Source organism: Ricinus communis, chromosome 5 (assembly GCF_019578655.1).
Source record: "Ricinus communis isolate WT05 ecotype wild-type chromosome 5, ASM1957865v1, whole genome shotgun sequence".
NCBI classification, from domain to species: Eukaryota; Viridiplantae; Streptophyta; class Magnoliopsida; order Malpighiales; family Euphorbiaceae; genus Ricinus; species Ricinus communis.
In genome coordinates this window covers 14,787,841-14,859,578 of record NC_063260.1, presented here as the reverse complement: position 1 = coordinate 14,859,578, position 71,738 = coordinate 14,787,841, and the positions used below count along the sequence as shown (strand labels likewise).

General features: G+C 32.9%; 6 protein-coding genes across 15 annotated transcripts in view; 2 read left to right on the top strand and 4 right to left on the bottom strand.

Moving 5' to 3' along the window:
• Positions 1–2,308, bottom strand: part of LOC8277811 (phosphatidylglycerophosphate phosphatase 1, chloroplastic/mitochondrial) — a 4,753-nt gene extending 2,445 nt beyond the window's left edge. Inside the window, exons 1-4 of one of the 2 annotated variants that reach the window (XM_015719967.3) lie at positions 1,568–2,308; positions 1,371–1,448; positions 1,064–1,185; positions 872–979 (exon numbers count right to left, since the gene is read on the bottom strand). In XM_015719967.3, coding sequence (XP_015575453.1) covers positions 872–979; positions 1,064–1,185; positions 1,371–1,448; positions 1,568–2,261 — 1,002 coding nt within the window. In that variant the 5' untranslated portion in view covers positions 2,262–2,308. The remainder of the gene's footprint in view (positions 1–871; positions 980–1,063; positions 1,186–1,370; positions 1,449–1,567) is intronic. The other variant, XM_015719970.3, reaches the window with a different exon arrangement.
• Positions 2,309–8,339: 6,031 nt separating this feature from the next.
• LOC8277812 (xyloglucan endotransglucosylase protein 1) lies at positions 8,340–9,855 on the bottom strand. The gene is made up of 3 exons (XM_002520341.4): positions 9,395–9,855; positions 9,080–9,273; positions 8,340–8,949 (listed from the first exon to the last, which is right to left on the bottom strand). The coding sequence occupies exons 1-3, from the start codon at positions 9,656–9,658 to the stop codon at positions 8,544–8,546; spliced, it is 864 nt and encodes a 287-aa protein (XP_002520387.1). The 5' UTR covers positions 9,659–9,855; the 3' UTR covers positions 8,340–8,543.
• A 1,531-nt stretch (positions 9,856–11,386) lies between these two features.
• Positions 11,387–12,934, top strand: LOC8277813 (xyloglucan endotransglucosylase protein 1). Its single transcript, XM_002520342.4, has 3 exons — positions 11,387–11,887; positions 12,004–12,197; positions 12,373–12,934. Exons 1-3 carry the CDS (start codon positions 11,603–11,605, stop codon positions 12,776–12,778), a joined length of 885 nt encoding a protein of 294 aa, XP_002520388.3. The 5' UTR covers positions 11,387–11,602; the 3' UTR covers positions 12,779–12,934.
• A 5,648-nt stretch (positions 12,935–18,582) lies between these two features.
• On the bottom strand, positions 18,583–36,038 carry LOC8277814 (U3 small nucleolar RNA-associated protein 25 homolog). 6 transcript variants are annotated; one of them, XM_015719961.2, is made up of 25 exons: positions 35,785–36,038; positions 35,203–35,310; positions 34,915–35,041; positions 34,255–34,334; positions 33,294–33,462; positions 32,554–32,698; positions 31,977–32,100; positions 30,846–30,946; positions 30,612–30,743; positions 29,736–29,816; positions 29,173–29,357; positions 28,461–28,533; positions 26,504–26,563; positions 26,328–26,366; positions 26,139–26,227; positions 25,326–25,390; positions 25,065–25,111; positions 23,781–23,840; positions 21,295–21,366; positions 20,466–20,495; positions 20,290–20,384; positions 20,064–20,169; positions 19,857–19,919; positions 19,618–19,695; positions 18,583–19,018 (listed from the first exon to the last, which is right to left on the bottom strand). In XM_015719961.2, exons 1-25 carry the CDS (start codon positions 35,810–35,812, stop codon positions 18,944–18,946), a joined length of 2,232 nt encoding a protein of 743 aa, XP_015575447.2. In that variant the 5' UTR covers positions 35,813–36,038; the 3' UTR covers positions 18,583–18,943. The 6 variants fall into 6 exon arrangements, with proteins under 6 accessions (XP_015575447.2, XP_048230166.1, XP_048230167.1 ...); XM_048374209.1 differs by having other exon boundaries at positions 26,328–26,335; positions 26,545–26,563; XM_048374210.1 differs by lacking the exon at positions 19,618–19,695.
• Positions 36,039–45,104: 9,066 nt separating this feature from the next.
• On the bottom strand, positions 45,105–45,473 carry LOC125370009. The gene has a single exon (XM_048373578.1). The coding sequence runs from the start codon at positions 45,471–45,473 to the stop codon at positions 45,105–45,107; it is 369 nt and encodes a 122-aa protein (XP_048229535.1).
• A 5,725-nt stretch (positions 45,474–51,198) lies between these two features.
• On the top strand, positions 51,199–57,059 carry LOC8277815 (integrator complex subunit 9). Of its 4 annotated transcripts, none has more exons than XM_048374922.1 (12): positions 51,199–51,217; positions 51,733–51,788; positions 51,872–52,261; positions 52,408–52,619; positions 52,731–53,060; positions 53,149–53,359; positions 54,099–54,191; positions 54,287–54,378; positions 54,963–55,080; positions 55,249–55,334; positions 56,051–56,102; positions 56,270–57,059. In XM_048374922.1, exons 2-12 carry the CDS (start codon positions 51,780–51,782, stop codon positions 56,792–56,794), a joined length of 2,118 nt encoding a protein of 705 aa, XP_048230879.1. In that variant the 5' UTR covers positions 51,199–51,217; positions 51,733–51,779; the 3' UTR covers positions 56,795–57,059. The 4 variants fall into 4 exon arrangements, with proteins under 4 accessions (XP_048230879.1, XP_048230878.1, XP_048230877.1 ...); XM_048374921.1 differs by lacking the exon at positions 51,199–51,217 and adding an exon at positions 51,221–51,239; XM_048374920.1 differs by lacking the exon at positions 51,199–51,217 and adding an exon at positions 51,298–51,506 and having other exon boundaries at positions 51,540–51,788.
• Positions 57,060–71,738: the final 14,679 nt, after the last annotated feature.

Genomic DNA, 71,738 nt, shown 5'->3' with positions numbered 1-71,738 from the left:
TTGTATCAGATGCTTGCTGCTTTCTTTTCCTACTTCTCTTTTCCCATTGGTTAGGTTAGGTGACCATTCCACTAAAGCCTAAAGGTGCAAGTATAACATCTAGACCAGCATCTTGGCTAAGGCAAGATGCAGTTATCCAAAGTGACATAGCAGACTTAACAGTCCCTTGCTATAGATTTTCATATCTAGCCCTGAGTTCCCAAGCATTTGACAAAAAAAAAAGCATTTCAAGTTTTCACTCTTAGAATAAAGAAAAAGAGAACATGTGTTTCCTCTTATGCAGTCTTTTGCTGTAAAAATAAGAAACTGGAAGTGCTTCTAAGCTGGCCTCTTTTGTTTTATCCCTGTACAAAATATTGTAAAACATTTGCTTTACTTATTATTTATATTCCTATTGTGTTTGACCAGGCAAGCAGCATTTTGAAACCTAGCGCCTCATATAAAATGGTGGATCCAGCACATTTCAGTTTTGACTATTCCAGTGCGAAGCCATGATATATGTTCAAAGAACTGAAAACTTCAAAAAAATCAAGAAATCACGCAAACAAAATCAATGTGACTAGGACATAAAAAGGTTTAAGGCCAGCAACAAGATGAGAGAATTAAATCTAATAGTTACTTGAGTTCATTAACGAATCACATATAGATTGATACTGAATTTATAATAATGAGAAAAAATGTGAGCATAACCCCAGGAATGGATCATTTCATGTAATATGTGCTCTTGCTAAACTTCTCTTTATGAGTTAAAACCTCATGTATTAGGTAGTATAGCAGTCATAAAGCAAGAAGATTCTATTTTCTCAGTATATAAACCTCATATTCTTTTTAGTCAAGGATATCACAAAAACCATATTTATGCAAGACCAACCTGCCTAACAATGAATGGCTCCTCGGTGAGACTCAATGGCTCTGTTAATATAGTGAAAAACCCATTTCGGTTCCCATAAACAACATCAGTAAAGGGTCGATCACCAACCTGCCAAAAACAAATTTAATATATCCTTCTACAAACTCAAAAACTGAGCCAACAATTTTAAAAGTTCATCACATGCTAACACACCATGACAAGTTGCGAAGATTTACAGCCGAAGTGCTTTTCAATTTCTTCAGCAGTTCCAGCTGGTTTCTTTACCCCTGTATAGTAAATAGAAGATACTGCATCAATAGTACTTGACCTAGACACTTTGGTGGCACCAGAAATCCATACAGCATTAGTTTTGGTGTATTTACCAAGTAGCTGATATATAAACTAGTTAGCCATATTTCAACCAGCTTAAGGATTGCATTACTCATTAAACTAGTGAACTACTGTAGAAATGAATAGATTTGCTTAGCATTGGAACTTAGATCGGCAACAGAAGACTTACTATGCCTTATGACTTTGATCCCAATTGCCTTCTCAAGTGCCCTGGCTTTTGAACCATCATGGTCATACTCATATAGGCCTAGTTCATTGAACCAATAAAAAAACAAAAAAAAAATAATAATAAAAAATAATAATCAATAAGCTACATCACCTCTATTATAACAAAATGATATTACAAATGGGTCACGATAAAATTACCAGCAGAGTTACTAAACACGGCTAGATCATTGCCAAAAACAGATTTACATTGCTCTATCGACGACTGAAGGTAACCACACAATGTTAAAGTGTAAGGCACTGTTATTGTATTATCCTTATCAAAGACCACACCTTTAAAACCTCTTTGATGCAGCTCTGCCCAATCAATGTACCTTATATCACGCACTGATACGTGAGGAAGAGTCAAATGCTGCTCTTTGACAAAAACAGACACCGATGCAATAATTCCTTCAACGTTGATTCTTTGGCCTAATGCTGCTTTTAAATCTACCCACCACATGTTTGTGAGAAGTCCTTTGCGTTTCTTGGTTGGATTTTCTCGTTTTTCTTCGTTTCTCTGTTCTTGTTCTTGGTTTTGAGTTTCTGGGTTTTTATTACTGATGGGGACACTGTCAATAGAAGATTGAAATTGGTCAAATAACAAACGATTTTGCGCTGGGTGTGAGTAGCTTGTATTGTAGTTTTCTTGGTCTTTATTATTATTGCACTTGCTAGTAGGATGGAGAGTGATGGAACAAAGATTTTTGGAGTGGGTTTGGTATCTCGAAATGGAAATGGAAATGGAAGTGGGTTTTATTCTTCTGCGATGGAAACGATGAGGAAGGATATGAGCAATTGGAATGGGACAGTTGCAGTTGGGTAAGGGAGCAACATAAGCACACAACATTTCCATTTCACAATCTATTTGGCTTTTTCGGTATTTTAATATTATTTTGCAGGGATACACACTATTTTGAATTTGAAAAAGAAAAAGTATATAAGAAAATATAGGTCTAGTTTCGGATCAAATTATAAACTTTATATCTTTTCAAAAAATTTATTTAAACATTTCAAAATTTCAAAAAATATACTATCTATATTTAAATTTATTTCTAAAACACTTTTGATATTAATTTTCAAAATTTCATAGGAAAAAAGATTACATTATAAATTAATTATGCTTATTGAAAAATTAAAAATTAGCAAAAAAATTTGCTAATCAAATTGATGCATTCAGATTATGTGATATATTTATTGAGTTTAGTATTTTACTAACTGATTAAAATTTTCTTGCCAGTATAATTAACTTGTTATATTATTTTTTTTATTATAAAATTTTAAAATTTATACCAGAAAGTGATTTTAAAAATAAATAATAAATATAAGTATTTATTTTTAATTTCTAAAAATAACTTAAATAAGATTATTAAAAAATATAAATTTAATATTTGATTACTCATTAGGCCAAAAGATATTACATTGTCAATCAACGGTGGCATTAAGGCCACACCCAGAACTGTAAAGGCCATAACAAAAAAATTTCAATTGATTAAGTTAAAAATAATTGAATAAAAAAAGGTAAAATAATAATTGATAAATGTAAATCTAGCACATAGCTTTTATTTCAGTATTATATTTTAATTTTAATTTTAATTTTAATTTTTAATAAAATCTTTCGTTAAATTTATCGATATAGTATGAATTTTAATGATAGAAAAAAGAGTTGAGTGAATATTAGAGTTGTTAATTTATTATACTATTGAAATATTATTATTTAAGTATAAAAAAAATTATTTTTCTATTTTTAACTTTAGTGCTTTATTAGTCTTATGTAGACCTGTTCAAGGAGCTGGGTACCCGCGTTAGAAATAAAAATGTCATACCTGAGACTCAAACACGTGACCTTCACTTATAATTAAGTGTTATATACCACTTAACTACCTATTATTTTTATTTATAATTTTATTGTTATTAATAATATATTGGGTTTAAAATTTGAATATTTGTGTTGAAATTAGGTTTAAATTTTAAATATTTGTATTGAATTGTCGGTTTGGTTAAGCCAAGCCCGACCCGAGCCCGTCCAAGCCCGACCCGAGCCCGTCCAGGCCCGATCCGACCTTTGTTTAATGCCTAGTCGGGCCGACCGGGCCGGGCCGGGCTTTTCATAAAATTTCGAGCTCGGACTCGGGCTCTAAGATATTAAAAATTTCTCGGGCCTAGGCGGGCTCGGGCTTCTCCAAAATTAAGTCAGGTCCGGTCAAGCCCGGCCCGAGCCCGCCCAGGCCCGACCCATGAACAGGTCTAGTCTTATGTGCTTAACGGTAACATTTTAATAATGGAGTGCTAGCTCAGTCTTTCTTTTTTCTTTTTTCTTTTTTTATTATCAAAATTCATACTATATTAATAGATTTGGTTGATAATTTTATTGAAAACTAAAATTAAAATAAATATTAAAATTTAAAAATTTAAAAGACTACATGCTAGATTTGTTAACAAATATAAAATAGCAGATTTCTTTTGGTGATTAAGCCTTTTATTTATCTTCTTTCTTTATTTTTGTAATTATTTATTAGTATTTTGCCTTACTCGCTCATTTTAGAACTCAATTGTTATTTGCGCATACATATATTTCATATGTCCAATCATTCTCCAATTTTGAGTTCCACCTTTCAATGTTTAGTGCATTTTCTTGTGAGTCTATCCTTATATGTCTAACTTGACCTCAATGGCTCTACATATTTAGTCTATTTTATTGGAAAATTTGTAGGACTATTTAAAAAATAGAGCTACATAACTTGCATACCAATATATGCAAAGTCTTACAAAAATACGCTCAAAATCAAGAAAACTCACTTCTATACAATTTATTAAAAAAGCATGCTTAGTCAAAGCTTAAAAACAATGGATCTAAAGAGCAAAAAAATTGCAACAGTAACTTATTCTAACAAAATCGCAACACTAAATTTTAAGAAATCAACCAGAAATTTCGACAATAATCTATAATACACAATAAAAATGATAGAACAAAAAGCTTTTTTAACATACATTTATCAATTTAAATATGAAAACAGGTAATCCAATCTCATTCATCTATTTTTTTTTATTTCTTACTATTTTGAAAAAAAATGCATTAAAATCCTTCAAACAAGTACATTATATGATTTTCTTCAATATTTAAATGTAGAATAAGATAATTAAAAAATTTAAGTTCTCAAATCTAAAGATAAGTAAGCAATCAAGACTTTTTTTTACAGAAAACCTAAAAAATTGTATATAACGAGTATACTATAAGTATATCTTTTGAAATTTACAAAAACATTCAAACTTTTGTGATATTGATATATATCATATAAAATATTTGTATTGCCTATTAAATTGATATAAATAATAAAAATAAAAAATAAATCAATAATAGATTATAAAAAGATGTTTAAAACAAAATATAAAACAAGTTTTAAAAGTTACAATAAATAGTATATAATAAGTATATATTAGGAAAAAGAATAGTATATAATAAAAGGTAAATCATGAACATATAGAGGCAGGTAATAAGTAATTATAATGAAATTATAGAAAATTAATATTTTATTAGCCTAAATGCTTTGCCATAAGGCACAAGTCTCTAATTTTGATCCTGACATACAAATTAAGGTCTTGATCTAATGTCTCTTTGAGTTTTATTATTGTAGTTTCATCAAAGTAAAGAATTCAAATATGCCTTAAAATTGCGACCACGCCTTATGCAGACATAATTGCAAAATAGAAATTTTGAGGATAGAATGTCTTAAAGACTTAAAGTCAAGAATAGCAATCGCACCAAGTTAAGTGTGACCCTAAACTTCATAGATTTAATTTAGTAAAACCCGCCAACGGTAATTTTAAAAGCCATCAATGCCTTGTTGCCACGTTAGATAGCCGTTGGAGACTTTTCATATTTCGCAAATGTGATGCAAGAATCGTGATGCAAGAATAGCGACTGCGATTTGCACTCTGGCAGTACATTTAATGTAATGTCCTGAAGTAAACTTTGGTAAGATTTTAAGGATGTATGTGTAACGGCTCTTGAAGATTTTCAAGATATTGAAAACCACCTCAAATAATTTTTAATGGTTAATCAACAACCTCCAAAAGCTTAACATTATAGTGCATTCAATTCTTTCTCTTCTTGCAATTAATTCTAACAATCTTGGTTGTTATAAGAGTTTGAATGCTCTAGTGAGGTTTAAGTGTTGGCCAAAACACTTGAGTTTGGGTTTAAGAGTTAGCCTAGGTAAAACTTTTATAAAGGTTGTGTATGAGCCATAAAACACAAGTTGTAAAGTTTGGTGTGACCTCAAAACACTAAATTAGAGTGAGGTTGTGAAAATTCCATTTGCAAAGATTGAAAGTATAATTAATACCCAATTGAGACTTGGAGAGTGGGTGTGGAGTTATTTAACATTCAAACTACTATAAATTCTTGTGTTCTTTCGTCTCTATTTATTCTCTATCTTTTCTAACAAATTTTTTATTTCCCATCCTTCCTCAACTCACTAATTCAACTCCCCTTCTTGATTCATAAGGGTAGACAAATGGTATCAAAGTAAATTTTCACAAGTCAACTTAATTGTATGCGCTAAAGATTCAAGATAGCCAATAAAGGTATCCACCATCTTAGACCATACTTTGATGAGTCTGATCATACCCATTGGAAGTATAAGAGAAAGGTATCTATGGATGAGCTCATTGGGAAGTTACTTATCCATGAGATGGCTCTTAAAAAGGAAGAAGAATAAGAAAAGGAAAGAGAGTCAAGAAGAAAACCCTTGGCTCTCAAGAGCACCATTAAACAATAAGAGAGTGAAAGCTCTAGTGGGTCTAAATCTAGTGAAGATGAGGATAAAGAGCTAGCAATGCTCTTCAAGAGGGTTAAGGAGATTATGAAGAATAGAAGAAAATAAAATAGCCTTTGAAGAAGTCATTCTCTAACTCTAACACCAATTCTAACTTCAAGGAAAGCAAGGAGAAGAAAAATAATCTCATTTATTATGAATATGGAAAGCAATGGCGCATCAAGGCCGATTACTTCAATAGCAAGAACAAGAAGTTTGAGAAGGATAAGGAGAAGAGGAAAGATTTTAAAGCCACATGGGATGACTCTTTATCAAGTGAAGACGAAGATGAAAATGTAGCCAATCTATGCTTCATGGCGCAAAAGGATGAAATACTTAGAGTGCATTTATTAATAACATAATCCAAAATCAAAACCTTATTTTTCTTTGCTAAATAAGACAGCAGTCGTTGCCGCTTTCCTAGAAAAAAAATAATTATATAATTGAATATTTTATAATTATAATATATATACCCGGGAATCGGTGTTTTACTACCAATCACAAGTTTAATATTGAACACGCTACTCATACTGGAAATTATGATCAATAACCAAGATCTAGTCCTAGACAAGTGGACCTAATTTTTCCGATACAAAACTTTTGTAGATGTGTTTCCGGATATTCCTTTATCATTTCGTCCAAGCGAACGAGTTCAATAATTAATAATTAATTATACAGATTCTATAAATAATAGTTAATTAATTATGTATGTAAATAATCGATAATTAATAATTAAGTATACAAATTGTATAAATTATAAATATCAAAATTATAATAAAAATACTTTTTATATTAAATTAAGTAATTTTAAATTATTGAATTATATAATATTCTCATCATATGATAAATTTTGAAGATTTGAGTCAACTTTAAGATTCGAATAATTATTAAATTATTTTTATTAAAAACTTATATTAAATATTATTAAAATATAATATTTTATATTAAATTTGTAAAACATAATATTATATGATTTTAGTAATATTATTTAATTAATATTTTTCAATAAATATATTATTTAATTATTTATGTTAGATATTAAAATTGACTATATTAAAACTAAACAGTTTTATTATAATTCAATAAGGTTTGCCATTTAGTTTGAAGTTTAATGACAAATTAAAATTAATCTTATGGATTAAATTCTCCGATTACTGATGAATTGGCTACATTTAATAAGTTGTTGGATAAATTAGTAAAAAAAATTAAAATCTGAATGAATTGTCTATTAAATTCAAATTCATAGCACAATTAACAATTTAGTCATAATTTAATATATTTTTATATAATTTTTAAATAATTATTTTATTATATTAATTTTATTCAAGAAAGGTATCTAAGATATAATATCCTATCGCCATTTTTTCAGAAAATTGATATCTAACTATTTTTCCATAAGAAACTTTAAAAGTGCATATTCTTTTTCATTAGTCTAACATTTAATTATAAATTTCCAGAATGGTCCGAAGAGATCTAACCTTAGTTAAAAAGGAACAAAAGTATTTACCCTTACCAACTGGAATATTTTAGTTTATAATTTTATACAAAAGTTATATTAAAATATTTTATATAAATTTAATATAAATTTTTAAATTTTTAAATAAATATATAAAAGTATTAAAAAGTCAATATTATTATAGTACTCTAGAATCCACTAAGTTGTAGATGAATTATAATAGGTGAATTCTGAAGTGCTATAGTTACTGTGATTTTTCGATATATTTATATATTCATTAAATAAAAATTATAAAATTTTAGATTAATTTATATATAAAGTTTTTTTCTTGAAGAATTTACATAAAAATATTTTAGCATGTTAGTAAAATATTTTATATAAATTTAACCTAGATTTTATAATTTTTTTCAATAAATATATAAAGATATTAAAAAATTATTATAATTACAGCATTAAAAAATTTACTAAATTATAGATAAATTGAGAATAACGTAATTACAATGATTATGAAAGTAGAATAATTTCATTAAAATAAGTATAAAGAATTTGCATTGTTTGATAACTGCAGCAGCTGGTAATCTGATTAACTTCCCCGGTGTGAAAATAAATAAATAAAAATAATTATAATCATGAAAATAAATAAATAAAAGAATTAGAAAACTTAGGTTGAAGAGGTTGTTAAAGGAAAAGAACAAAGTGGTTCGTTACATGACATTCATACATTTGCAGAAAGAATAAATACAGACAATTTTTTATCACTGGGAAAAAGAATAAATAACAGGTATTCAACTAATATATGGCCAATTAACATATGTTAAATAAAAGAATAAAAATGAAGGCTTTGGATGTATGCAGTGTCTTAGCTTTAGAGAAATCTTGACCTCTTGCACTCAGGTGGAAGACCTTCAGGAAATCGTTTGAAATCAGTGCAGTAGTTATAGATCATATATTTCTGATGCACCCATCTTATTCTATTCCTGCCCGAGGCATTAAGTTCTTGGAGTTGCCATGCAGAGTCTTGCAAGGAATTTGTAGAGATTAATTCACAAGGTGAGCCAGATGACCAGACACATGCATTTGCATTGAAATTTCTGTAAGAGGCAGTGAAAGGTGCTTTTGTCCAATCAGTCTTCACTAGCCCACCTCTTGTTGCCCAGTCATCAGCATTCCAAAGACTTGAATATATCCTCATTGGTTTCTTATTAGGAAATGGCACACCAATTGATTCCAAGTTGTTGAATACTCTTATAGGTATGTTATCCACCAAGAACCTGGAAAACATAAAAAGAGGGGAAAATATTTGTAAGTTAACTATTGACCATTGTGCTACAAGCTCATATTGAACATTACATTTAGTAACGAGGCTTCAAGCACTGAAGCTCTGACAGGATTGTAACTTACATGATCCTTTGAGCATTCCAGACAATGGAGTAGGTGTGGAAGGCTAATGTTGGATCAAACCAGAGATGGAACTGTTGTTCTCTGTTCCCTTTTCCTTGACTAAACACGTTGGTATGAAGAATGTATGGATCTCCAGACAAGTTTCCCAGAAATTCGAAGTCGATCTCATCGTGGTTTGGTCCTTGAGAGGATAACTGCATCAGTTCCAAATCAAAAGCAGGAATATTTAAGTCTTATGGCACCTTGACTACTATAATCATAAAACTTTAGCATGCTAAATCTACGGGATTAAATTCCTGACAAGATTATACTTACATAAAATGTTGTGACTGTGCCAGCTGAGTTACCCGGTACTAGTTTTATTTGCATATCAATTCTGCCAAATAAGTACTCATTCTTGGACTGAAAACCAGAGCCAGAAGCCTTATCAAGAGACAAGGTGAGAAGCTGGCCACCATTGAGTATTTTACCCCTCTGATCACCCCAAGTAATGTCAAAATGTTTGTAGAAATTAGCCTCTGAGACTGCCAGCAGACAGCATATAACAAACACAGAAAGCAAAAATTTTGAAGATATCATATCCTAGAGATTAAATGAAATCTATGTTGTCTGAGGTTGAACAAATGTGTCTAGAAAAACAGAGGGAAGATAGTTTTGTTGAAATTCACAATTGGGTATGTGAATGTGATAGTGGAAGCCCATATCAAAGCCAATATATATACAGTGATTCCTTGAAATGGAGACTAAGTGAAATAGCTGGCAGGGTCTAAATTGGCCTAAAACTGGAGAAGGGCTGGCACATTTAGCATAAGAAAATGAGAGGAATGTTCATAGGATTTGAAATAATTGTGAGTTGGTTCTCAGAACGCGGACCTTTATGGGAGCCACCCCACATCCAACCTACGCGCTTTGCATTAGGCCTTTGTGGGGATACTCCTACCTAAATTCCCAACAACTGGAAAAAAAAAAAAAAAACCGAAGAGATAATTTGGTTTAATTATTTTCTTTTTCTTTTTCTCTTTAATTCAGTTTAGCTTTTTAAAAATTGAAATTGTTTTGGTTCCGTTAGTGTTTATGTCAAAATATTCAGTTTAACTGAACAAACTAAAATAAATAATGTTTGAATTATCTAGAAAATATATTTTTTTTATTTTTTATTATAAACTTAAATCCTTAAAGTGATTTTAGGTTTAGTTCAATATATTCAGTTCAATTTTTATGATTTATCCTCTTATATATTTTGGCTTGATTCATATATAAATATTGTTAGGTTCATTCAGTTTGATTTTTTAAAATTAGTTCGATAATAATTTATTTTTAGAAAAATATTAATTTATTCGATAAAATTAATTCACTTCAGTTTTGAATCAAACTCAACCACATACTAAATTGATGATTTACTTATTGTTATCATATTAAAGCTGTGAATGGAAAGAGTTCTTTTTATCCAATTAATGGAACAAGGTATAAGTATTTTCATCAAACATTCAACTGGAATAACAATTGGACAATGCTATATAATAATTGGTTTACATCAAAATTATGACCTTTCCTAGAAAAAGAGCTAATGTTTCCAAAAACAAAAAGAAATTAATTAAAAAGTTTAAGCTGCTGATCAAAGTTTTAAAAATAATTTTTTTTCCTACCATATTCGCAGATGAATGACCATTGCAATTAAATCAGAAACATATATATTATTATTATTATTACTAAATGGTCATTTTAATTAAAAAACTCAATTGTTAAGAGAAAATTTAAGAATAGTTTTATAATGTTAAGAGTATGATAATATAAATCTTAATTTAAACTTGAAGTATAGGTTAACATGAAAAGAATTTGAAAAAAGAAAATGATAATTTTAATTGAAGCTTCTTAATATAGCCAGAAATTTAATTTGAAGATGGATAGGTTTAATAAAAAATAGATAATGACTTGTAATAACCTTGTGCTTAAGCTAAATGCAAAGCTTAGTAGGTTGAATGTGAGGATGGCTACATATAAAGGTCAACTTTTTCTAAAATAGCATAAGATTCTTCCCTTTTACAATAATTATTTGTTATTCAATCCAATCCTTTTTTATAATTATTATTAAGCATGAGCATCCTATGAAATCAAACTCTTAATTCAATATTACAATCCTTAGGCACATTTTAGAGAAGGCTCAAGCACCAACTGGTCAAAATCCATTAGTATCTTATCTCTGCCATTTGATTTTGAATAAATTAGTATTTCTCATGTTTCCATGCACTTCCCTTTCCATACCTATCTCATTTTTCAAACATGTCCTCAGTTTCCAAGTTCATACTGTTTTCTGCCAGCTCTTCTCCAGGTTTAAGCCAACCTGTTGAATGATGCCAGCTGCTTAAATCAATTTGACAAGCTATCTACTTCAAGAACATCACTATATAAATCTTCAGGAACTTGGCTTGTATCATTATCACATAGCCAACTTGTCCATCTCAGCAAAGCACTCTTCCTTCTCTCTTCAGACACATGGCTTCAACCTCAAACAAACATATATAGATGTCATTTTCTTTCTCAAAAATGCTCTCTTTGAAGTTTTTGCTTTCTGTGTTGGTCATATGCTGTCTAATGGCAATTTCAGAGGGTAATTTCTACAAACATTTCGACATTACTTGGGGTGATCATAGAGGTAAGATACTGAATGGTGGCCAGCTTCTCACCTTGTCGCTTGACAAGGCTTCTGGCTCTGGTTTTCAGTCCAAGAATGAGTACCTATTTGGCAGAATTGATATGCAAATAAAACTAGTACCTGGCAACTCAGCTGGCACTGTCACAACATTTTATGTAAGTATAATCTTGTCAGGAATTTAATCCCACAGAGTTACCATGCCAAAGTTTTATAATTATGTGAGTAGTCAAGATGCTATAAGATTCATGCTTTTTGTTTAAACGTGATGCAGCTATCCTCTAAAGGACCGAACCATGATGAGATCGACTTCGAATTTCTGGGAAACTTGTCTGGAGATCCATACATTCTCCACACCAATGTGTTTAGTCAAGGAAAAGGGAACAGAGAACAACAATTCTATCTCTGGTTTGATCCAACATTAGCCTTCCACACCTACTCCATTGTTTGGAATGCTCAAAGGATCATGTAAGTTGCAATCCTGTCAGAGCCTTAGTGCATGAAGCCTCATCATTAATTGTAATGTTCAAAATAAATCATTACAATTCACTGATCTTGTAGCATAATGGTCGATTGCAGGCCCTTTAATGCAGGAAATCAAGAGTTAACTTAGAAATTTTTTTCCTTCTCTTATGTTTTCCAGGTTCTTGGTGGATAACATACCTATAAGAGTATTCAACAACTTGGAACCAATGGGTGTGCCATTTCCTAACAAGAAACCAATGAGGATATATTCAAGTCTTTGGAATGCTGACGACTGGGCAACAAGAGGTGGGCTAGTGAAGACTGATTGGACAAAAGCACCTTTCACTGCCTCTTACAGAAATTTCAATGCAAATGCATGTGTTTGGTCATCTGGCTCACCTTGTGAATTAATCTCTACAAATTCCTTGCAAGACTCTGCATGGCAAGTTCAAGAACTTGATGCCTCAGGCAGGAACAGGATAAGATGGGTGCATCAGAAATATATGATCTACAACTACTGCACTGATTTCAAACGATTTCCTGAAGGTCTTCCACCTGAGTGCAAGAGGTCAAGATTTCTCTAGATTTGGAGAACCCGCATCCTGTATATTGCCTTATATTATCATGTCACCTTTTATTCTTTGACGAAATTCTTTATTCTTTCTGAAAATAATACGATTGTAACATAATCGATATGACTTTGTTTTCTCCTTATAAATCCATTTCATGTGCTTCTTTCACAATCTTTTCGATATGCAATAATCTATCTATGATTCTACAGTGCACCTAGATTTAACATAATTATATCTATCAATCTCTTATTGATTTTTTTAATTTAGTCTAATCTATGTTTGTTTAGATTTTAATTTTATTGTTTTCTTGTTTAGTTTAGTACTTTTTGTACTAAATGATTTTGTTAATATGTAATTATACTTAAAAAATTTGGTATAATTGATATTTAGTTGATTTTTGTAGTATTAGATTTGAGCATATTTTTACAAATATCTTTCTAAAAAAGCATATTTTTGCAGACTTTTGTTTTTAGGTAAAAGTACAATTCTTGTTATAATAGGATGTATTTTTGTAAAAAAAAAAAAACCTATTTTATTTACTTAAAATTATTTATGTACCCCTGACTTTTACAATCCGAATAAGAAAAGACCAACAACTATATAGACAACATTGAGAATAAAAGTTATTGTCTTAAGCCATGATGAATTTACTGTTGAAAGAATGCATTTCTCTCAAGCAGTTGACAGATTCAAAATAAAAAAGTCAAAGCAAATGTATAGTGCAGGGTGTCATATTGATATGAAATTGGGGTTGCAACACTTCAGGTATTTTACTCACTCAATATGATGCTTTTACTCCGTCAATTTTTCCATAGTTATTCAATCCCCTTGCTTTTTCTTTCTATTCAGTCAATAAACCAGAAACCTAGAAATTTGTATGGGGGATTTCAGTATGCTACTAAAGTCACAAATGCAATTGTGAGAACCTCCGAAGGCACATCAACAACCAAACTTAAAAGATATGTGGATTAAAGGCTAGAAGACTTCAATGAAATGGTGCACTTGTTGTCTCTTTTAGGAATTTGAAAATAGACAAAACCAAGAGAATGGCCAACTCAAACATACCCATCTTGAAACCCTAACTAATGAACTACTTAAAGAATGAAACAAATGAATTCGAATAACAAGAATAATCAAAATCAGGTTATTTAGTGGACTTACGATTTCGTACAGGATAGCGAGGTTTGATAGTATCCACAGTCTCAGGAAATGAATGAGCAAAGATTATAGTGGAAGGGCCAATAGAAGAATGCCAGCAGAGGGTAGCTCATCAATATCAGTAGCAAAAGGGTCAATGTGGATAAGATCAAACATAGATATACTGTGGAGATGGTCAGGATTTGCAAAATAAGGAATATGTTCAAGAAAAATAACATGACGAGAAACATATAACTTATGACTGACTGGATCAAAACAACAATACCCTTTTTGACTTGCGCCATAACCAAGACAAACACATATAGTAGATCGAGATGTTAACTTACTGCGTTCAACATGAGGAAGAAGAACAAAACATGTAGAACCAAAGATACGAATGAAAGAATAATCTGGAGGACGACCATACAATCTTTCATAGGGAGACAAGCCAGAATTATGAGAAATAGGAATTCTATTAATTAAATGAACAGAAATAAGAACTCCCTCCCCCCAAAATTCATTAGGAACACTAGCAGACAACAAAAGTGATTGTGCAGTCTCAAGAATGTGCCTATATTTTTTTTCAGCAACTCCATTTTGTTCAGGAGTATTAGTGTAAATAATTTAGTAAATTGTACCATCTAAAGCAAGTACATCTTTAAAAGCATGAGAAGTATACTCTCCCCCTAAATCACATCTAGAACATTTAATAACAGCTGAATATTGGGTTTTCACAAGAGATTGAAATTCATTATAAATGCCAAAAAAGTCTGAACGATGTCTCATAAGATAAGCCTAACCTTTGAATGATTTGCCAAGCTGCCCACTGCTAGTATTGGAGTTCTATCAACATCACATGCAAAATCAACCATCGACCTAAACGGATAACCGTCATGCTTCTGAGAAAAGGTGGAAAGTACACCACGCGAACTGTGATAAGCACAAGCAGGATTCACGCCCGGGGACTGCCGCCACTAAGAAGGACGAGAAGGTCGTTAATGCTGCTCGCCGCGCACCGAGATCGAAACTCTAAAAAATATCTAATGATGGTACTAATAAAGCCGCCTCTAACAGCACTTCTTTAAACACAAGGAAGCTTGGTGAAGAAACAGAGAACCTAACTCATGAACGAGCACCGACTGAATTGAAGAAAGCCATAATGCAGGCTCATAGTTCTTTGTTTTACTTGGCTCTGATACCATATTAGAATTGAAAAGAGATTATATCAAATGGGCTGATTATTCATCTTGAAAAAAAGAACAAACCTTAAACAAAGAAAATGGATATTTATAATCTAACACAAAGAAAAATAAAAGACTATACTACCCTTATAATAATTAGAGAATTACAATATTTAACAGTTAAAATAAATAAGTAACATGTTACTTGTGTAAATGCTTACATTTAATAGCTAAGGTTCTAGGTTACCTAGAAAACACACTTAAAAAGTGTGCTCAATTTCAAGATGAGCATCCTATGAGAAATGAGTCGAATAGTCAAAATATGGTCTTTTATGAAAGTTTATTTTTGAGTTATTTATACAAGAGATATATCTTAGCTGCTTAACTTCATAAGAATGCAAGAATATAGTTTACTTGCAAGGTCAGCCAAGACAGGCTATAGAAGACGGGTCGGCTCAGTATGAGGCCATAAGTTCCTATTGCTCGAATACCCCGAGCCAAATAAGATGAATCGACTCTGTAAGAGAATATAAATTCCTACTATTCGACAAATAAGATAGGCTAACTACGTAAGAGGCTGTAAATTCTCATTGTTTGACAAAACAAATCAGGTCGGCTCAGTAAAAGGCCACTTGAATGCCACGAGCTAAATCGGGTCTTCTCTATAGAAAGTAAAAAATTCACAACGCTCGAATACCACAAGCTAAATCGACTCGGCTCCATAAGAAGCTAGAAACAACGCTCAAATACTACGAGCTAAATCGGTCAGCTGCATAAGAGACCAGAAATTCATAGCGCTCGAATACCTCAAGCTAAAATCGAGTCGACTTCTTAAGAGGCCATAAATTCCTACTACTGGATAAACAAGACACGTCGACTCCGTTAGAGGATAGAAACTCGTCAAATGGAGACTAAAGTCTCACCATAAGAAAAGGACTAAAGTCTTCCAATATCCCGAAAGAAAATCTTAACAAACCGACATAGATGTCTCGATAAAATCGACCAACGAAGGTGGGGGGGACAACTGATAGAATATGATTAAAAATTATTTAGTCCAAAAGATCAGTCCAAGATAACCCTTATATTATGAGGTCTCCCTATCAAAAATAAGACCTCTACTTAAAAGTCCAAGCATAATATTCTAAAATCAAAATAAGAGAGTTTTACTAAGAGGATATAAAATTATAAATATAAAAGGTATAGTATCTTCATCATTCTCGGACTTTATTAGAAAAGAAATAGCTCTCCTATTATGATCTAACTTAGGCATCGAAGTTGGATCGCTGGAATTAAGCATCCACTCTGACAGCCTCTTCTTCTCTTTATTTTATATATTTTATAAACCAAGAATCCTCAAGCTCTCTCTAATCCATATGAAGTTTGTTGAATTCATCAATCATAATATCCAATTTTTGAATCTTAAAAAAGTAAATTATAAAACCACAAAAGCACAAATATTTTATTCTCACGTTATAATATAATATCAAAAAGTTAAAATTGAAATAATAAGGACACTAGCTTAGTGGATGAAGGAAAGCCTAGCTCCAACCCTAGCTCCCAATCAACTAAATAATGAAATTAAAAAAGTAATGGAAATGTAATGTATTCATCATTTCATTACCATGTGTGGTTATAACAAAAAAAATATGTAATATAATATAATTATAATTTTTATTTTCATAATTTATTTATAATAGTTAGTATAGAAATAAAATATTAAAATAAATTATTTTCTTAAATTTATCTTCGGTCGTCAATCACCAGAATATGGTTGTCAGTCACCGAAATCCGGTCACTGACCGTCGGAATTTGATCGTCAATTGTTGAAAGTGGTTGGAGGTGTTTAGATTATATTAATAAAAAATAAATATAAATATAAATATATTTCAAGTAATCATGATACATAAATCTTATATGTATTGAGCATTACATCAAATTAAGGATAATTGATTATGTTATGTATTAAGAAATTAATAGTCAAACAAAATAATGAAGTATATATGTAATAGTAATTCCATTATATGCTTCATTATTCATTATCAAATATAGCCTTAGTTCACACCTCAAAAAGCACCTAATTTCAAACTTTCAGTAAGCTTACCTACCAATAGATCAGCTTCCTCCTCATTGCTCTTGGCTCGAATTTATCATTTTCAAGGATTTCCTTTTTATTATCTCAAGCTACCACATGAATAAGAAATCTCACCACTCTTATACATATGCAAGGAAAGTAGTAATCAAAAAAGAAAGAACAACTCATCTTCTTTTTTTTTAGAAATCATGCGAATTGAAAATCTCATGTACAGTTTTTAATGAGAAAAAGAAGTGAGGAATCCTCTTTTCGACTCTGCTTCTCCCACTCCAGTCGTTTCTTCTCTTTTTGTTACTTCAAAATTATGATTTTTTTTCTAAAAACTCAATTTCTTTATACAATAAACTAATTAAAAGAATGCCGTACTTTAGAGACGTGTCAAACTCAATTCTTTAGCCACCTTTTGCAAGTTTGTGTCTAACATAAGACTGTAAATAAACTGAGCCTCTCATAAACTACTCGGAGTTCGACTGGATAAAAGTTTGTCCAAACTCGTTAATAGATATTCATTAGTATTAACAAATCAAACTCAAACTTATCAATACTCAGCTCGTTCACAAACTTATAAATCTATTTGTAAGCTAACTCATTAATAAACTTGTGTTTAAACTCATAAAAGATGTACAATAGTTTTTATTTATTTTTTATTTTAATATCTTATTTTACATATATATAAATATTTATCAATTTCTATAAATTAATGTGTAAGAATATTTTTATTTTTTTATATAATATAATTAATTTCTATTAAAACATTTAATGTTCAAACTTGATGAAATAAATTACATTATAAAATAAATCAATAAAGTTAAAAAATTAAAGTAAAATTGATAAATCAATTCTAAACAAATTTTAATAAGTCAAGTCCGAAATAAATTTAAATTCAACTCAAATTTATAATTATTAAATTCCAACTTTGTACGAATTTAATTAAATTCATACAATACACTAACAAACCAAACTCAAACTTAAATTATGAATTAACCAAACATCGAGTCCAAGTACAAAAGGGCAAATTGACCTTTCATCTATTTTTTTGAATAATATGGCCTGCTCCCACTAGAGCCCTGACAACCCGAGAGACAGTTCAATACCATTCACAAAAATATAAAAAAAAGAATTATTAAAAATATATTCTAAAACTTTTGATGTATAAAATATTTTTCTCAAAAATACTGTTTTTTTTAACTTTTTTTAAATTTACAGTGTAATTAATTTTTTAATTATTTTTAAATTTCTTATAATTACTCTTCAGTTTTATTAAAAAATTAAAAAATTTAAAAAAAAACTGTATTTTTTATATTTTAACACAAAATATAAAAGAAATTTACCGTAAATCTGATAAAAAAATTTTAAAAAAAAAACACATTTTTGATATTTTCCAAATATAAAATCAGCCAGAAACCAGTTCAAAATTGTTAACTTATATATACAACTAAATACAGTTGTACCTAATTGCTTAACAGAAAATAAGAAGTTGGATATACAAAATAATAATGAGATGGACCTCAAAAATTGAATCATGCTTTCCCTAAAATGTTGGTATAATATTTATCCCATCCAAAAAAGAAAACCTTATCTCTGAGAAAGGCCCCCTTTTTATTTTCTGCTCTGCCTTCTGGAAGGTACACATTCTCTTAAAATCTTTTGCGTATTTGATGTCGATTGTGTTTTCCGTCATGCCCTTCTGTCGGCTAATGGATGGATTTTGATATACCCATCCAGCTTCCAGATTCTCAGTTATGCAGTTGCGAATTTGACGTCATTTTAACAGAATAAAAATATATTCTTTTCTGATGTCGCCATCCTTCTTGCATGAGCAGTTCCGACAATTCTTTCTAGCTATGAAATACCAACAGAACAAATAAATCAATAAAAAGAAAGGAAGCCGATAACACACTGACATCACCAATTTTAATACTTCAAGAAAGAAAGGTAAGTGCATATTAAATCTCAAACCTATCCGCCCGGTTTTGAGATTCTCTCGTGATGAAGAATTAATTTTTCAAGATTCACTAACTTCTATACTCTTATGAATTACCAGAAATCCTTGTGTGTTATTTGATTTCCCCATGATATATGGAAAAAATACACTAGGATCAAGGACTAATGGGCAAGTTGCACTATTTAGACAGTGCAATATCTGATAGACTAAGCTACTGGATCGTCTAAAAGAGTAACTTAACATGAATAAATATGTATGAATCTCTTCCCTTATGTAGTAGTGCTAAGTTTCACAGCTAAGACAAGTAAGCATAAGCTGAGCTTTTGGAAACTCCTATTGTTCCTGCCCTTACAAGTAAAGAGCTCTAAAGCTCTTAGAAGAAGCCGGAACTCATGTGGATGTATCATGTGGCTCTTGGAACTCATGGTACGTTTGGAGAGTCCAAGAAGAGAAAGCAAGCTCTTAAGAGGAGGAGCTGAAAGAGAGTGAGTTTTACCCGGAGTTGATCAAATTTAGAAAAAAGCACAGTGCACGTCATGTTACTGTGATTCTCCTCTTCAATCATGTTAAGCATCTGTGACAAGGAAGATGCCGAGACAAATGAATAAACAAAATGGTCCTAAGATTAATTTTTTAGAAAAGAAAAGTTCATTTCAAACAGTGCTTAACTAGTCATAACTCAGAAAGCCAATGATGGCAAATCAATCAATTTTCAAGAGTTGCACCAGTGCTCACCTCAGGGTAGAAGTCCTTCCTATCAGGAAGCGAATAGACGATCAAATTTTTAATGCCACGGATCTATTCACCATGAAAAAAAAAAATGGATTACTGTTGTGCGAAATCAAATCACTGGTTTTAAACTCAAAAGCACCATTCTTGCATGAGAAACAACTATCTGAGACATAACCATCTATTTGAATAAAGGAAACAGGGTAAGAGAACCTTATATCTTCGGTAGAAGTGAACTCTCTCGGTATAAAGCATGATCTTCTTTTTTCCTTCAAAAAACCAAAGGCGCGCTCGGGATATATCGCTCGGTTTTGTGTAGCTAAAGAACAAAGCTAATATATTATTAGAATGAAACCGGCAGGGGGAAATTATATTTCAGAATGCAATGTGAATTACTGGAAAAGCCATTGAAGTAAGAGGAAAAAGGACAGCTTCTTACTCTGCAAGTGCACAAAAAGATGCATTCTGTGACTTCAGATAATTACGAAGCTTAACATATTCAAAGTAAGAACTGACAAAGAGCATGATTCCTCCCTGCACCAGATTTCCATAAATCAATATTAAGTATAGTTGCATGAAAATTCATATTTCTGCTTCCCAACAAATTTTAAATACCTGAGTAGAATCTTTAATCTTTGGAAAGACCTGCATCAGGAAAACCATAAAACTTGTTTGATGTTTGACAATGGAAAATGAGATAGCAATCTAATCCAAGAGAGAAAAAAAAAAAAAAAAAGAATCTTTCAAGTACCATTCACCTTTCCATTTTCCTCAAATTCCCTCACTTCAACCACATAACACGAGAAAATAAAAAAGCACAAGTACACTTTCAAAGCAGAAGCTCATGCTGGTCAAAATATATGTAAAATAACTGAATGTAACACATACAAATTATTATTGTGCACAAGTGAAACTAGAGGTTCATTTCTATCCCCATCATAAGATTGATTACAGCAAAAAAGTAATACAGAGACTAGTATAGTTCTGTCTGAAGCTTTAGATGCTATAATTAAGTCATTTCGAACTTGCATATGTGGAAGGCAAACTACAAGTAGTCGAACATAGAACCAACATTTTACATCCATCTTGATCTTACACCAAACTCTGACAAGTATATAGCATATTGTTGCATACTTATTTCCAAATCCTCAAGCAATAAAATCATTAAATTCATTTACTAGCTGCTTAACGACTGTCTCCCGAGTTCATAGGACAGGTATATGTTTGAAGAATTTTCTAGTGCATTGACCCAGTCTTTTCATATTAGCTTTGAGAAGGGTCAACAACAGAAATGCTGTAAGACCTCTATATGGCCTAAAAGTGAACTAAAGACATTGACGTAAGATCTCTAAGATGATGCTGGAGCGACAACAAAGATATTGATTTATATTTTTTATTCACAGAAGAACAGAGAGACAAAAGTAAAGAATTATTTGAGAGAGACCTTCTTAGCAAAGTACTCATGACGAGCACCATCAGCATCTGCTATCGAGTTTACATCAAACCGCTCATATATCTGCAAGGGGAGTTGCAATAGAAAGCATTAACAGAAATGAAATCCACTGGCTTAATCGAACTCCACATATCATCAATATCAAGTTTAAATTATATACTATTGCACCGTACTCCAAGTTCTAGTAATACAGTTTTGTATTACACTAAAATTATTATATTTTGTCTTTTAGAATCCTTAAATATAGCTGATAGTCAGGTATGATTTTGTTCCTCAGTAAGTTGCAAGACAAGTTCTAAGGTACACCATTCCTTTCAAGTTGAATAGGTAAAAATCTGATCGTTTTTGCTAGTAGAAACACCCTGTGCTGCTAAAAGCAGAAAATAAATGTAGAGGGTTCAGCAAAAATCTCTCCAAGTTCTGAAGGATTTTTTTCATTTAAAAAATTCAACAAAGGGTGTCAGAGCTGTATTGATCTCAAGGAACCATATCAGAATTTTTTCTTTTTAGCATGGCTGCATATTAACAAGTCACTTCCAGCCCCAGCAGTATGCCGAAGGGGAGAGATAAAACATCTGGTCTGTACAAAAGAAAGGTTTCTGAGGGCCTATGGTTCATGAGAAAGAGTTAAGAAGATTAGGAGTCAATACCACTTCTAGACAACTCCACTGATGCACAAACGAAGCAGCAGGAAAATAAATCACCTAAATATTCAAGGCACCTCCTTCATTCGCTCTGCAGTGGGCAAATCAACATTCCCAAGAATCAGAAATGATGCAAAGGCGGCCAGGGATACTCTTTAAGAGGCATTCCAAGAATAACAGGTAATGACTTTAAGTCATTAACTTTGAGAAAAGAATTTTGAGTTGTTAAGAACTATTGAAGAGGAGGTTATTAATGAGTGTCTTTCAAGTGGGTTATGATTGTCGATCTCATGACAGTTTATGAAAGAGGAAACTTCATATCAAAAAAGAAGGGGAGAAGGTTCTGATAAATTTAGCCGACGAATTTGAGTTGAATTGCTGCCGGTAAGGGATCTAGACATTTTTAAGATATATGACAGTTATTCATTGTATCTCTACAAGCTCATGTGCAAAACACTAACTGAAATCTCAAGTTTCTGTCGAAGGTGTATTTCAAACAGAACATAAATTCAAAGAATCAACCTCAAGGGTGAGCAAGAAATAAGATGAAGTCTATTATCTTCCATTTGATGTTTCTAAGAAATCCAGGTATGAAGATACATATTGTTGGCATACAGGAAAGTGACAAAACTTAATGCAAAAAGACTTGAGCACGAGGAAAATCTTTTAGATTCAAGGAAGAGAACAGATCAACCGGGGCATGTAAAGTAGAGGACAGATTTTCTACTGAAAGAAAAGATATAGGAGGTAAGAATTGCACCAACACAAATTAATTTGAAGAGATTTTTGGTGAGATGTATATGCTCTAGGGAAACAAATCAAATTCAAATGCAAGAGATGATCCAAGGGTAACTCAAGTTGGTCTCTTCAACAAATGTAAGAAGCAATTCAATAGAAGTGAGAAGTGGGAGTGTTTAAGTAGATACTATTTCTTCAATCCAAGTTTAAGCAATATAATTTTGTACTTATATTAAATATCTTGTAGTATTCAAGTCTCCTAGAATCCCCAAATTTAGTTGAAAAGCCGGTATAATTTTGTTTATGAGACACTAATCTTCTAAGTAAGGTGAATCAGTCCTTAGTTCTTTTTCTTTTTTTTTTTTTGAACTGTTAACAGTCCATAGTTGATTCAGTAGAAGTAATGTCATCTTTGGCTAGGGTAAATACTTTAATACTTGATTCAGTAGAAATCATGTGATCTTTTGCTAGGATAAATACTTTATGTACTGCTAGCAGAAGAATCAATTATACGAATAAAAGAAACCCTCCTAGTTCTATTAGAGGTTTCTTCTTTTAAAATCCACCTGATTGCCCCACTTGAAAGAGAGAAGCGTGTAAGCAGCTTTAGTGTTCGAGTGCATACTGTTGCGTTCCTTAAATAGAGTAGACTTAGCTCATTTTGAGAGTTACAGCAAATGCTCAGTAAGTTCTTCAATTAGAAAACGACTCAAATGACCTTTTTTCCACCAAACTTCCAGTTTTTTTATCTTAGTGCAACAAGAAAGTAATTAATTCCATGAAAATGGGAGAGATAATCCCAGTATCAAACCAAGGGAAGTTCCACGAAAAATCACTATGCCTGTCCTATAATTATAGCTTCAGCCTGGAAGCTTAAATGTGTTTTGTTCTTATAACATTTCATCGAGAATACATTAGTTAACAAAATTTTTAGAAGAAGGGAAATGTTCTACCATTACACATGAATTGTAATGTGATTCTCTTATTTTTGTAAAAAGTGATATTAACTGAAGCAGAAAAAGGAAAACACATCAATAGAATCTCAACTTGGCGAGGTTATCAATAAACTACTGTTTTGACCATGAAAAGCTATACCTGTCGTACTTGATGTTCGACCTTTGTAAGAATGCCTTTATGCTTGCATACCAACTTTACCTGTAAATACCAGAAATAAATGATCCTTGCAAAATTTTGCACGAAAGTTGAAAGAAATATTTCTTTCTGAGAAAATAATGCATATCTTACGGATAAATATATTGCACTGTATCTCTCTTTTGTTTCATGTACAAACATAGAAGATACTAAATGACCACAAAGACGGACAGTATTTTGTTTCTTAAAATTCACAAAGATCCTCATCCACATTTGCAATCATTTGGTGCAAGAATTCTTAGTTTCACATGTACAAACATTTCAGGGAGAAGTACAAAAAAACACCTTGTGGTTTCCCGCTTTTTCACTTAGGCCTGTGATCTTTTCTTGCAACATTTTAGTACACCCCTTGTTTCATTTCTTTTTGCACATGGCTGCCAAGCCAACTAAGACTCTTATCTATTTATGATGTAATAATGATAAGACATGATATTAATATTATAATTTTCCAAGTACATCTGATTAAGCATTTTCTACTAACAAAGAAGTTTATCAACATAATTGCTTTTATTTTTAGTTCAATAAAAAAAATGAATTATTTTAAATGAATTTATAATATATTTAGGCTCCAAGATAACTAGTTATATTGCCACATCATCAAAAGCATTATATTTTTCTAACAGTCCAAGTTATATCAATGTAAGATTGTAAAAGAACTAGTGATATTAGTTAGATTAACAAAACACAGGGTACTGAATTGCACAAAAAAAAAAATCTTAAACTGAAAACTGGAAAACCACAAGGTACTTTTTGTACCTTCCCCTAAAATATATCATGTTATCACTTCTTGCAGCTTCACAACCCAACGAGAGAGACACGTTAGCATTATGTTTTGGATTTAAATATGATTATAATTTGAGGCATTGATGCAATTAAGCATGATAAAATTGATCCTATTATAGTAGTAATAAGCAATTGGTTGACAGAATGGATGTTGATTTATGAGTTTGCAGTTTAAGAAGATTCTTTGGTATGACTGAATAAGGTGGTATTGCTGAAGCTACTGGAGTAAATGACCACACCCATCACACTGGATAAGCATTAAGTGCCAGTGCCTCATTAAGAGGGCAGAGCTTCATCCATTTCAATGAGTTCTCTACATCTAAAATTATTGTGTTGGAAGTAATGAATGAGGAATAAGTTAGAAAAGAATGGGAAAAAAGCGTAACATTATCGCTCGACTTAACACTTAACACAGAAACTAAAGTAGGGAAAAAACAAACTCACCTTCCCATTATAGTTTAGACATTGATGATTGAATGTTGCATAAACATCTGGAACAAGAAAGCATATGTGTGTAAAATTATCGCAGCACTATTACAAAAGCAAGATGCAATGCAGTCGCAAGAAAATTTAAAAAAAAAATTCTAAGCAAATTTCAATTTTCATGCTCAATGCACAAATAAAAATTAACACCACCAGTGTACAACAATGATTTGTGACTGATTAGGCCAAACAGTGAAAATCCTGCATTTAGGAGCAAATTACCTGGGTTTACATAATCGCCTAAAATAATTGTTTGCCGATAAAATTTTGCTTTTTCATCCAGATACCTAAACATCAAAAACAATTCTGATGAATCAATATATTTCAAGCAGATATGGCCAGAAATCTCAATTAAATTGAGGTTAAAGCTCTTTCATCAGTCTAATATGACCACTTTATGTTAAGACGATTAAAAAACAATAATAAACAAAAAACAAAAAAAATACCAAACCAAACCTAAAATCTGAGCATGTAATCAAGTTTGGCGGATTACTTTAAACATCAATCTCAGTTCTGCATTTAACAACAATATGGATAGGCAAGGAATGAGGGTTTAAGGGCATGAGCATTTATTGAATCATCACACATGACATGCTGACATGGACTCTGACTGGATACTTTTGTCTCAAATTTGACTAATTAAAAATATTGCTTTGCTTAACAACTTGGTCTCTAATATTGTTATATAATACCCATTTCATAGATTAAGAAAAAGTTCATCTTAGCCTACTAGTCAATTAAAATCCCAGCAACATCATTCATCCCAGTCAGCATACTAGAGTGATATTAGCATACAAGAGTGACATTAGCTCAACGGAGGCACATTCCCTCAGACCCCTAACTCCCTGTCTGCTCTCAATAGTTACCAATGTCAAACTACCTGCCTAAAATTGCTAAAATTAAATGAATTTCCCAAATTCAAATGCATATTATTATATGACCTTACATTTAGCATAAGAATCAAAACCTATAGAAAAAGTCTTTCATTAACATTCTGAAAAAATAAAAAAAGGACAATAGTAACAATCAACATACCATTTTCTTATGCGCATAATATCAGTCCCATGTTGCTTAGAAGGTATTTGATTCAAATGATCAAGAACATTAGTGAGAAAGTTCCAATTCTGGAAAAAAATTAACAGAAAGAGAAAAAAGGAAATCAACACTGTACCCCACCGTAAAATGCATAAGTATAAAAGTGAACTAATAAATTTCTTGAACTACCTGCATTGCTATTACATCAGCATGATCAATAACAAGAACCTGCTTAGACCAATAAACACAATACTTTCATTGGAATGGGCATAGTGATGATACATAACAAATAAAACAGGATGAAAAAAGAACTTTTTAAGGCATACATCTAATTCCCGACAAATAAACAAGTAAGAATATACTACCTCTATAGAAGAAAGAAAATCAAAATCTCTTTCCTTATTACCCATAGCCTCCTCAATTCTCTGACAAGGACAAAATACTGTCAATTTATGCTCAAGAAAACTGAAGAAAATATAATGATTGTATAAAATAGTCACTGCTCATTATGACATTCTTTAGCAACATAAGTACAAACCTAGGACTGGCAACTTAAAAATCAACACATAGTTGTTTATATGGCCTTCATGATAATCTTTGACCTTTTTGTCTACTTGTGCTAAAAAAATCTCTCATGTAGCCATCTAGATAAGATTATATCCAGAGAACAAGATATAACAAGAACTAAAAAAAAAAGAAAAAAACAAACTACTAAAGCAAATTCTGAGGTTTACTATATTGATACTTCAAGGACTCTACTATAGCATCACTCAATAACAATGGTCGCCTCACTGTAACAATTCTACCAAAATATTGTTATGATAACATTCAAACGGTGTTTATGGCATATAAAGCAGAGCTACATGGGAATCAGAAGAGCCATCCCCCTGCCCTAAATTTTTTCACTTGATATTTTATAATCAAACTTCCATACATAAATTTCATATAATACGCATATATATAAATTAAATACATAAAATAATCTATACAAACTTAACTTTTTGAGTCTAGAATCTCTGCATTTAAGTTTGAAATAGAAAAAGGACTTGCCTTTCATGAAAAATAAATTACTGGTACCAGTTATAAATAAACATAGTCAAGTGACTTTTTATTATGAAAGGGCTTCCTTTCATGATAAATATCACTCATAACAATTATAAATAATCTGCGTTGAAACTTCTGTAATACTAAACTAGTTCTCTCGTTTTGGATTGTGTTATTTAATAAATATTTCTTTTTCATTCACCAATAAAAATCTATTTGAGATGAATTATATGGCAACTTCATAATTTCTCTTCTATCTGTTTTTGCTTAACTTATTGAATAAGTTGTTGAGTTTAACATTACTTTTTCAGGTCAATACAGTAGAATGAAGAATGTGCTATACAATTTTTCTTTTCCTTTTTCTCAAATAAGCACACACATCCATATAAAAAGTACATTGTATCAAAACTCCAATTCAGCCAAAAGTTGTTGTCTAGCTCCACCGAAAGCTATACTAAACATATATTTTGATATTATACACATAGCAACTACATGGATGGCTGCGTAGTTCCTGCCATGTAGAGGAAAACTAGCATAATTATTAATAATTGTAATGCAAAAAAGAAGAAAATTACTGAATCAATCCTAACTTCTGCAAGAGATGACATACTGCTCCCACTATTTTACCATTATATTATGCAATATTTTTTCTCCTGTCTAGCTAGTAGCTATTTGCCCTCTTTTCCTTACATATAAACAAAAAGTAGAAACTCCATATATATATAAGACAAAACAAAAACATTGCATTAATATGGAAAGTTCCACTTGAACAATTTCAGAAACGTTTCCTACTAGATTTTCGTTGTGACCAAATTTTGACCAATTTATTGCACAATCTATATCTGCATTCACCCATTTATTTAATCACTAAATTTACTTTGAAACCAGCAATAGGAAAAAGAATAAGATCTAAGAAATAAAAATTAAATATCCCTATTCGCAACTCATTTTCTTTGCATTAGTTACATTCTAATTTTACCAAAACTGCCTTTGTCCAAGAACAATGTAATTGAGCTTTATTTCAAACATTCCAAAGTTCAAGTTCCCACTCTCCTTGTCCCCAAAACCCTCTTAATCATTTAAAATAAGATGGAGCTAAATGCAATCCAAGTGTACACCTATATAGTTCTTGATTCCATCTTTTCAGAAATAAAGAGCACTATATAAACGAGTAATCTTATCCTCAATTAGAGAATTATATTAGCAACATGTCATGTATATCAGTCCTCCTGCCATTTAGTCACCCTACCAAAAAGAAACTGGATATTGTATCCTTACCCCATGCACAGCAACAGGAGAAGCAACAATCATGTCTGAGGAATAGAAATCACTGTATAACTTTATGCTCCTCCTACAAGTTTAAAAGAGAAAAGGAAAACTCAGATTAAAAAGAAATAGCATTAATGATTACATGCAAACAGATTCCCAGTTTGTGCTCTATTGACTAAGTACTGTGCAGCAAGACTAGTATCCTTTGTAGCTTTTTTCTTCCACTTCCCATCATATGAAAGGGTTGATGATTAATTACTACATAAAATAAAGATGCATGTTTCTAAAAGCTTAAAGATCTAATAAAATTAAGACAAATATGCATAGAAAGTGTTGGAGAATAGTCCGGCATGGGAAAATTATCAGATTATAAAGTGAAATATAAGTGAAGTAGATTAAGCTTTAAAATGTAAGTTTGTCCAATATTCTCAAGACACAAGGATTTTTTACACAGAATAGTACTAAAAATTGCAAATTGCAGAATATCTAGCATATTGAGGTAAGATACCTCAAATTCTACTCATAAGAAAATAGACTGCTATCTTCAGAAAATGGTCTCGTGCCTATTTAATTTTAATTTAATACCTTATAAAAACCCCCTAATCAAATTTCACAATTCAGAAATAAAGAACTTACTTAAGCCATGAAAAACGGTGAAAATTCAATTGAATGCTTATTCATATTAATTACAAATGGCCCACCAGCATAAAGGAAAGAATACCTGGTAAATTTTATGCCTATCATAAAGTTATCGTCATTATTTCCACCAAAAAGTGCTTGATGGTCAGATGGTTTTGAAGACTTCAGAGGTTTTGAATTTCCAACATTTTGGGCAAATTCATCACCATCTTCATCGTCTTGAGTTCCGAACTCATTATAGAAACGTTCAACATGTTCTACATTAACCTGCGAAAACGAACAGAAGGACAACTTTATTTAGTTCTCTTCTATGAGAGAGATTGCTTCAACATCCAATCATCGTGTGGTTTTTATAAGTACTGTGCAAAAATTTAGATGAACAACAACAAGGAGATGCAGAAGAACTATTTTATGTACAACACTCCAAGTTTAAAAGTGATACTCACAAAATTTAGGTATAGGGAGATAGTTTAACACTATTCTGTGGATTTTTTTTTATTACATAAATTTCACTGCAGCATTTTGTGTGGTCAACCATTATAGCATTTAAGTCATATAGGTTTTCTTTTGACTTCAAACCAAGCTCATAATAATGATTTTAACGATTTTAAATAATACATAACAAATACAAAAACACAAGAATACCTTGTAAGCCTGAGGAGTCAGTTGTATCAGCCTCTTAACAACTCGAAGCGCTATACTTCTAATGGGCAATAGGATCAAAATCTGTAGCAAAGCAATGAAACAGATCCTGTTGAGTATGCATACAAATACTCAGATTTCAAGAGAGTGACAGTTGACAGAAATACTGAGAGGATAAAGTTTGAGCACTTGTATCTTTTTTGATAGAAGATATATTTCTTAGCACAGGAATAACTAAGGTGAATAAAATTTATTTCATGGCAGCTTGTCAAATGATAACCCTTAAAATAGGTTGCCATAGGTTGAAACCACAATGATAATTGGGTGGAGAAAATTAAGTGTTTCTGGCAGCCACTGAAATGCAAGTGCTTGGTTCAAAGTAAGTTATTTTGTGAAAAATCAAACATATCAAAAAGCAGTGCAACTGACATGACAAAATAATGTTTGACAAGTAAAATGGATAAACTGATGCTACTGCACACATTTGCAGACTGCAGTTTCGAAGGACTTCCTACTTTTCACATGTGTCTTTGCAGGTAATACAGGCAGCCTTGGACATCTTTAAAACTGCTATCCAACTAAAAATTTCCTTCTTGATGTCACTTCCCCTTTGTACCCTTCAAAGCTAATGTAGACTAAATTTCGAGAACCATGTCAATCGATTGCATCTTAACATCAAAAATTTTAGATAATATTATGGAAAATAAACTAAATAATTACAAAGATAGTTAGCATACATGTAGAGTAAAAACATAATTTATGCAAGTATACGTGGTCACTTTTGTCATTCAGCAGCCCCATTGTTCAATGGACCAAGCTTTCATATTATGTCAAAGTACAGTAGCTTAAGTGCTGATCACAGGAAGCTTCTAAAAATACCTTCGGACGTGTAAACCCATGATCAAGGAAACCATCAATAGTAAGTAATTCTTCCTCAGCACCCTTTTGATGCTTAGCCATTTTTGAATCATTCTTTCTTACAAGATCTCTGGTGGATAATATGTGATTTAGCTGCATTAAGATTTACATTTATTCAGTTTGAGAAAATACAAAAACCAATTCCTCATAAACGACATGAAATCATGTCTCGATGATAAGAGCATGCGTACTGACAGAATGTATTATGTATGCGTCCTTGATACTCGAGTCTTCTTCCACACCTTTGATATAAAAGGGATTCTTATTGCAGTGCAGTATATCCCTGTAGCTATTACCTAGCGAAACAATGAAGACATAAAAACTATGATCATATTTTCCTTAGTCTGAGAAAAAGGAAGCAAGCAACGTAAAGATGCAATGCATTACAAGTATCCAAGTTGTCTACCATGGGCCATGGCATACAGAAAAAGAAAAGGTATGATACATGCAATACAGTATAATAAAAGTGGCTTCCTGGTTTGCTGATTTCGGAATTAACTTTTGTGAGGGAAAAATCAATCCACTTTATAGCTAATCTCCATGACAGTTTTGAATTAATAAGGTGACAGGTTCTACGCTTTACCTATATCATTACAAATGATTTTAGCAAATACAATATCAGTATTTCCTTGTAATTAGTCCTGCATTACCCTGTAATTGGTAAAATGGACATGTCAAAGCACTTCTCAAATGTACACCTTCTCTTGAGTGGGATATCTAAAACCACTGTGTGCAATGGATAGGAACCGAAGTGGTGCTGGATTCTTTAAATTTCTTTTCTTAGTTCTTTAATGTCCAAGTACAAAAGCTGTTCCTTAAGGTCAGAGCTAAAGAGCCCAAATTAATAGATAGGTTAAGTTTTAAGTATTCCAGCTGTAAAAGTCCAAGATCCTGCATCAGGACTGATGTTCCACCGCTCAGATGGTTCAAATTCATTGTCTGACTATAATTTAACTGGATATATTAGACATCGATATTCCTGATACCTCAATAACTATTTATTTAAAAACAAATACAACTATTTTTTTAATAAGCACATAACAGCAATAACAATGTTTATATCTATTAGGTCTACATGACAACAAGAATTTAAATATTTTTTAATATCAAAAAAACATGAACATTTCTACTCCTTCAGATGAATGTATATAATGCATGAGAAGTTACATAAGATGCGTTTCTAAAATCCTCATCAGATCCCTTTTGTGATTCACGCTATATATTATTATGCATAAACAAAAGAATTTCCATGAATAAAACGTTAGACATGACATAAATAAGCACAGCACAATAAAATCTGGTCTAAAAGAATAAGAAAACGCTTACAGAGGGAGAAGAAAAGTCTTTGCTTAGACGAATAAAAATCATTGCCCCGAGATTTTTTGTAAGCATCTAACCAATGCTTATATAATCTTTCCTTCAGACCATAACTAGAATTTTTATTAATATCCTGGATAAGAATAATAGATAAATACATAAGAACAAAAAAGAATAGTGAAATAAATGAGAAATTGCAAATTAACAAATTCCCATCTCCAAAGCCAGCTTTATTATGGAGACTAAAACACAAGGTTTTCAAAGAGGTTCATGTTCCAATAATAATGCATAACATTCCTTGGATGTACCCAGAAACCAAACTAATCATGTGAAGTCTATTTAATTGAAAAAGATAGGAAGTTGGTGGTTTAAAAGCAGTACAAAATACTTTGGTGGGTGATTGTATATTCATACAGCTGCTAACATTTCCTCAATTGTATCTCCTTTTTGCTTCTTATTTCATGAAAGCAAAGTAAGAAATATTTATAAATCCACAAAGTAAGAAATATTAATAAAGCCACAATTTAAACCATATAATACTAAGAAAAACAGGACATATTAGATTGGTAAACAGATAATAACGCACCTTCAGAAAACATTCTCCCGTCCCTACCCATTTGCAATTCAACTTACCAAATGCAGGCACTTCCCATTTATATTCCCATTTTTTGTTAGACAGATTCTGAACCTCTTCTTCTGATAAATTGGAGCCCAAATGCACATGAAAAGAGCTGCATAAACAATTAATATTGAACAGTGAGGTAGGTGGCAAAAGAACATGCCAAATGTATGTTATAATTTAAACAAAGATAGATGCGCAAAGCGATTTAATAGGAATAAATTGAAAGACAAAGAGGTATATTACATGTAGATGAAAATATGGAAGACGAGAAGCAAGGAGAATAGCTCATTCATGCTTAGCATTACGACTATTGTGAGAATAATACATGATCAGAATGACAAAACCAGAAGAAAACTTGGCTACACCCAAAACTGCCATCCTCATTATTATTGAAAAAGCAGGAGTACATTATAGAGTGATCCTTGAAGATGCCCTCATAAGATCCTGAGCTATTAATGTTATTGAACAGATTTTCAATGGCAGCAATTTGCAAGTATTCAGACCTACTAATTAGCACCTCAAGTGAGAGTCTAGTACAAATTATCCAAAACTTTCTGAAAATGTATAATTTCTAACGTTCTAATGTCTTTTATTTCATTCAATTCTTAGATATTATAACATGATAGTTTGTCTCATATGATGATTATGCACTAAAATTACACAATAAAAGAAGCAACATAAAAACTAAAATCATTAGAAGTTACCTGGTCGACACTTGGACATTGACGTCCATGCTATGCTCTTGATCTGTGTCTGATTTATCTTGATCATGTTCTGATACATCATCTTCATTCCTGGCTTCAATACTAATTGTACTAGGCTTTTGCATTTCACTTTCTATTTCATGTTTTTTTAAGAGCTCATCATCAGTTCCTAGAAACCAACATGAATACACCGAAAGGTAGAAATTTCAGAATCAAAATCCATAATTAGAGACAAGGTAATGCAGCTTATACATAAATATTCAACCTGAAAAAATATATGCCATACATGTCATGTATATATGTATTTTTATAACAGATCAAATTCAATGCATGGAATTCTTAGAGGAGGGCACAAACTTGCCAACAATTCCTGAGATAACAAGATATTATCCACAACTCTTCTAAACACCTCCAATTGGACAGAAAAGAGAAATGCATTGCTTAAAGCATATGGCAGCTGTTGTAAGCCTCTGGCAAGTACAGATTTCATCACATGACATCTAGTTTGTTATGAAATCAAATTTGGTCTTCTAAACTACCTATGTTTTATCTTCCGGATAATATTGACTGAAATGCAAAAAAGCCTAAGTGCCTGCCCCATTTTCTCTGTTAACCATTATTTTAATATAGAAGAATAATCTGATGGCAAGGATTCATGTTCTTCTTCAGTTGAGTTAAATGAAAAGCAGGATAACTGTTAAAATTTGACAATCAAGTTAGTAGGTTATAGAATTAATTTTATAAGTGAGCCAAAATAGCCATAATGAATTGAAGATAGTTTATTGGATCATTTTTTTTAATGATATTTTTTGCAAAATTAATGCTAATATTAGTAAACCAAAGAGATTACTATCCAAATAATCCTAAGCTAAAATATTAACACCAAAACAATTCTGCGAGCATAAATTTCAAAAATAGAAACAAACAAACAAACAAAAAAAGAACAATTTTTTTATATTACTCTGTTCACCAGCATCTTCTTCCTCGCTAAGAGATCCATAATCATCTTCTGAGTCGCTTCTAGCTTCTTCTTCTCTTTGTCTATAAGAAGTATACGCCCAGTTATCAATAATAGACATCTCAAAAACCTTGAGTTTACATATAGATTGAACAGGAACACAAATCATTGACAATAACCAGATGCTATATTTGCTAGTTCTGACTTTTTACTTCTCTATATAGTATTGTTATCATCAGAAAAAGTATTAGAGCATTACTGTCACCTATGAAAACATTCATCATGGTTTAAACTCATTAAAAGAATCACGTTTCATCACATTTAAGTAATAGCAAATCTAAGGATAATTAAGTCACTACCGAACATGAAAACAGAAAGTTGAAAGAATAAAGCAACTCAAAATCTTGATATAAGGAATACAAATAAGTATATATAACTATCTAAATCACCTTATACCAGACAAGAAAGGGAAAGAGAGACTTGTTGCTCTTCTTGGTTGAAGTGTTTTCCGCAATGAGCCTCACTACTTATCCCCTTTTAATTTTTAGTCATTGACTTTTTTCAAAAATCAAGTTTATGCTAAATAGTTAATTGTTATAAATAAATGAATGCAATTATTAGGATCAAAATAAACAATGACTAAATGCTTAAATTGGTACTTACCTCTTCTTGTAAGCATTAGCAAGAGATTTGTTGCACGATTGCAGTGTCATTAACAAATTATCATACATTGACTCTTTTTTAACTACTACTGAAGCAGCACCATTAAACTTGTCTTCGGATAAATCCCCTACAATAGACAAGAAACCAAAACTTCCTTTTATAATCTAGGCAAAGATTCCAAAACATCAAATTACTTCCAATTATTGAATTGGATATCCAAAAAACCAACATCAAAACATTTTTTTAAGGAACAACTAATATATAAATGAGGATGAAAAGTATATGTGCCTGAGGAAGTTGGAGACAGCCCAAGTATAGTTTTCTCTTCAGCACGGCCATTCTTTTTCACATGCTTACTGCTTCCAAAGTTCTTTGACACTTTGTGCCGCTTTAATCCTGCTTAAAAATATTTTTTTAAAAAGAAAAATATAACTAACCCTAACACTGAAAAAAATAATTAAATATTTATTCCACTCAGACAAGATTTTCAAATCACGAACAGCATTTTAGTTCTCCTTTAATTTGAGCTTATTACTGAAGTAGCTTAAATAAAGCATAGACAGCTAGCCTTCATCAAGAGTAACATAATCTTCTCTAAAATCTTCAAAATCAATCTCTCTAATTTTGTTTCGCGTAATTGGACGTTGCTTACTTTCAAACTTAATAATCTGATAACAAGTCATGCAAGCTAACACTAATATGCAGCAAATTCTTCTATTAAAAATAAAGCATTACATTAAGAAGAGAAAAGGAAAGGCAGACAGATATAGAGAAACCCTAACTGTGTTCCCAATCTAAGGCACAAAATATGAACATCAATTTAACTATCTTATCGCTTTAATTTCATTGAGAAAAGAAGGAGGAGTCTACCTCGTTTTGTGCCGAATTGCTTCCCCATGAAATTATCTTTTTCTCTTTGAGGTATGTCTTTTGCTTATGAGATTCTACTAACGCAGAGAGAGTGTGTGAGATATTAAAACCCAGGCTAGTAGGGTTTAGGGTTTATCGCGGGAGTGTTAATCCAGGCTTAATCCGCCCCAATGAAGACTTCGTCCCTTCTCAAATCTAAGAAGGAATTCCTAGCCTGTCTCTAAAACTATGCAGAAATTCCTAGAGCTTTGCGCCGAATTTAATTAATGTTTTATTAATAAATTATATAATATAAATTTTATATTATAATTTATGAATTAATCTTATATTTATAGGTAATGGTTTTATTTATTTTATATACTAATTATATAAGCATTTTACTTATATTATTCCATGATTATATTATTTATTTTATATTTAAAATTTTTAGTTTATATATTATATATAATTTAATATATAATTATATTTATACAAATAAAATTATATTTTATAATATTTTTAGTTATATTTATATTAATTTTTTATAAAAATCATGTATATATTTTTATATATTAAAGTAAATATACATGAGAAATATATATACTTGTCAATTTTAATTTTTTTTATTTATTTCTTCACACTAATAATTCTCGTACATCCACATAACGCTCTAAAACGATATGAACAATTCGAGCTTGATTCAGATTTAGCTTGTCTTTGAACTTGTTCAAATTCGAATGATTTTATTTTTAAACTCGTTAAGCATCTCACTTTAAAAAATAAAAAATAAAAAAAAAAAAGCAATTTATGGACCATTTTTAGCTACTATACCAAAGTGGTCGCTATTTAGCTACCACATAGCAATCACTTTGCTTCCACTTGGAGACCAAATTTATTTTTTCTAAATTTGAGTCCACATAGCGACCATTAGATATGGTCTTTAAGTGGTCGCTAACTTCCCGCCAAAAATACCAATCCTCTTCCGGACTGCGATTTCCAAAAAACTTGAAAGGTACATGCCTATATTCATCAGATGCCACTTCTTCTTCCATGTAAATATCCATTGCAATAGCGAACTCATTAATCGATATATTAAAATATTTTCTACCCAATCGAAACTTAACTGTCTTACCCATATGATCAACCCTCGAGCCAACTTCAAAGCGAAGAGTACACTAGAATTCAAGGATGATCTCTCTAAAAGCTGGTTCTGAAATCTCAAAGAATTTATACCATTGCCAGTTGGTTTACCCATCCTTTAAGTTGCTCCTCAAAATCAATATACCGTATGAACTCCCAATTGAAGTGACAAGTTGGGCAAAATCTCTTGTTGACCAGATTCTCAAACCGTGCTCGGGAGACGTTGTAGGTGAATTACACAAATGGATGGTTTCGATCAAAAGAAACTAATAGAGCAGCCAAAGGAGAGGCTTGTGAGGAAGAACTTCCACTCCTAGGACATTTGGTTGGGGTTTGGGTAGGAGTTCGCTTCTTAGAGGCTCTTTTCTTGGGTCTCATGGCGAGGAAGAGAAAGGGATGAGGAAGAAAAAATGAAAGAACTAAAGAAGAGAAAGGGGTGAAGAGTGTGTCGAGAAGGAAAATGGTGTTTAGAGGCAAAAAAATGAGAAGAGGTGAGAGAAAGATGATGATGTATTAGAGGCGGCTAGGGTTATGTGAGGAGTGTTCAAAAAAATTGAAAAACGACTTATACAGTGTGTAACTTTCAATTCTACACGGGAAGAGACATAGGTGTATGGCTCCCTGTGTGGCGTCTCTCACATTCTAACATTTGAGTTATATGGGAGGGACACAAGTGTGTGACCTCCCCGTGTGATATGGGTAAGGCTTTGGGTGGTTTTATGATGTTACACAAGAGAGGACACAGGCATCTCACCTCCCTATGTCATTTGTGTTAGCTACGGGTGGTTATCTCAATTCCACACGAGAGAGACACAGGCGTGTGGCTCCCCGTGTAGTGTAGAGTTTCAAGTAAAAATCCTAATTTCCCTTTGAATGAAATTATGCAATCATCTATGCCTTATTCGCTCAATAGTAAAGTTGAAAACCCAATAAACACAAACATGCTTTAAAACTCAAAAGAAATGGAATTGAATTTATCAAAAAGCATAAAGAACTAGCCAAAATTAAGACAAATCGTCTCCAAACCCTAAACAAAAACTAAGACCAATCAACTAACTAACAGAAAAAGTTTATTAACTAGAGCTAAAAGACAAAAAAAACTATTGGCTTCCTTGGTCACCCTCTCTCTCTCTTAACTTTAGGGGGTTGATGAACCTTCTTTGTATGTCCTCGTCCTCTCTTGGGTGTCGAGGCAACATGCTCACACTTCCTAGGACGATCTCAAGGTCTTGAGGTAGGTGGGGTAACTTCTCTACCTTCGCATCACTAGGTTTGCTAGGATAAGTCTTTATACTTGTATCAGAATTTGCATCTTCATCCGTAGTATAATCTTCATAAAGATATCATTCTTGGTAAGCTCTCTTACGGCGCTCATTCTCCATTATTTCCTCTAAAGTGTAAACTGGTTCATTAATTTTGGGTATGCTCTTTGATAAGCTAATATGGTAGTAAATTCTTATAGCCTTGGATCCCATGGCCTCTTTTTCCTATAGAATGGTACCCATCTTCTAAGGGATGATGAACGAGGTAAGCGAAAATCTCGCTTCACAATCTTATTTGGGCATGGTGTAGGTGATCGTGACCTATGCCTAGATTTAGGTGATTGATGGGCTATTTGTGTTAGCTACAATCTAAGGCAGTGTACCTATCGATGCAGTCTAGCACTAATGGCGAGTATCAAGGTCGTATTCCTCGGGAAAGTGAAAGGCCAGAGTTACTCCTTTGTTCTTTGTTATATTAACCTAAAATGAATGATGAATAATTTCTAAACTAACTAATAGCTATAAGCTAAGTTCTAAGGGAGATGTAGGAATAAATGGATAAACGAAATAACCAAGACAAGAAAGCAAACCCAAAGGGAACCTAAACTAGTTGGCAATCAAACAAAAGATAAAGGATTGATGACTCCAATTATGCTACCCATGGATGAATTCTTAACTGAATTCGGTTTCTCTCTCGAGATAACCGAATTCCTAAACCTAATAACTTAAAGTTGGAATCTCTTTCTAATAATTGATTCTTAAATTAGCATTAAGCTTTAATCCGCCTCTATTAAGCTTTGTTAATTCTTAATCCGGCTAGTTAATTATCCTTATCTCTAAGTGATTATTAACCAGTTCTTGCTATTCAAAATTCCAATTGCCAAATGGACTTCTCAATCTCATCAAGCAATCTAAATACCACAATTCACAACGTCTCATGAATAATGCATTATCTTATTAATACTGAAAGCAAGAAGAATACAAAACTAACTCAAACAATCCAAAGATATAATATTAAGCCAACATAGTAAAGAAATCCCAATGGATTTAATCAATCTAGCTAAACATGTTCATGTTTAAAACAACTAGGAAATCAATTACAATGGAAGAATAATGAAAATGAAACATGTACACCATTTTCTCTTAAATTGGATGAACAGCTCCAAATCTGGATCTGCACTATGATTAACCTCCCCAATTGCCTCTTGAATTGCTCCACTACTGTTTTGCACTTGGAACCTTGCAATTTCGGGATTCTTCCTCTCTGCAACTCTCTCCCGAACTCAACTCTATGCAAAAACTGAACCAGCCACCAGGGCTCTCCCTCACTCATTGCTTCCTTTCTTCTAACCCTAAAAAATTCATTTTCCTTATATATTTGTTTCAGCACGGCTGTGGTCAAGGCCGTGCTCCTTATATATTTGTTTCAACGGCCGGACTCCAGGCTGTGCTGAAACTATAGATCTCACTAAGTAGTTTTTCACCATGGTCTGCCCTTGCCGGTGCTGGCCACCACGACTCGTAGTGGAGGCCGTGGTGGCCTCGGAAACCGTGCCCAAACTATTATTTTGAAGACCAAGTTCCGATGGTTCGTCACGGCCAGAGTCCAGGCCGTGATGGTCAGCACGGCCTTGACTCAGGCCGTGCTCAATGTGTGTAACGCGGGCTCTTGTCTGATCTTGATGAATTCTCATCCGTTCCTGCACGTATTGATCTATAATTGCTTAAACACCGATGACGGTCCTATAAATGCTCATGAAATGCAAAAGAACACAAAACACAGGTGATTTGAGAATAAAAGCATAATAATTGCTAAGAACAATACGCAATAATATGCAAGCAAATATGTGTAAAACTATGCACATCAGTGATGATGGTGAAGTTGAAGAAAGAACATCATGTGCCTGATTTTCTTGAGTGCTCATGGCCATTAAAGATAGGAAGAATGAATTAAAAGGAGATAGATGAGGTCCTATATGTAGATAAACTCCTAAGAGTTTTAGTCCTAATTGAGTTTGATTGTGCTTATTAGAATAATATCATGATTCTAGCTATAAGATTAAAACTAAACTCTTACTCCTTTAAGAAAGGAAAAAGAAAGGCAACTTTAATATAACAACTCACTTTAATATAACTAAAACTTTGAAACCTTGTGGGCCTTAATTGAATTAAAATGGACTTAAACTTGTGAGAAACTAAACTTAAACCTATTAGGAGTAAGGAATGGGCTTAAATCCTAAGTCCTAAAGCAAAAGAGAAATAAAATAATAATGATAAAAGCATGATTAACTAAAAATAAAAATAAAAAACAGTAAAATCAATTAAAAAAATAGTAAGTTGTCTCTTATCAAGCGCTTCTTTAACGTCCTATTAGCTAGACGAATCTGTATCAACTCATATGAACTCAAGAAGTTCTAACACTTTTTTTCCTGAATCAAACTCTCCTCCCAAATATGGTTTTAACCTATGGCCATTAACTTTGAAATTACCCTTTTCAGGATGAGTTAACTCAACTGTTTCATATGAAAATATTTGCTTAACAACAAATGGACCTGACCAACGTGACTTTAACTTACCCGAAAAAAGTTGAAATCTCGATTTTAATAAAAGCACCTTATCTTTAGCTTGAAACTCTTTCCTTGGCTTAATCATAGCATCATGCCACTTCTTTATGTGTTCTTTAGTTAGACGGGCATTCTCATATGATGCACCCTCCATTAATCCAATTCATTAACCTGCAATTTTTTCTTCAAATCTACACTAGCTAGATCAAGATTAACTTGCTTAATTGTCTAAAAAGCTTTTTCTCAATTTCAACAAGTAGATGACAAGATTTTCCATAAACTAATCTATAAAGAGTAGTCCCTAGGGCTGTTTTGAACGCAATCCTATAGGTCCACATAGCATTATCTAGTTTAATGGACCAATCCTTCCTAGATCGTTCTACAGTTTTCTCAAGGATCCTTTTCAACTCTTTATTGGTATTTTCTACTTGACCACTGGTTTGAGGGTGATAAGGGATAACAATTTTATATGTGACTCCAACCCTCTTTAACACTTTTTCTGGCTGAGCATTACACAAATGTGTACCTCTATTACTAATAATGGCCTTAGGGATGCTAAACTTGTAGAAATTATTTTTCAAGAATTTCACTACTACCCTTGCATCATTACAAGCCAGAGCTTATGCCTCGACCCATTTAGAGACAGAATGAATAGTCACCAATATATATTTATTGCCAAAAGAACTAAGAAAGGGTCCTATAAAATATATGCCACACATATCACAAATTTCGCATTCAAGCAATACCGTGTTGGGACATTTTGTTACGAGACAAGATATTACATGTACGTTGGCAACAGTCAATTCTTGCATAAATGATTGGCTATCCTTTAACATAATTGGCTAATAGAATCCTGATTCTAGGACTTTTTGAGATGTTCTACTCACCCCATAATGTCTTCTAGCTGGTCCACTATCGCAATGATAAAAAATGCTCATAATTTCTAGCCATGCCACACACCTCCTTGTTATCATGTCTGCACATAAGGCTGAGCATGGATCTTGGTGATTCTCGCCTGAACCGAATAACCGTACTGAAAAATACCAGAACCGAAACAACCAAAATTTAATATAATTAAATTGAACTGATTCGAATCTTTTTTCTATTACGGTATGGTACTGGTTCTTTAGTAAAAACCGTACCATAACCGTACTAGAACCGATCCGTCTTGTACTGATCCAGACCAAACCGTAGAACCGAATTTTTTACATATATTTATTAATAATTATTTATATTATATAAATAATACATATTAAAAATAACTATAATGTTATAAAATACTTTATACTATATAAAAAAATTATTTTATATTTATCATTTTATATAATTCAAGCAATTATTATCGAAATAAAAAAATACTACATATTTAAAATAACTATAATATTATAATGTACTTTATACTCTATAAAAAAAATATAAGTTATATATTAATGTATCATATAGTATACTCATACTAATATACATACTCTAACACTAAATTTATAATTTACTATCTACTAATTTAACCCTAATATCTTTTCTTACCACATACTACAAGCATACACCTAACAATTTGAACACACTGTCTTCCTCTTTAGAATACACCGCCGCACCTCCCATTTTACAATTCAGAAAGACAAAATCCTTAAGGCAAATTTCTAGATAGAAAATCAAAAGGAAGAAGGAAGAAATTTGCTCGCGTAGACGTCTTCCTCTTTAGAACACACTGCCGCACTTTTTAATTTTTAATTTAGAAAGATAAAATTCCTAAGGCAAATTTCTAGACAGAAAATCAAAAGGAAGAAGGAAGAAATTAGCTTGCCTAGACGTTGTAATTGAGATTACACAAAATCGGAGCAAAAAAAAAAGAGACTTTTCAGATAAAGATTAAAAGGATTCTAAGAATTGGCTCGTGTAGACATCTTCCTCTTTAGCGCTCTCTCTTCCTATAACTGTGTCGTCGTTGTTCAATCCCGAATATTTTTCTTTTCTTTTTTACTTTTTTATTTTTATTTTTAATGGGTAGATTGGTGGCTGCAACTGTGAGAAATATTTTATTTTAGTGATTGCCATCTGCAAAATATGTTTATGCTAGCAGTAACATATATTTTAATGGTTTGTATTTGAACATTGAATGAATTGTTATACTTGCAAGTGACTGAATTGCAAAACAGGTTGTTAAGAATGTGATTACAATTTTAATTCAGATTTTCATGCTACTTTCTTTAGGTTGGTAATCATATTTTCTCTAAATATATTTGATTAAAGATGAGATTTAAGTTGTATTTTTTAAAATTTTTCAGAACCGAAAATAGCACCTAACCGAACTGTATTTAACCGTAAAAATTGGTACAATACGATACGGATCCTTTTGTATTTGTTACGGTACCGGTACGTTCAATTTTAAAAGAACCGAGGTTTGGTATGGTATTGGTGATTTATAGATAACCGAATTAGACCGATCCGTGCTCAGCCCTATCTGCACATATCTTAAATAGAAAAGGGTCTTTTCCAAAGTAATATTTCAAATTTGCAAAGAACTTCTTTTGTTAATAAGAGTATTCTTTTGGAAGTTCCTTTGCAACTAAATAGTTTACAAAGTCAGCATAGCATGGTATTAAAAATCTGAACTACCTACTAAATTTGCTATAACATACAACTGTTCATCCGGAAAGTGATCACTAATGTCCTTCTCATGTAACTTTTCCAGATGAGGGTTCTCAAGGCGTGATAGATGGCCAGCCACCAAGTTTTCTATACTTTTTTTTATCTTGTATCTCTAAATCAGATTCCTACAAAAGTAAAACCCATCTTATTAATCTTGGTTTCACATCAGTTTTAGAGAACAAATTTCTCAATGTTGAATGGTCAGTATATACCATCATTTTTGACAAAATCAAGTGTGATAGAAATTTATTAAAAGCAAAAATAACCGCAAGTAGTTCCTTTTCAGTAGTAGTGTAGTTTCCCTGCACATCAGTCATCATTTTACTCCTGTAATAAATGGGCTGAAAGTGCTTTTCTCTCTTCTGACAAAGAACGTCTCTAACTACAAAGTCACTTGCATTACACATTAACTCAAAGGAAAGACTTCAATCCAGCGCTACCATAATTGGAGCATTAACAAGCTTGGCTTTTAAGGAGGTGAAGGCTGCCATACATTCCTCATCAAATATAAAGTCAACACCCTTCTCCAAAAGTCTACTAAAATGTCTAGCTATTTTAGAAAAGTCTTTAATGAACCTACGGTAGAAACTTGCATGCCCAAGGAAACTTTTAATAGCTTTGACGGATGAAGGAGGTGGTAGTTTCTCAATAGTCTCAATCTTAGCTCTATCTATCTCGATTCATTTACTAGAGATTTTATGTTCCAACATAATGCCTTCTTGTACCATAAAATGGCATTTCTCCTAATTTAGCACCAAAATGGTCTCATCGCATCTTATCAAGACCTTCTCCAAATGCTCCAAACATTCTTCAAATGAATTTCCATAGACAAAAAATTCATTCATGAAAACTTTCATAATATCCTCAATCAAGTCATCAAAGATAGCCATCATCACCTTTGAAATGTGGCTGGTACATTACACAATCTGAATGGTATTCTTCTATACGCAAAGGTTGCATAAGGGCATGTGAAAAATGTGGTCTTTTCCCGATCCTCAAGGGCTATTGGAATCTAAAAATATCCTAAAAAATCATCTAGAGAATAGTAGTACCCATGCCTTGATAATCTCTCCAGCATTTGATCAATGAATGGTAATAGGAAATGATCTTTCCTCGTGGAATCATTTAGCTTCCTATAGTCGATGCACATCCTCCATCCAATCATAGTTCTTGTTGGGATTAGCTCATTATTTTCTTTCACTACAAACGTTATGCCTCCTTTGTTCAGCACTACTTGTACTAGCCTTACCCAAGAACCATCCGAAATGGGATAGATAATCTCGACGTCAAGAAATTTAATCACCTCCATTTTTACTACTTCCTTCATGTTAGGATTAAGACGCCTTTGAGGTTGCACCACAGTTTTGAACTCTTCTTCCATAAGAATCTTTTACGTGCAAAAGGAAGGGCTGATTCCCTTTATATTTGCAATTTCTAAGGCTATTGCCCTCTGCCTCATTCTTAAGACTTCCAATAACTTAGCCTTTTGGTCATCTAGTAATGCAGAACTGCTTATTACAGGTAGCTTGGATCCTTCCATCAGAAAAGCGTACTCCAAATGCTCTAGAAGTTGCTTGAGTTCCAAAGGAGGAGGGTCTTCAATGGAAGGCTTCATCCTTTCCTCTTTCGGCATCTCGATAGGCTCGAATGGTTGCTTTCTCATTAGCCTTACCGCCTTAAGGTAGGCTAGTTATTCTAAAGCTCCTAGCATCTCACATTTTTCCTATTCCTATACCAAACATAACTCTAAAGGATCTTTAGCAATAATAGATGAAATACAATTCACAGTCTCATGCTTAATTCTATTATTACTAACATCCATGTCATCAAGTACAAGCTGATGTTTCATGGTGTTAGGGATCTGAAAATTCACTTGCTCTTCCCCTACCTTGAGAATAAGCTTACCATCATGAACATCAATGATGGACCTAGCTGTAATAAGAAAGGGTCTTCCTAAAATGAGGGAAAAGTCAACAGTTTCATCTATATCCATAACTACAAAATCCATAAGAAAAGTAAACTCTTGAACCTTTACTAACAAGTCCTCAATGATACCCCTAGGGTATACAACAGATTTATCAGCCAATTGAATGCTCATGAGCGTTGATTTAGGTTCTCCCAGCCCTAGTTTCTTAAATAAATTATAAGGCATAACACTAATGCTAGCCCCCAAATCAGCAAGTGTATTATCAATATTTAAATTATTAATAAAGCAAGGAATAGTAAAACTCTGGGTCTTTTAGCTTCTTTGGTAGTCTCTTTTGAATGATCGATGAGCTCTTTTCCAATAGGTTCACCATTGATACTTCCTCGAGCTTCCTCTTGTTATAAAGGAGTTCCTTTAAGAACTTAGCATACTTGGATATTTGTGACAGAGCTTCTACAAAATGTATGTTAATATGCAACTGCTTAAAGAATTCAAGACACTTACTGAAACTTTGTATCCAATTTGTCCTTCTTAAGGCGGCTTGGAAAGAGTATTCTTGGTTGATATTCCTTCATAAAAGGGTCAGGCTTAGTTGTTGCTTCTACTTTATCCTCTACTTTAGCCTATGTACTCTTATTATCATTTTCACTTTACTGTAAATTTAAATAACTTATTTCACTTTTTTAGCTGCTTTATTTTTCATGTTTTCTATTTATAGTATAAGAAACTATTTAACTTGCTTAAAAATGCGTAAAAGAAAGTATTAATTTTAGTATTTATGTTTTTTCAACTTTAATTTGTTATAGCTTAAGTGCCATGTTTTAAAGTTGCTGTTGATGTTGGCAATTCCTTTCTTTAGAGTTGTGATTAAGATTAATGTCCTGTATTTTTTATATCAAAGAGCTCAATTATATTCTTACATAGTTAGGTCTTTCAAAGCAGGGGAAGAACGAGGTAGATGCTTGAATCATTTGAGAATGTCATGTATGGATAATGCTATTGAATTTGTTTTAGCTTTGTTGGAATACAATAATTCATACCATTAACTATTTAGTAATATATGAGCCTTTTTGTTTACTACTGCATAATTCATGTCATGTATTATCTCAGGATTCCTAAATTCATTTGTGTACCCGTTTGCATCTCACAAACTCATTCGTTTTTCTGTTGCTTTATTTTTTATGAAGATAATAATCATTGTGAATTACATACACTTATTTTTATATATGATGATTTTATTGCATTTTGATTCTTTGTATAATTTTGTTGCAATTTAAAATGTAGGACCTTGTTGATCGAATATTTAACTATTCTTATAGAAGAACAAGGTAAATTGTTCCTATCTGAACTTTTTTACCAATCTTTGTGATCCCATCTTAGTTATGAACTTTCAAATTCATTATGTTGTTCGATTGTAGAGCTAAACATGTATTGTGCTAATTTTTAACAATGCAAGCTCTGTTTGCATTATGTTCTTTCATAAGTTTTTGTTGTTTTTGTTGGTCGAATTGATGATCTAATAATTTTGGTGGATTTGCATAGTTTAATGGATAGTTCTTCTTCTTCTTCTTCGTCATCTAGAGTGTCTTTTGTCAGTGGTATGAGAGTGCAGTAATGTAGCAGATCCATTGTGATGGTGATGTTTTATCAAAACAATAATACTTTATTATTTAAGTTTTAACGAATGTGAGTTAAAAGTCTTTGAACTAAAAGTTGAATCTATTTAACCCTAAAAGAAATTTAGGGCCTATTCATTGAAATTACTAAAATTATACATGTTTGACCCCTTGAACTGTTATTATCTCAAGCTCTTAAAAAACTCAAATGAATGCTGGAAGCAAAAGCCTGTATTTTTGAAAGGAGAACTAAGGCTTTATATTAGCCTTTACAAAACAGAAAATGCAGAAAATAAAGGTACCACTAAAGATGTGGTCAATTGGTTACAAGAAAATCATCTAAACTGAGGTCCTAAAAATTAGGACATTAATGAAAAAAGTAATAACTAAAATGAAAACTAAGTCAAGCTCAGCTTAGTCACTAAAAAAACCAATAAACTCTCCCTTAAACTAACTTGTAATTTGCAGTCAGTTTACATTTGGTGCTGAGCAAGATCCAAGCAATTCTCTTAATCTTATAAACTCCTCAAGTATCAAAGGCTTAGTCATAATGTCTGCTAACTAATCATTTGAAATATAATACTTTAACTTAACAATCCCATCACTTGTTAAGTCACCAAGAAAATGAAATCTAACATCAATGTGCTTGCTTCTACCGTGCATAACAGGATTTTTTGATAATTTAATAATAGAGTTATTATCACAAAAAATATCAGTGCACTTACTTTGTTGAAGACCAAGCTTTTCAAAAACCCTATGCATCCATATACTTTAACATACACAAGAGGCAGTAGCTATGAACTCAAACTCAATAGTGGAAAGAGTGACTACTGGTTGTTTTTTTAAAGACTATGAAAGAACACCTGAACTGAGCAAGAACATGTACCTTGATGCACTTTTTTAGTTTTCAATATCTCTTGCATAATCACTATCCAAGTAGGCCATCAACTGCTCTTCTCCACTTCTTTTGTAGAATATTCCCAACTCAGTAGTCCTTTTTATGTAACGAAGAACTTTTTTACATCTTGTTGATGCAACTCAGTTGGTCTTTCCATAAATTTGCTAATTAAGCTCACCATAAAAGCTAAGTCTGATCTGGTGGCAGTTAAATACATAAGGCTGCCCATCTTTTATTTGCCATAGATGCAAGAACTTCGATATAATATATCCTAAATTTCTGCGAGAATCCCTTTTCCATAAGCCTCGCTTTAAGTTTATCCACTTCCCCATTCTCCTTTAGCTTAGTTTTGGTTACCCGTTTCACTTTAATTTTTTTGGCTCCAATTGGAAGTGTAGTAAGCTCCCAAGGTCCATTCTTTTCGATGGATTTGATTTCCAATTCCATTGCTTCTTTCCACTCTGGGCTTTTGACAACTTCTTCAAAGGATATTGGATTATTAGAGGTTGTAAACATCATTAAATTATTCTCTTCATCTAATTCAGATAACCCTTCACCATTTATATAATCCTCTACCCTTCTAACCCTCCTTTGAACTGGATTGGAAGGGTTATGTTCAATTTCCTCATTTGATTGATGAACTTGAGTGAGTAGCACTATCTTCAACCAACTGCTTTTCTTTACATGTTCTTCTAGTAAGTTATCCCACTTAAGAACTAGACTTCTAGCTTCTTTAATTGAATTATCCCAATCCCACTTCTTGTCTTCTTCGAACCCCACATATCTGCTCATAATAATTTTTTTAGATACGGGATCATACATTCTATAAGCTTTAGGTTCCTAATTCAAGCCCAAGAAGATACATTAGAGGATTTTATCAACAAGTTTCTACTTGTTGTTGTCAGGAATGTGAACATGTCCAATGCAACCGAACATCTTGAAGTGTTTCACTGATGGTTTAAACCCAGATCATGCTTCCTCTAGTGTCTTGTCTTTTACAACAAGAGTGGGACATCGATTGAGCAAGTGAACAACCCAGTTGACGGCTTCTGGCCAAAATTCTTTCAGTACAAGCTTCTCCGTCAATATACAACATACCATATCCATAATCATCCGGTTCTTTCACTCCGCAACCCTATTTTGTTGTAAGGAATAGGATGTGGTAAGTTGTCTCGAAATGTCATTAGAGTTGTAATACTTATTAAATTCAAGTAATGTAAATTTCCCACCTCAGTTAGTTCGAAGTTAATATAAAATATTTCAGTTTCTTTTTCTACTTGACTTTTGAATTTTTTAAACATAGCAAGTGCTTTTGATTTAAGATTTAAAAAATAAGTCCACAACTGTCTGCTATAATCATCTATAAATGTGAGTATGTACCTCTTATGGCTGTTTGATTCAGGTGTAATTGGGCTATAGATGTTAGCATGTATGAGTTGCAACTTCTGTATAGCTCTCAACATACTCTTTCTAGGAATAGTTTCTTGATGTTGCTTTCCTGCCATACATACTGTGCAAATATTAGAGGGATCGCTGAGATGAGGCAATGCCTTTCACCATCTTCGTATGAGATAAGGTATTTAAGCCTTTGAAATGTAAATTCCCATATCTATAGTGCCACAAGTCAGTTTCACTTTCGGATGTGGCCTTGAAGCATGTCAGAATAGAGACTTGAGCTTACACCTGTGTTTCTCTTTTAGCTAGAAGGATAAACATCCGATTAGCAGACATTTTGGTCTGTATAATTAACCCTCTTTCATGATGATAAATTTTGCATTCTCCATGTTATATTAGAATAGCCAGATTGCATTCTTGTAGCTGACCAATACTTAGGAGGTTATTTTTGAGCTCAGGTAAGTAAAATACATTAGTGATTACCTGGCTTGTGCCATTAACTTGAAGCATGATGTTCCCTTCCTCGTTACAACCATTTTTATATCATTACCAAGCTTCACAACTTGCCAGAAAGACTCATCTAGATGGAGAAACCATTGCTTATCTCTAGTCATATAATTCCTGCAGCTTAAGTCAATAAACCACATTGTTTCTTTCGAGTTGTCCAAATCTGTTTAAGCCATCCGTAACATTTCTTCTTCTGCATCTATTTCGCTATAATGAGCTCCTTTTTCCCAATTAGAACATTCATATTAGAAGTGTCCTAGCTTGTGGCATTTATAGCACTTCATAAGTGCTTTATTAAATCCACGTCTGCCTCTACTTCTTCCACGACCTCGAGATGCACTTCGACCACCTCTGCCTCTTCCTCCCTTGTATGAAATATTCAGAGCTTTGTCATCACTTTTAATATAATTGTTCATTCTTTGTTCATGAATAAGTAAGCTGCTATGAAGCTCATCTATGGTAAGTTTGCTCAAATCATTAGACTCCTCGGTTGAATATACCATATAATCAAATCTAGAAGTCATTGATCTCAAAATCTTCTTAATGATCATGACTTGCTCCATCTTCTCACCATGAACTTTCATCTTATTTACAATAGTTAATGTCCAAGCAAAGTACTCATCTACCTTATCCCTTCCTTCTTATGCAACACCTCATATTCTCTTCTTAAAGCTTGCAATTGAGCTTTTTTGACTCATTTTGATTCTTGATATTTCTGCTTCATAGAGTCCCATATGCTCTTAGCACTTGCTTTATCAAGGATAGTCTCTCTAATAATGTGATCAATAGCATGAAACAGGTAATTTTTCACCTTCAGATCTTTGAGTTATAGTTGTTTTTATGCCTCTGTTAGCATAGTTCCATCTTCTACTATGAAAATTCTTGTTTCTATCAAATCCCAATACTCTTTGGAACGAAGGAGGTTCTCCATGTGCATAGCCCAATGGTCATAATGACCATCAAATTGAGGAATGGTAGCTTGAACATATTTATTTATGGCCATCTCATGCTTTTCCGTTCCCATCTCAAGCTTTTCGCTTCTTTTTTTATCCTGACCAAGTGTTTCACTCTCTTTCTCTTTTATTACGAATTGCAATTATAAGTCTCTCAAACATGCTTCTATATATTAAGACTCTGATATCAAATTATTATTATCTTGAGTTCTTAACAACTCAAATAATTGCTGGAAGTAAAAGTCTGTATTATTATCGATTTTTATTGCAGAAAATAAAGGAACTATTAAAGATATTGTCAATTGGTTACGAGAAAATCAACTCTAGATTGAGGTCCTAACAAATTAGGACATTACTGATAAAAGCAACAACTAAAATGATAAAAGCAACAACTAAAAGGAAAACTAAGTCAAACTGAGCTTAGTCACTAAAAAAAACCAACAATACAAGTTCACGAGCTAAATTGATCATTTGTCCCGATCTAAACTATATCCCTATCTTATTGGTTATCTCATTTCTAGGGCAACCGACACAAGTATATTTTAGGTTTTGTATCAAATTAATTATGGTACAAATCTATTTTGAAGTTCGTTTTTCCGGTTTTTGGTTTCATCTTTTATTAAGGTTTAAGAAAACCATTTCATGTTAAAATGAATTTTGCTACTCTAACTATTATATTTTTTTATCTACAAGATTTAGATTTCTTATTGCTGCAATAATCTGTTGTATGAATTTTATTTGGCTGTTTATTTTCACACTGATGCGGAATAACAGTTATCTATTTACCTTTTTAGAATCGTATATAAATTATTTTTCTCATTTAAGATGGCCATAGGTTGAAATAATTTCTCATTTAAGATGGCCATAGGTTGAAATAATTTCTCATTTAACTGTTAAAATGTCTTTTAACAAATAAAAAGAAAGAACATTTATATTTTTTGTACGTATCCCTAATTTATAAACCTGGAAAGTCTTGTTGGGCTATATGTAGTTAAGCTTTTACAGGCTATTCTTTTTTTTTTTCTTATTGATATATGATTTTGAACCTGATTGTTCATAAGGTACAACATTGTGTTTCTGGCGGTGATCTCTTAATTTTGTTATCTCCATGAAGTTTGTAAGTCTCTGTTCCCCTCTTTCTTCCTGAACCATTGCTTTTATATTTTACTTATTTATTAAATGTATTCTTTGTTTCTCCAGACATGCTTGAGCAAAGGGAATGGTTTCCATTTCCCACCATGTTGCATTCTTGATATGAGTGGGTACAGGATATTATTTGATTGCCCACTTGATCTTTCATCTCTCACAATCTTTTCTCCTGTCCCTGCTGATTTTTGCCCCATTCTTCCTGAAGAACATCCAAATTGTTCACTTCATGATTCACTGCGTGTGGAATTGGAGACTGGAAAAATGTGGGGAATGGAAAAGCCCCTTGATGTGCAAAATTTAATATATGCAGAGCCTTGGTACAAAACTGCAAAAAACTTGCACCTTTGGGATCCTTCATCTATTGATATCGTATTAATTTCGAGCACAATGGGCATGCTGGGGCTCCCATTTCTTACTCAATGTAAGGGCTTTTCTGCAAAGGTAAAAACACACACACACACACACACACAAACACAGCACACAGCACACAGCACACACGTATATATAGAGTTGTCATAGGATTTATCCCTTTTTCATCAATATAAATTTGTTAAATTAGAATGTCTTTCGGTGTTTGTCTGGGCCAGATATACGCAACTGAAGCAACAGCAAGGGTTGGGCAGCTTATTATGGAGGATCTTGTCTCTATGCATGTGGAATTCCGACAATTTTATGGATCTGAGGAGTCAGATCCTCAATGGATGAGATGGGAAGAACTTGAATTGCTTCCATCTGAACTGAGGGAAGTGACTCTGGGTAAAGATGGGTCAGAGCTGGGTGCGTGGTTCCCACTCTACAGGTAATTGTCACGACAGTTGTATATGCTAGTCATTACAGTATTCATTTGCATTTTTACTCATTACCAAAATGCGTTTCAAATTCTAATTGATTAAACATTTAATCTATTTAGTTCAGTGGATGTCAAGGATTGCATGCAGAAGATTGAAATGCTTAAATATGCTGAAGCTGCCTGCTATAATGGGGAACTGGTCATAAAGGCATTCAGTTCAGGCATAGAAATAGGCTCATGTAATTGGCTTATTGAGGGTCCAAAAGAAAATATGGCATGGGTATCAAGCTCTATATTTTTGTCTACTCATGCTATGGAGTTTGATTATCATGCACTGCGTGGGACTGATTTGATCTTATATTCGGACTTCTCATCCCAAGATGTTATAGAAGATGTTGAACAGCATGAGAGTTATTTTGTTTCGGCTAATCACAACCTCTCAAGTCTCAGGTAGCACTAGGACCCATTTCTATATCATAATGTCTCAGGTGTTGGAATGGTGCAGTTTCATATACTGTTGATTTAACTTGCTTTGCAGTGCTGATGGAGACAATTGGAAAGAATTGAATGACTGCTTATTGAGTAATGATGAGAGTATAGAGGAAAGTGATAAACTAGCTTTTCTATGCTCATGTGTCGTGGGTTCTGTTAAAGCCGGTGGCTCTGTCTTGGTTCCTTTAAATCGGCTTGGAATTATCATGCAGCTGTTAGAGCAAATATCGATTTTCCTTGAATCCTCAGCTATAAAGGTAGATGTCTACATATGCAGAGAGTCAAGAACATCACATAATTGGAGTAGTCACTATGTCAGTATAATATTTGACTAATGAATTACATGCTGAAATTAAAGTAGTTTATCTGGTACTCTGGAGTACTGAGAAAAAAGCCTGATGGAGTGAATCAGGCCTCTGATCTATGATCTGGGCTAAGGACAAGGAAACTATTGAATTAAGTGTTTTTTTACTTGCAGTTATTAGATTTTGCATGCTTTATGTTTCACTCGATAGAACAACTAACTTATATGAGCCTGAGGAAATTGATAAAACTATTTGTGAGTGCATGTGCAAATTGTTGATTTCAATTTTGACTGTGACTAATTAGGTTAATACCGTTCATCTTGCCTACACATACCTTTATATATAATCATCAACATTTTGCACTTCATATTTTTGTCAGGTATGCATGGATGCATTTCCCTCTTCTAGCTAGAAGTTATGAACTGGAATAGAAAAATGTCCAGACTATTGAGTGGGAGGGAATTCCTTATTTACTTATTAGCATTGTTATTATGTTGATGTTTTGACACCAAATTTTACAGGTCTAGGTTATTGTATGTGCTGCATATTGGTTCTATAAATAAATTTTGTTGGCTATCAAAACCAAATATCAGATTTACTCACTGATTGAATTCTTTTGATGGTCAATGTAAGTGCTGCAGTCTCTGCTGATTCTTGCTTTTATTACAGTCATAAATTTCTTGTTCTCTAGGTTCCAATATATGTTATCTCTTCTGTAGCAGCAGAGTTATTGGCATTCACTAATATCATACCAGAATGGTTGTGCAAGTTCCGACAAGAGAAGGTACATAATTTTTAGAGGTTATTGGTTTACTTTATTTGGAACTGCTATATTATCTGTATGCAAGTAATCTTGATTTCTGCTTGATGGTCTGGCAGCTATTTTCTGGGGAGCCATTGTTTTCACATGTTGACCTCATGAAAGACAAGAAGCTTCATGTGTTTCCTGCTGTTCATTCACCCAATCTAATGTAAGACGTACCTGTTTTTTCATGCAAATATACTTTTATAAATGACGTACTTTTTATAGACAAATTTCATCTCATTTTTCATTAACCATATCATTCAAGGAGTATGTCATTTCAGCTTCAGGAATACATCAAAGTTTTTCAACAATCAAACTTTGACTTCCTTCTTGGCCCAGAATTTTTGTTATTCCTCGTCTATATTTCTATTGCATATATGTTTTAGCACTATACATGGATTATCAGAATTTGGTGTTGTGCTGATGTCTTTTGAATACAATCGATGTTTAATATTTATGTTTCCCTGCATTTGTTTTTAGTTAAGTTGTTGTATTTATCATAGGATGAGATAAATTTGCTGAAGTGGAAGATTACCATTATAAACATCTCCAAAGTACCTTGCATTATGTTTGAAACTTCTTGTTTTCTTAAAGAACTGCTCAGAGTACTATTAAAATAAAGGTCTCCTGCAATCTTTAAAAGAAGCAAAGATTTATCAGGGGAAAGAAGTGTTTTTGTGGTATTGCATTTTGAATGTATTTGCATCCCTGAGTCATTTTGACTTCTTGAACTAACATTCTTATCGTTAGAACCAATTGGCAGGAACCGTGTATCGTCTTTGCTTCTCACTGGAATCTAAGACTTGGACCTGTTGTTCCTTTGCTTCGACGTTGGCGCAGGGATGAAAACTCTTTACTTGTTCTAGAGGTGCTCATATACTATATTTTCTTTTGACTGACTTATGAAACGAGCTTCTATTGTTACATTCTTAATTTTGGATTCTCTTCATTCTTATTTGTACTGAAATTAAAGGAATAATGATTTTATTTTAACTGCTTTAAGGCAATGGCTTAAGGAATTGTTAATACTTTGCAGGATGGACTGGATGCTGATATGGCTCTCTTGCCTTTCAAACCAATAGCAATGAAGGTTCTACAATGTTCATTCCTTTCTGGAATACGGTAAGGATATATAATATTTCTCCAGTTTAGTGTCACTGATATGCATCCATTTTATGAAAGTTAATGGTGGTTGATACTTGTGACTGATTTGCTTTAATGTGCTATTTCTGTCAACGTAGTTTCTTTCTCAAGTTTTTGTCTAAGACTATGGGCTAGTTAGTTTGGCATTGCTGTGGGACATCTTGCTTTTGAAAATTAAATTTTTTTTTTCTAAATCTTTACTGTTTCTGCCTTTTGGCATCTGCTTTTAGAGAAAGTATGGTTCCCTCTGCTTCTTTCAAAAATCGGATTCCAAAAAGTAGCTACAGAAAAATAAGATTTAAAAGAATAAGAAGAAAAATAAAAAACCAAAAGCAGGTGGAAACAAGGAAGGCCACACTGGCTCTATATGGTATTCGCCTTTTCTAATGGAAGCTATTTTTGTTGGGTCGTGCATTACCTCAGAAACAACATCCTTCCTTTGGTGTTTAGGGATCATGTTTTTGCATGCGGTGATTTCAGCTGAAACTGATACTCTCCAGAATAGATCAGCTTAATAGCCATTTTCATTATTTCTGAGGAATGTTTTGCCACTCAATGAATATGCTCTCTGTATATTTTGTCCTGCATTGCAATGTCTTTATAGATAGGAAAAGAATAAGGATCGATGGCTGACATAATTCTTCTGGTTAAATTGTTGCTAAACATACTCATTAAGGCTTTTATCTCTTTTGTAGGACGCAGAAAATTCAACCATTGCTGAAGATATTGCATCCAAAAGTTGTTTTGGTAATCAGAATCCACTTGTGCTTCTTCCTTTTGTGATGTTATATAAATCTCTCTCTCTCTCTCTCTCTCTCTCTTTCTCTTTCTAAATATATATCTCTCTCTTCCCTCAGTCTTTCTTTCCTTCCTTTAGGTCTTATTTGTCAATCTTTTTCTTTTGTATTACATAGTTTCCAGAGGATTTGAAGCAGCACATTAATGCCTCAAGCTCAAGTTCACATCCATTTTCAGTTCTGTACTATACTGAAAATGAAACACAAGAGATACAAAGTCTGAAAGATAGTTCAGATGTAGAGATTGCAACAGACTTGGCTACCCGATTCTGTTGGAAAAAATTGAAGCGGAAGGACACGGATATAACAAGACTGGAAGGAGAACTTCTTATAGATGACAGCAAGCATCGGCTAGTCTCAGGGAAAAAGGTATCAGTTTCCTCCCAGAGTAGACAGCTTCTACTCTGCGGTGTGGTAGATATGGAGAAGCTTCTTGGTACATTGTCGAAGATGGGTTTTAATGGATCTATAGAACGAAACATGAATGATGGGGAATCAGATAGTGTTGGGATAATAAAAATTCATGATCCAAAAGAAGCACTGATAGAAGTTGGAGGAATGAGTACTGTTATCAACGCTCCTGATGAGAATTTAGCCAGTGTCATTTTTGAAGCTATCAGCACTCTCTTGGATGTCATTTAGAAGGGGATTTTGGATTAAGTTCCTTGTGGGGTGGTTTGTGGGACATGTAATAGTGCTGGATAGGTCAGGGTTCACATTGTTATAATTGCTGGGCTTATATAATCCTCACTTCACTTCAACAGTTTTTCCTATGAAACAAATTTTCTAATAAGCATTTAAAATTTAATTTAAAAAAAAGATCATCAGAGTGGTTTGACAGTGATCAAAGATTGATTTGTTATTGAGATGTTTTTTAAAAAGGTTACTACACATTTTAATCATAATATATCTATTTGCTTAATGTATTTTTTTTTTTTTTGAATCATTTCATTACTGAAGTGGAATGAGATACACCATACAGTAATAGGTTTCTGAGTGCAGAGGCATTGGAAATGAGAAATCTCTCCTACTAAATGCAATTCTATGATAATTTTTTGTAAGCCAAATCAGCTACATTATTAGCTGATCTACAAACAAAACTAAGTATAAATCAGACCTTCCTTCCTTTAAGTTGAAGCATCTCTCCCATATAGCAGCCACCTTCCAAAGAGTTTCCTCAATGTGATCAGGACAACTTGCAATCACCACAGAAGAGGACTTACTTCCATGGTTTCTCTACAGACGAAAGCAACTTGTGCTTTTTTCTTGATTACACACTTGACAAGCATCTATTTTTTGTTTTTAAACAGTCTCTTGAAGGAGGGCACTAACATGTTAAATTTATATCGCATTTGTGTAGCTTGGTTTATTTTCGTCTCAACCGGTTCTTTAAATAGCCTCCTCTATTGATCAATGCTCCTTCGGACAACGGCCTATGGATCAACTACCACCCCATTAAACACCTTATTGTTCCTTGCCAACCACAATCCCCAAGAGATTAAAGGCAATTGTAGTCGTCTTGTCGTCATCCTCCTCCTTTTTGAAAAGGTTCTGCATTGCTGCCTACCAAATCCGAAAGTTCATCCGGAGGGCAGTAGGCCAACAGGCTAAGGAATATTTTTGCGCCCTTCAATTGTCTTTCAAAGCATGAGGAGCTAAGAGATAATTATTGTGTATAATAAGAATCATATAAAAATAATGAGATTATCAATAAAGGATTTTATCGCTCAAAGTAATATGTAATATGATTATATCCTAAATTTTTTTGATAATGCATTAACTTGATTAAATTTTTGTGCAACATAGATAAACATATTGGTTTGGATGTGATTCATAAATTAAGTTCAATAATGCAATTGTATTAAAGAACAAATACAATTGGATTAATTCTAGAGTAGACATTTGAATTCATACTCTATAAATCAATTGGGACATAAGGATAATGAATGGAAACATCCCACCATTTTTTATTGCACCTCTTATATATTTGATGCGATAAATACTATTTTTACAAAACTATCTCTTAATTTAAAATATTAAAAGACAGTTTTATAATAATAGATGCCACCTCAGGTACGCAAGGAGTAGGATAAAAAAATATAGACTATATAGCATTACTTTTAATTATATAAATTTATAAAAAAATTGATTAATTTGCACTAATACTTTCAAATAATTATATCCTGTACCTGGATTCATATAGCATTATAAATCTGAGTCATTTAACACTGCTTCAGCTATTGCACTTTTTTTTTACTTGAGATCTGTGCGTGATCATTTCACTTTTCAATATCTCTTTTTTGTCCTCTTTTCTCCATTATTTTGAATACTTTCCCTTTTATTTTCTATAATATTATCATTAATAATTTTATAATTTAGTTTTATACTTTTCTATATATTTTATATTTCTTTTTAATTATAACACTAATTTCTTTTATAATTTGCCACTACTTTTATAAGAAAAATACTATATGTCAAAATAAAATTATATATATATATATATATATATATATATTGGTACTAGTTGCTTTGTTTATTGGAGCCATAGGAATTCCTTTCAATCAAATTCCTTTCAATCAAAAAGGAATGGAGGTGGATATATTGTCAAAACTGTTAACTTCGTCTTTAAACTTTTTGTATCAAAATTCAAAGAATTATACGGATTGGTATGAATTTGTAACAAATACAATTTTTTCAGTTAGTATAGCTTTTTTTGGAATATTTATAGCGTCCTCTTTATATAAGCTTGTTTATTTATTGTTACAAAATTTGAATTTCTTTAATTCGCTCGCTAAAAAAGGTTCTAAAAGAATTCTTTGGGATAATGATAAACGTCATATATAACTGGTCCTATAATCGAGGCTACATAGATGCTTTTTATGAAATATTTTTTATTGGAGGTATAAGAAAATTAGCTGAATTAATTTATTTTTTTGATAAACGAATAATTGATAGAATTAGCAATGGAGTTGGTGTTACTCTCATATCACTATTGGGGCTTTGTTACTGGTTCTGGTGAGAAAGTGGTGAAGCTCGGAGTTCTTTAGCTAAGGCGACTTTGACCGAATTAATAGACGCTTTTGACCGGAAAATGCCCCAAAACACGGTGTTTTCATACAGTTGACAGTGGTCATCTTTTTTATAATTCAACATCCAGTATTTCATACATATATATATATATATATTGAAATTTTATTAACTATTTAATTTTTTTATGAAAATATAAAATTTAATCACACTTTAATATATATTTATATTTTAAATTATATTATGATTTTTTAAAATTTAATTTAATTATTTTTTATTATTACATAATAATACTTTAATTTCTTAAAATATAATAATACTAATAAAATATTAAAATTAATAAATTCATATTATAATTATTTATTACAAACTATGATCATGCATTGTTAACATAAATTCAACAGTAAAAGTTTTAAACATCAATCATAAAACTAAAATTCATAGGCTCAAAAGATATATTCGTAAACTAAAAACATCGAGTTCATAAATTATAAACTACAACTTCATTATACTTATGTCTGATGTTCATATATTATATTCTTAAAATTTATTAAAAAAAAAACTATAGGTTCATAGGCTAAAAATAGAAGATTTATAAATTAGAAAAGATTCATTACATGTAGATCTAAAATTCATAAATTATAGTTTAAAAAATTATAAATTAAAAATAAATTTATTTATCAACTCATGAATTTACAATTCACAAATAATGAATTTACATTTTATAATTGATGAATCTGTAAATGATAATAATCTTATTGTTTGTACCTATATTAAACAGTGAACTTTTTAATAATGAATTTTCAACAATTCTATTGATAAATTTACAGTTCATGAACAATGAATTTACATCTTATAGTTGATGAACCCATAAACAATGAGTAATAATTTTGTTGCTTGTACCATATTTAACAGTGAATTTTCAATAAATCTATATTGTACTACTAATGAACCTATAATTTATATTTAATGAATCTATAACTTATTATCTATAAAATGTGTGATAGTGAAAATTCAAAAAATATTAAAATTTATATATAAAAATACATTGAAAATTTATTATTTTTTAAATAATCAAATAATTAATATCTGGAAGTAAATTTAAAATTTAAAATTTAATACTTAATAAAATTATTAATTTACCAAATATAAAATATAAGATTTATATCATAAAATTTAATCAACTTATTGAGGCATGACAATTTTGAATTTAAATGGCTAAATAAAATAAAAAATAAAAAAATAAATATAGCCAAGTAAAACAAAGAAAAATGTATCTAAAAGACTAGTTAGATGTTTGTGCTCACCCACAAGTCTTAAAATAAAAAATAAATATGTTTTAAAGCTTAACCTACGTGTTAAATGACCTTGGTTCATGATGCTCCATGGACCTGGATCTATAATGTAATTTATCAATACTTTCTGCATATTTATATAGTCATAATGCATTGCTAGCTACTAATCTTAATTTATAAATTATGAATTAAATTTATTAGAGAATTAATATTAAATTAAAAAAGTTTAATTCATAACTCATAATTCATTGTCAACACGTTAAAATTTTTTTGAATCACACACATATATATATATATATAGGCTTAAAAGCTAAAATTAAAATAAAGCTTGAAGTATAAATTTAGCTTTTATATATATATATATATATAATTTTGCCTAATTAAATAACTTAGATATTTTGTTATAAGACTCAAGTCTTTAATTTTGATCTAACACTCAAATTGAATATTAATTTAATGATATTTCAAGTGTTATTTCACTGCATTGACCAAATATAAAAATTTAAATCTGCTTGAAAATCACGACCGCAGCCTCTAAGGTGTAACCGTGAAAATCATAAGTTTATGGATAAAAGATTTGAACACTTAAGGATGAAAATTGCGACTGCACCGTATAGAAGGTCATGGAACATTGTGACAGTAATAAACCACCAATGATTACTTTCAAAGAAACCAATGTCTTAGTGCCACGTCAGATAGTCGTTGGAGGTCTTTCAAGATTCTGAACAAAGAAACAAGAAGCGCAGCCACAATTTGTACTCTGATAATGCATTTAATGCACTGTCCTAAGGCAAAAATTTGATGAAGTCTTACAGAAGAATGAGCAACGTCTCCTTGAGATTAGTAGGTGTGGGCAGTGGTTTTCAAGTGTCTTTAGCGACTACAATACTGTAAGGCTTTTCAACCTAATTAGGAACATGCTAACTAGTCACTGAGACTAATATGGAGATAGGAGTCGCCACCCAGCTAATCATCGAGATACTTTTACTAATGAGCGGCATTTCTCAAATTCCATAAGGAAGCTTGCACCACAGAGTCCAGAGATGGATTCGAAAGCCAACTTTCTTATTTGTGTATGTTAGTCTTTAATTTTATTGTTTAACAAATTATTCCATATAAATGCAAGTAATTTGTACACAAGCATGCCAAAACAACACAAATAATACACCTAAGTCTAGCCTATTTTAATTAAACCCAGCCCATATTAAAATTGTTAGCCTAATTTCCTAATCAATTATGTACAAGGCCCACCTAGTCTAGCCCAATTATCAATTATGCTCTTGAATTCTAGCCTTTAAATCTAATGCACTACTTATTATGAGAAGACCCATTCATTGTGATCTTAACCCTAACTAAATCCAAGTCCTAACTAAACATACTAAAAGCCCGCTAAGTTTACTTAGATTTTAGAGTTTTAGGCACAATTGAAGTGGGTTAGCCTTTTGGACTACCAAATTCATAGCGTATTGATTTTAACCCCAAGTCTATGTGGCCCATTTTAATTAACCAATCACATAATCATATATTTAATTAGCATATAATAAGTAAAAATAAATAAAATAAATCAGAAAGTAAAACCTAATTATTACAACCCGCCTATAACTACGATTGCGAAAAGGAAAAGACTTAAAACTATACAAAAACTAAAAGTACATCAAAAATCGCCAAAAAACACAAAAGTTTTGGAGTCTGGCTTGAACAGTCGATCGACTCTATATGAAGAGTCGATAAGCTCAACCTAGAGCCAATTGGTTCTGTATTGAGCTCATAGGCTCTAAGGTTCCCAAGTTGATTTTCATCATTCATCAATACAATTTCGCATCCCCATAGCTGAATTTCACATGCACAAACATTAAAATTGTTTAGAATGAGAGAAAATATGATAAAAACATCAAGATAAAAGTGACAGAAGTCAATCAAACCATAAATTAAGAAAAAAATACCTAAGTGCAGTAGACTAACAGATGGTAAATTAGTATATATTTGACAAGTTTAATTACCTAATTGTAATGAAAAATAAATCTAGATATTGATCCTATAATATGTTTCTAATTAGATCTAGAAAACCTAATTGGCAAAATGTCAGATTTCAAGACTCTAAGTACTTATTATTAGAATCAAACCCTATTAACATGCATATTCATAAAAGAATCCTAATCTAATCATACTTATTATAGATCAAAATTCTAATCATATTTCTAAGAACAAATAATAAAAGAAGACAAAAGAAGGAATGAAAAAATTGATTTTATGATGAATGTGGATGTATGGTTGAAGAAATCCTCAGATTGTCACCGTGAATGTTGAATTTCCGAGTATCAGGCGATGAGGATGCAGTTCAATCGAAAACCGGGTAGGAATCTATTGTTGGATTTGGCTTTGAGAAATATTTTACCAATTAAAAACAATCTTCAAAAGTGTTCTTTCTTTAGTGTTTTATTTCATAAAATGGTTCTTTCTTCAGTGGTTTGGATCTTCTAGTGATGACTAAGATCAACAATACTCTTTTTTCTTTTCTCTCTGAATTTTCTTTATGTTCTTTCTTTCTTAGTGTCTCTCCAGTCTTAATCTCATCTATAGCCAGTTTTCAATTCTTCATTTCTTTATTAAAATCCTAAACACCTCTTTCTATTTATAGAGGTACAGTTTTAAAGAAAACCATAAAGGAAGCAATAAATTTTTAGAAATATTGATAAGTATCTCATTTTATTTTTAAAATTTGAATTAATTGTCAATTAAAAGAATAATTATCATCAAGGAACTTCTAGAAACTGTATCTGGATGTAAAATCATCACAAAAATGACATCAAAGTGCGAAATGTCAATAAGCTCTTTATAGAGGGAGCCTGAATAGTTCAATTAGGTCCCCAAATTTGTGAAAACTATCGTTTGACTCTCAAACATAATTTTTTCTGACAATTAGTTCTAAATTTATTTTAAGAATAGAATTTTAGCTAGATTAACCTCGACCATAGCCTTGGATTAGCATGTCCTTTACCTCCAAGAGCGGTAACTTCATCTGGTTTCGTTTCCTTCAATATCTAGATATGGAAAAAGGGTCTTGTGTTGCCCCGATTTGTTGAAATTTATAGTATCTGAAACGCGTCGTTAAAATAGAGACAAATAATAGACGTCAAGGATAAAATAAAAGGATATGTGAGCTCTAGAAGCCACGCTTCATAAGCTCAAACTTTGATTGCTGATTCATTATAAGGCCACGCCAGCTTGAGTTAAGGACTTTGCCTGCTTAGGTTGAGGACTTTGCTCTACTTGAGATTTGAGGACTTCGCTTGCTTAGATTTTAGGTCTTCGCCTGCTTAGATTGAGGACTTCACGTACTTTTCAAGAACTACGTTTGTTGAAATTGGGATCCACGCCCATGGAATTGGGAGCTACACCCATTGAATTGGTGATTCCATAGACTTCCTTCTGGCTATTATCCATTTGAGGAAATAATTTGTCGCTTTGGGTCAACTTGGTAATTTTCCACTTTTAGGTACTTAGGTTGAAATTTCCTACATCGAGGCATAATTTGACTTCTTTGGATACTTTCTGAAGGCTATAATTGTATTTGGCCCATTTAAGGACTAAAATATAATTTCACTCGGTCACGGACCAAACTTGTAATTTCTTTAAAAATTCCCCCTTGGGGGTGCCAATCAGGCTCCTAAATGTCTTATGCGGACTTGCACCAAATTTTTGGACTAAAACTTGATTTTGACCGGTCGGGAACCTAAATAACATTTTTGCCCTTCTCTTAGGGCATAAGCTTATATCCACTCTTCTTTCTTCATCTTACCTATTTTCTTATTTTCCTCTCTAAAGCTCTTTTTGCTCTTTCTTTGATTTTTCACAATTCTTAACCGATTTCCGCAAAATCAGTCTCTAAATGGCAAGTTCATCTTCTAGATTCACTAGACGCATCCAAGTTGCACTAAATTGGAAGTTTTCCACCCTGATTTTTTGCCAAAAAAACTTTGGGCTTGTGAAAGGAGAGGAGATTCCTCTTCTCGCTAAAGTGAGCACTTATTGTGCTTTTTGAGCCATCGGAGAAGTAATCTATTGGCTTAAACTTCATTTGCTATGATTAGAGACTTGGTATGCATGTTATTTACTCAAAACACATGAAAAATTGCATAGAATTAAAGAAAATTTCAGAATCCTAGCCCCTAGAGCCGATCGACTATATATACAGCCAATCGGCTGTACGTACAACCATTCGGTACTATGCAGTGTCGATTGGCACTATATAAAGTCGATTCGGCTCTACACAACGCAAATCAGCTTTACGCAGGCGAACGAAGGTGTTTTAAGGTTTTTTTTTTATAAAAAGTAACACAGGATAGATGTATACTTACCTCATTGAAGCCTTTTTACATGCGTGTGATGTCTAAATACCAGCTTTTTACCTTCTAAGGTGATGTGATTTTGATCCGATTCGCCGAAAACTTTTACGGTACACGTGAGTGGTTTGATGAGTTGCCTAGCTCTATTCAGGCCAAGATTGAGGACACCAGATTTTGTCGATTTGTAGCCACACTTGCTTCGGTTACTGGACGAGTCGATAATACCTCAATCTATGCTTTGCTTGAGAGGTGGATGGATACGACCCATACTTTACACACTCCAGTTGGTGAGCTGACTCTCTCCCCCCTTTCAGTTTTGGCTATCACTAGCATTGATTTCTCTAGCACTCCCATGCCTTTTAATGATACGATTCACCAAAGATTTTGATTCTGAAGGATTGACTGTTGGAGGGTTCAAGGTACAATGCTTCAAATGCATCCTTCTCACACTGGGCTTCACTCTTCGGGAAGTTGACTAGATGGCCTGAGCTTTTCTAGTGTACCTTCTTAGTACAACCCTATTTAGCGATTTGGGAAACTTACTGAACTTTCATTATCTAGCTCATTCGCAGGAACTAGACCGGGTCTCTTCTTACAACTGGGGGTCTGCAGCTCCCACGTATCTTTATCATTAAATGGACATCACCGTCCGTGGTAGTAAGAGGATTTACAGCTTTTGGTATGCGATCCATGTAAGTTGCTCTGACTTATTTTCTCTGGTTCTTTTCTTTTACATTGATATCGTTCATGTTAACACTTTGTTCTATAGGTTTAGGCCTTGGAGATTGGCCTTGTGGTGGGCTTACAACCCATATGTACTTCATGGCCTTTTCCCTGTCTGAGACGCTAGGACTCGAGCAGGACTATCGTGCTAAAGTTGTCACAAGTCCACGTGCACCACATGTGGATTAATAGCCTAACCTGGGACATGGTAAATATAATTCATCAATTATATTCATGCGTTATTTATATTATTACTTACCTTTTATGGTTCATAGATTCAGAGTGATTGGCTAGGGGAGAGCAGCCAATGAGAGCTTATATGTTGTTCGGGGCTGAACTTGGCGGCATGAGGTACCATCTGGCCTACCTATCTCAAATGAAAGGATTTACAATTAGGAATGAGGTCCAAACAGGTGTTAAATCCCTTTATCTCCTCTACTTTCCATGTTTTGGATGGCAGATCTTGCTGGAGAGGAGCTAGTGAAGTGCCTGAATGAGTACGACGAGCTCCAAAACTTCACTATTAGATCGCGGTTGACGAATTACACCTCGTTCATTCCTCAGTTGCTAGGGAATTTACCTCTTGGCGAGGATGCCATTCTCTAGGTACTTTTTCGAATTCACTTAGAGTTCTCTCTTTTTCTTCTTCTTTTCTCGTGTATTGCTCTTTTATCCATTTATTTACAGCTTGTCTGCCAGACTTTTGCTACTCGCGAGCCGACTAAGGGGCACCCCTCTCGATGCTTTAGGCCTTCTCATATTGCTGGCTCATATACTAGTGTGACTTCAGAGGCTCCTCCTACGATCGTGTCTGATATGGTTCCTATGGATTTTCTCATTTGGTTTTGCTGAGTGACACAAGTACAAATATAGGTTCAGAAGGATTAGTTTGAGCACGTACATCGGCTAGTAGGGGCTGCAAGGAGACAAATCTTCATTCTTGACGAGGATTGATTGTTAAGAGCGACAATTATAAGTTATGAAATACAGAATGTACACATGTATGCATGAAAATATGCTAACTAATTCTCATTTTGGGTTTTCATTAGAGGGACCATGAGGAACTGCAGGGGCAGTTAGACGATCGGCAGCGTTAGCTTGATGCTCAACAACGTTGGATCGATACATTGACCCTTCAGCTATCGATCTTGCAGACCCAAGGGATGGATACTAAATTGGATGATGAGATGGATAGTTCGGGAGGGAACTCCGACTTCTAATTTTCTTTTGATTACTATAAAATTTGAGACCTTTATGTAGAATTTTATATTGAATTGCCCGCATTTCATTCATTTCTTTTATTTCTATATTTATATGAGCTTGCACGCGCCGAAAATCAAGTGAACACCCGAAAAACTGCCAAAACAGGTTAGAAATCGTATTGGGAGGTTATACAACCAAATCTCTTTTATTTTCTTTTTCTTTTTCCTTTGCCTTAACTTTTGCATAAGCCACCCTTTCAAGTTTTCAACTTAGTAGGCTCTTGTATTAACTTTTGCCTAAGCCGCCCTTTTGGATTTTCAACCTTGCTTCTTTTTTTTTTTCTTTTTTCTTTCTTCTTTTTGCTTATTTTCTTTTGTAGACTTGGCTATAAGAGAAGCTTTAGACTTTACTCGATTCAAGAGGATTCTAGAACTAGTTGCTCTATCTAAGGATGCATATGCAGATGCAGATGCGAAGAGAAATAAAAAAAATTATGCCTCTTTTCAAATCTCATTTATTTGTTTTAGAACTTCTAGTTTTATTTTTCTTTTAGTTAGTATGTAAAGTGGTAAACAGACATACATATGTTTAATAATAATTCTAGACAATTTTATTCATTCAGTAAAAGCCCAGATGGATACATTTTGATTTCTCACAATATAACTCTTGTTATCAGTCAGTCTTTTGAGATTTTTTAGCTGATTATTTTCTCTCTTTTGCCTTGACTTTTGCCTGACTAGTCTTTTCAAGTTCTTCGATTAGCAGGCTATTTGTTTTTCTATTATTCTTTATTTTTATTTTTATATATGATATTTATTGAGACAATCTATGTTGATTGACTCAATGAACTCGTCCTCCCGTGTCCGAGATCAACACAACACCTTAAAGCGAATCTTCTTAACCGAAGTCACGCCTTCTCTTCGATCCGAACTTCCCTCTTAGGTAGAATGAGGTAGGGCTTGTATGCTTTAATACTAGATCACCAGCTCTAATCTTTTCTGGCTTTACTCTCTTGTTGAATGCCATGGCTATCATTTTCTGATACAACTACATGTGGTATAGGGCTTTCATCATTTTCTCATTAATGAAAGCCAATTGCTGGTACCTTTGCTCAATCCATTAGTATTCCGGTATTCCAGCCTCCAATACAACTCTCAAAGACTTTAACTCTAGCTCAACTAGAAAAATCGTCTCAATCTCATAAGCCATAGAGTATGGTGTTGCCCAATCGATGTTCGCTCGGTTGTTCGATATTCCTATAATGCAAAGGGTAATCAAAATGACCAGTTCTTGTGATTCTATACCATCTTTAAAAGTATTTTCTTCAGATTCTTGTTGGCTACTTTTATCTCTCCATTTGCCTGAGGTCTATACAGAGAAGACCCGTGATGCCCGATCTTGTATTCTAATAGCAGGTTTGTTGTCTCACCGATGAACTGTACCCCATTATCTGTCATGACATGATATGGGATCCCTTATCTGTAGATCAAGTTCCTTTTTATGAATCTGGCCATCTTTCTTGCTCATATGCTGGTGAATGACTTAGCTTCGACTCACTTAGAGAAGTAGTCGATTGCTACGATTATAAACCTGTGACCATTTGAAGGAGGCTTTAATTCTCTGATGATGTCAATCTCCCAAGCTACAAATGGCCAAGGAGACATCAATTTGTGCAACTCGGTTGAAGGCACGTGACTCAGGTCACCATACAGTTGGCATTCTCAACATTTCCTTACTAACGCTATGCAATCCTTTTCCATCGTTAACTAGTAGTAACCTTACCGCATGATTTTCTTGGTTAAAACTATGATGTTCATATGAGGCCCACATACTCCTTGGTGTATCTCGTCCATCACTACCTGAGCTTCTACTTTAGCTATACATCAGAGCTGTACACCCGACACCATTCTCCTATATAGGACTCTTTCGTGGCTGATGTAGTTTTTGGCTTCAATCTGCAGCGCATACCTTTCCTTGGTTGTCGCTTCTTCTAGATACTCCTTATTTCTATGAACTTTTTTAGATTATAGAACCATGGCTTCTCTTCTAGTCCCATCTAAACTTGAATTATCTGATGCCCTTGACAACAAGGCACACCTAATTTTATGATCACCAATAGCTTCATCCAAAGCTGTGAGGGATTGACCTATATAGACAATAAAATAGCTAGTACATCTGCCATTTAATTCTCATCCTGAGGCAAGTGTACAAAAGAACACTTGGAGAAGTTCCACACTGAAGTCCTAAGATAGTTGGCGTACGGCTTCAACCTCTCTTTTTTTACTTCTCATTTCTCGAGGGCTTGTTGGATTACCAGTACGGAATCTCCGTAGACCATTAAATGCTTAACTCTTGCTACCATGGCCGCTTCTAATCCAAATAACATGCTTCATACTCTACCATGTTATTGGTCATTTTAAAGTCTAATCTCGCTGCCAAGCTTCTACTACTCTAAGCTGCCCTCTAGCACTCAAGTACATCCTTCATTCTTGGATCTCGATTGCTCCTAGATTCTCATTAAGAAATTCTAAATCCTAAGGTCGTCTCCTATAATCGCGTTATGGGCTAAAAACTCAGCTACAACCCTACCTCTGACTACCTTCTTAGTGATGTGTACTCAATGGCGAACTATGTTAGGAGCACCAACCATCTAGCTAGCTTTCCTGTAAGAGATGGTGTCTCAAATAAATACTTCAGATGGTCTATTTTTGAAATTGCTTACACCTTATAAAACTAAAAGTAATGCCTCGACTTTCTTGTAGCCCATATTATGGCTAGGCATGTCTTTTCCACGACGTTATAATTTAACTCGTAAGACATCAGGTTCTTACTGAGGTAATAAACTGCATGCTCCATGTTGGTAGGTCCACACTGTGCTACCATTGCCTCCATAGATTCTTCCTCTAAGGTTAAATAAAGGATCAACAGCTTGCCATCATTCAACGTCTTGAGTACTGGTGGCTTCGTTAAATACTCTTTGATTTTGTCGAAGGCCTTCTGACAGTATTCATCCCACATAATGGGTTGATGTTTCATAGATGATTGTGATCTTGGAAATGAATCTGTTGTTGTATTACAAGCATCGTAAGAAATACCTCACTTCTTTCTCCATTTTTAGTGTTGGCATTTCTTGAATGGCTTTGACCTTGTTCCGATTGATCTCAATACCCCTCTGATTTACTATACGCCCTAACAACTTCCCTGATGTAACTCTGAACACGATTTTCTTCGGGTTGAGTCTCAGGTTATACCTTTCCATTCATCCAAAAAACTTATCAAGAGCCTGAAAATGCCCTTTTCTTATTTCAAACTTTACCATCATGTCATCAACCTACACCTCCACCTCTTTATGCTTCATGTCATGAAACAAGGTAGTGGCTGCTTTTTGATAAGCTGCCCCTGTGTTCTTTAGTCCAAAAGGCATAACCTTGTAGCAGTATGTCCCCCACTCAATAATGTATGACATCCTCAGCTTGTTTACTACTGACATCATAATTTGGTTGTATCCGGAGATCCCGTCCGTAAAGGAGTACATCGCATTCGAAGCGGCACTATCGACTATCACATCTATATAGGGAAGAGGAAAGTCATCCTTTGGGCATGCTTTGTTCAAATCTTGGTAATCTACACACATTCGAACCTTACCATCCTTCTATGGGACTGGAACTATGTTAGCCAACTATTCAGGGTAGTCAACCACATCGAGAAAATTAGCCTTAACTTGCTTAGCAACCTCCTTTGGTATCTTCTCTGCCCATTCCAGCCTCAGTCTTTTCATCTTCTACTTGACCATCTTAATGTGCGGATGATTTGGAATATGGTGCTCTACTATTTTTCTGTCTAGACCTGGCATGTTGTCATAGGACCAAGCAAATACCACTTTTCTTTTTTCTATTATTTTTTCAAATTCTCTCCTCTCCTCAAGAGTTGTCTCGTGAGATATCAAAATATTCCATGGATTTGCATCTGTTCCTAAATTAAATGAATCAATTTATATGGAATTGATGTCAAATATGCACATGTCATGATTATCAAAATGCACACTACTATTAGGAAAAATATCATACAAGTAAGCAAAATCATTCATATCATTGATTTTAAAAAGAAAAGAAACATCATCCTCATAAATATCGGACATTATTACATCATTGTAAAATACATCAATAATATTATTTTCAATAAGGCACTAATCTCCTCTTGGCTTATCTCTTCGTTGCACGCATGAAGCTCTTACAGCCCAGTTCTGCTTTTCCATCTTGGTGATGGCCTTCTCATGGACTTTCTTGATACTTAGCTCGACCATCTTGTCAATGATTAGGTTCTTGAAAATCTAGAACCCTAATATCTCAGTCCCAGCTATATTAATAGGTTCGGGCTTCCCAAAGTAGGGCTTGTACTCTTGGACGAACACGTCTTTTAGAGTTTTACCTCTTGGTTTGCCCTCGTCTTCTTCTTCGGAATACCCTAAACCTTGCTAAGTCTCTTGACCTTTGAAGTTTGGCAACTCCGTAATACCCTATTGATTCTTTCCCAGCCCTATTCCAAGCGTGAAGTTCATTTTCTTGAACATGTTGGCTACTTTTGAATCCATATAGTCTTCATAGAGAATGGCCACTTAGAATCCAGTGAGAGCATCCACCTCTTTGACAGCTTCTTGGATTACTGAGATAACCTTACCATATTCGGTGTTGATGGTGACAATCTCGCCTTCATGAGAGAATTTCACCTTCTGATGTACTATGAAAGGGACTCTTCATAGGGTATGGAACCACGGATTTCCCAATAACAGTGCAAAAGTTATCGAAATGTCCAAGAGAGTGAACTCCACCTAGAATTCAATAGGACCCGTCGTACCACGATCCGGCCAAACGCCTTCTAAATCTCTTTCGATCATCCTCAGTTTAAGGGGTATGCAAGAATGACATACGTTGATAGTTGACCCGTCATCAACCATCACACATTGGGTTCTCTTTCCTTTTTCTTCTACTGCTA

Bases quoted from the DNA above. Each gene is read 5' to 3' on its own strand.
- LOC8277812 (XM_002520341.4), bottom strand. From the start codon at position 9,658: ATGATATCTTCAAAATTTTTGCTTTCTGTGTTTGTTATATGCTGTCTG. The intron at 9,274-9,394 runs GTAAGTATAATC...GAACTGATGCAG, and splicing joins GCACAGTCACAACATTTTAT to TTATCCTCTCAAGGACCAAA. The intron at 8,950-9,079 runs GTAAGTTACAAT...TATGTTTTCCAG, and splicing joins TGGAATGCTCAAAGGATCAT to GTTCTTGGTGGATAACATAC.
- LOC8277813 (XM_002520342.4), top strand. From the start codon at position 11,603: ATGTCATTTTCTTTCTCAAAAATGCTCTCTTTGAAGTTTTTGCTTTCT. The intron at 11,888-12,003 runs GTAAGTATAATC...AACGTGATGCAG, and splicing joins GCACTGTCACAACATTTTAT to CTATCCTCTAAAGGACCGAA. The intron at 12,198-12,372 runs GTAAGTTGCAAT...TATGTTTTCCAG, and splicing joins TGGAATGCTCAAAGGATCAT to GTTCTTGGTGGATAACATAC.
- LOC8277814 (XM_015719961.2), bottom strand. From the start codon at position 35,812: ATGGGGAAGCAATTCGGCACAAAACGAG. The intron at 32,101-32,553 runs GTGCGTTATTAT...ATTCTTATCCAG, and splicing joins CGGGAGAATGTTTTCTGAAG to GATATTAATAAAAATTCTAG. The intron at 20,496-21,294 runs GTCTCTCTCAAA...TTCCTGATGCAG, and splicing joins ATGAGTACTTTGCTAAGAAG to GTCTTTCCAAAGATTAAAGA.
- LOC125370009 (XM_048373578.1), bottom strand. From the start codon at position 45,473: ATGAGCATTCAATTGGCTGATAAATCTGTTGTATACCCTAGGGGTATC.
- LOC8277815 (XM_048374922.1), top strand. The intron at 53,360-54,098 runs GTAGATGTCTAC...CTTGTTCTCTAG, and splicing joins TTGAATCCTCAGCTATAAAG to GTTCCAATATATGTTATCTC. The intron at 55,081-55,248 runs GTGCTCATATAC...AATACTTTGCAG, and splicing joins ACTCTTTACTTGTTCTAGAG to GATGGACTGGATGCTGATAT.